The sequence below is a fragment of the Hippopotamus amphibius genome, chromosome 3 (assembly GCF_030028045.1).
Source record: "Hippopotamus amphibius kiboko isolate mHipAmp2 chromosome 3, mHipAmp2.hap2, whole genome shotgun sequence".
In the NCBI taxonomy this organism is placed as follows: domain Eukaryota; kingdom Metazoa; phylum Chordata; class Mammalia; order Artiodactyla; family Hippopotamidae; genus Hippopotamus; species Hippopotamus amphibius.
The window spans coordinates 154,280,047-154,349,256 of NC_080188.1; the positions used below are offsets into that span (position 1 = coordinate 154,280,047).

The 69,210-nt window shown below is 53.8% G+C and overlaps 2 protein-coding genes across 3 annotated transcripts in view; one reads left to right on the forward strand and one right to left on the reverse strand.

Annotated features, from left to right (window-relative positions):
- Positions 1-503: 503 nt before the first annotated feature.
- Positions 504-36,783, forward strand: TMCC2 (transmembrane and coiled-coil domain family 2). Of its 2 annotated transcripts, XM_057729331.1 has the most exons (5): positions 504-1,198; positions 12,510-13,025; positions 32,816-33,756; positions 34,921-35,056; positions 35,313-36,783. In XM_057729331.1, the coding sequence occupies exons 1-5, from the start codon at positions 992-994 to the stop codon at positions 35,622-35,624; spliced, it is 2,112 nt and encodes a 703-aa protein (XP_057585314.1). In that variant the 5' UTR covers positions 504-991; the 3' UTR covers positions 35,625-36,783. The 2 variants fall into 2 exon arrangements, with proteins under 2 accessions (XP_057585314.1, XP_057585315.1); XM_057729332.1 differs by lacking the exons at positions 504-1,198; positions 12,510-13,025 and adding an exon at positions 24,477-25,491.
- A 20,480-nt stretch (positions 36,784-57,263) lies between these two features.
- Positions 57,264-69,210, reverse strand: part of NUAK2 (NUAK family kinase 2) — a 17,624-nt gene continuing 5,677 nt past the window's right edge. Inside the window, exons 2-7 of the mRNA XM_057728585.1 lie at positions 65,845-65,965; positions 63,134-63,285; positions 62,713-62,778; positions 60,728-60,847; positions 60,064-60,196; positions 57,264-59,419 (exon numbers count right to left, since the gene is read on the reverse strand). Of these exons, the coding sequence (XP_057584568.1) occupies positions 58,356-59,419; positions 60,064-60,196; positions 60,728-60,847; positions 62,713-62,778; positions 63,134-63,285; positions 65,845-65,965 (1,656 nt within the window). The 3' untranslated portion in view covers positions 57,264-58,355. The remainder of the gene's footprint in view (positions 59,420-60,063; positions 60,197-60,727; positions 60,848-62,712; positions 62,779-63,133; positions 63,286-65,844; positions 65,966-69,210) is intronic.

Genomic DNA, 69,210 nt, shown 5'->3' on the forward strand with positions numbered 1-69,210 from the left:
AGCGATTATAAGCATCCCTATTGCGCCTCCTCCCCGCCAAATAAAGTGAGTGGGTGGGGGAAACCCCGAGTCTTTCCTGGGAGGGTCCCTCACGCATCTGCTAAAACCTTGTCTCGGTTGGCCCGCCGCCCCCAGTCTCTACTCCGCAGCCCGCTCTCTGCAATGCTAAAACGCAGCAGCCTAGCCCTCCAGACCTCTCCTGGGGGATCGCACGGTGCAACCAACCCTAGAAACGCGGCCGCGCAACGCCCCCTCAGCCCTCCGGGCTTCCCATTGGCCCGTTGCCGTTGTCACTCCCTCCTTGTCTCGCCTTCCCCCTCCCCGGCCGAGGCACCGGGCGGGATAGGTTGCGCGCTCGCCGCTGGCTCAGGCCGCGGCGGCGGCGGCGGCTTTGCAGCAGGCGGCGCGGCGCGGCGCGGCGCGGCGGGCGGGGAGCCGGGCGCGCGGGCGGGGGAGGGGCGGGGCTCTCTGCGGGCTCCGCGGCCGGCCGGGGCGGGGCTGGGGCCCGCGGCGGGGCTGGGGGCCGCGGTCCGCGCCGAGGGCGGCCGACGAGGACCTGCCCGGCCGGCCGCCCCATGCCTGCCGCGCCCAGCAGCCCGGCCCGCCGGGAGGGATGCGCTGTGTCGCCCAGCTCCCCTCCGCCCTGCCCATGGCCTGAAGCAGAAAGTTTGGGGGCTGGGGGCTGTCTTCCTCCTCCCGCTCCAATGACTGCCCAAGGACTCCTGCTGCCCAGCCTCGACTGTGACCTGCCTCCGTTCCCCAGGTCGTAATGAACTATTCTAAGCTGTAACCAAGGCTCCCCCTCCTCTCCCCTCCCTCATCTTCCTTTAAAAAGGTTTATTTTTTTAATTCAAGAAATTGTGATCCTCCGACTCCCCTCCTCGTTAATAATTTAGACCCCGAGCCTCGTTTCTGAGTGTAAGAGGGGGTGCGGTCTCCCCCAAGAAGGCGCGCTGGAAGGACAGATTCCCCTTGCCGACCCACATACACCATGAAGAGGTGCAAATCGGACGAGCTGCAGCAACAACAGGGCGAGGAGGATGGAGCTGGGCTGGAAGATGCCGCTTGCCACCTGCCGGGCGCGGACCTCCGGCCTGGGGAGGCCACGGGTGCTAACTCTGCTGGCGGGCCAACTTCGGATGCAGGCGCTGCCGCGGCGCCCAACCCGGGTCCCCGAAGCAAGCCTCCCGATTTAAAGGTGAGCGCAGACCCTCACCTTGCGAGCCCAGCCGGCGACTTAGCTTTCCCCGCCCCATGCAGAAGTGCTTTAACAGGATAAAAGTGATGGGGAAGCCAGACAAAGGTCAGAGAGGATGAGCAGATGTTCCGCCAGACCCTGGGCTGGACGTCAGGTACCATTTGTGCCTGTCTTTCAGCTCGTTTCGGGCTTCTGTGTTCCTCATTATCCAGCAGACGTTCTAGTGACTCACGCATCCGAGATTGTTTGAATAATGTGTGTGAAGTGCTATTCACAGACAAAGGGCTGGAGAAATCCAAGGTGCTGACTAAAAAGTTGACATCACTTTCTCTCTTGTAAAATGGCAGGGGTAGAAAATTACAGCGAGGGAGCCCAAGCAAAGGACCATCAGTTTCCTTTGCTGAATTAGTTTCCTCCCTTTGGGACCTTCCTGAATTGAAGCTCAGTTTGTCCATCTGTGAAAGGGGAGTGTGGGTTTCTTGCCGTTAGGTGGAGCCAGAGGTTAAGCTAGTGCTTGGAAATCCCTCCCGGCTTGCTAAACCAACCCCCAGGGTGGAGAACTGACAGGTGGCCGCTTGGTGCTTGGGCTGGTTTGGGGCCCCGGTTCAAGTTGCACACGTGCTGAGCCGGCAGTTAGAACCAGGATCCGAAAGAGGCGATCGCATGCAACTGGGAGTCGTTTATTTTCCAGCCTGAGGTTGCAGAGACAATTATTGAGCCGTATTGGATATGTCTCTATATTAATTAAAACAGCAGCTGTGATAAATAATGCACCTTTGGTGGAGCTGCCACAGGGACTGCAGACTCAGGCTTCTCAAGCCAGCTGACCACAGGGCTGAGAGACGTGTCAGCCCAAGGAAGGAACTTAGATGACTTGGAGATTGATGCCTCGGGGACATTTTCTCCAGAGGGGGTGCAAGGTCTTGACTAGGAGAGCAAAAGGACTCCGTTATGTTAAATAAAGCCTGTATCCTATGGCAGCAGCCACCAAGGAGCTCTCCAGAATAAACCAATGACATTTCTCATTTGGCCTGAGCGGCACAGAGTCAGGAAGTGAGAGCGCAGGTGAGTGTGCTCTTACCTGTGTGTTACCTGTCTATGTTTCTTGGAGAGGGGTGAGAAGGTGACCGCTACCTCCATGTGTGTACTTTTAAAAATTTGTGGTAGTTATTCGAATGTGACCTCTGATTTTGCTTCTAGCCTTTTCAGAGGTTTGGGGCTAGCCTTATGTCTAAGATGAGCTCCATTGGGTAGGCTATGCCCAGGAAGTCCTTGGTATCTGGCTCACCTTCCATCTCTGAGCCCACCCTGTGTGGTCAGGAGGTGTGGTTCCTATTTTAAATGAGATGGTGAAGGAAAAGGGCTGCCCTTAATGCTGATGTGGGGAGGGGGCCAGCCTTCTGCTGCAGACTTCAGCTTCATTCCAGGCCAATCCAGATGAGTCTGGCCAGCAAACCCTGGTTCCTTGACCAGGTGGGATTCTCACCTTGAGTCCCTGAGAAGCAGCCTTGAAAACTCCCCCACTCTTCAGCTCAGGCAGCAGTGGAAACTGTGGGCTCCGTTCATTTCCCCCAGCTGCCTTGGTGAGGGAAGGTAGACTGATTGTGGTGTGGGGGCTGCAGTGTCTTTGTAGATAAAGCTGCTTAAAGAAGCTCGTTCATCTCCACCCTCTTATACTCTCTCTCCTTTTTTTTTTTTTGTGACACTCATTCTGGTTGTGGCAGACATAGCAACAGCTTTACACTTGATATTAAATGCTGACCATCCCTGAACCAAAATTGAGATCAGGTGTGAGAAAAGACATTATCCTTCCAAGTTGTCCTCCACCCCCACCAGAAAACATATCACTGAGGTGATCACAGCCATGTGGACCCAGGCTGGAAGCACAGAGAAAACCTAGCTGCTTCCTGCTCAGTGGGAGCATGTTTATCTCTGTCTGCTTTATCATGTGTTTACAGGGTAGGGACTTCAGAACCAGGCATGAATTTGGGGGCTATGGCAATTTGATTTGCTGTGTGATCTCAGGCACATCACTCAACTTTTCTGAGCCTTTTTTTGGGGAAAGGGACTAGGAATACTGAAGTGTGTCTGAACTTGTTTACCAGTGTTGGCACAGTTTTCCAATGGTGGAAAAATTCCATCTTTGGCTCTGGCACTGGGTAGAAGCTAACTTGTTTTAGATTTGATGGTGGCACCAGAACGGGGTAAGTTTGATTTTTAACACCCCCTGTCCCACACCTGTGTTTGGCCTGCAGCAACCAACAGTTCTGACTTGCTTTTGTTTTCATTTTAAACTTTAGAGATGGGAGCTTTTGGTCCCTTAGTCCAATTTCTGTTTTCTTGTGATAGCTGTAGGCAGTGTGATGGATTAGGTGCAACGGAGAAAATCATCTTGGAAAGGGGGCAAAAAAAAAAAAAGGCTTTGTCTGAAGCACCTCTGTGGAAGTTGGGCAGAGGGAGAGGAGAGAATTTTGGTTTGAATGTGCCCTAGGTAGTGGCAGCCAGAGTTTTCAGGGACTCCTGTAGTCTCCCTCAATGGTGTTGTGGAGGACTGCTCTGTCAATTTCTCCTCTGGTCCTCTGGGATAGGTGATTATGGGGTGGGGAGGACCAGTGAAAAGAAGAAAAAATAATTAAGCAGCAGTCTTAAAGGAGCAGTCATAAAACTGTAACTGAAAAATAGCCTGGAAATGGACATTGCCCCACAGGCAGCTTACGCAGGTACTTTGGGGGCATTCTCAGCTACTCCACACACTTGATGGGACCTTCAGGGGCAATCTCAGCAGATGCTCCTGCAACAAGAGCCCAGGAATTCAAAGTCGCATGCCCTACCCCCTGTGGCTTGGATTCCCGTTAAACCACTTGAGTTTATGTCTTGATTCATTAGTGGTCATTATTCAGTCATTTGCTGCTGCCAGGTTCCTTGCTAGCTGGGAGGAGATGCTAGATTGCTGGTCACAGAGAGTGTTGGCTGACCAAAAGCACACTGAGATTTTCTGGCAAGTAAACCCAGTGTCAGTGAGAGTGGGAGTGGGAGGAGCTCCGGAGAAAATTGCAGAAAGGGACACGGAGCACACATTCCCGTTAAAAATACAGCATGTGGTAGATGCTGCTGAGGCCTGGGATGAGTGGCTGAGCATGAGAGTCAGCTGGCTCTGTCCTGATGCCTTTTACAAGCCCCAGGGCAGGGGAGGAAATCGCAGACCTCTCCACCTCTCCCATCCCTTGGCAGCTGGAGGAATTGAGCCTTTCCTGAAGGAGGGCTCTGGGTGTGCTGGCTGGAGGCCTTCTCCTAGACTTCCCCTGAGGTTCTCTTTCCCCTCACAAAAGCCCCTGAGAATAATCTCTTCAGGGATTTCTGAACCGTATTAATATTTTTTCCTGGAAGAAGAAGGGGGTGCTCTGAATTGCATCATTCCAGTCCTGGTCCAAAGTGCTTTTGACTCGGGACTCATTTGGGTTCTTTCATCCACACCATTCACTGGTCTTTCTGTCTGCTCAGAGGGAAGAGCAGTAGAAACCAAAGAGCTGAGGGAAAGTCACAGCTGAATCCTGTATGATTCTCCTTGCTGGTTCGCAGCCTGCGCTGATCACGGGTGTGTCACCTGTGCCTAATGCCCCGTGTTCGTTCGGCGCTCCCACAGATAGCCTGCTGGCAAAGGGTACACGGGTCAACAGATACTGATACCTTCAGCAGGAAAGCCATGTTTTAAATTGTGAAACACGACATGCATATAAAAGTGTCTGAAAACATATGTACACCTTAAATAACAACAGCAAAACAAACATCCGCTCTACCTACCACCCAAGTTAAGAGAGAGAACGTTGACATTCCCACGAAGCCCCTGTTTAATTTTTCTGTTCTTTTATTTATTTTTCAGGGTTTTGATAAAATTAGTGGGCCTCGGTTTCTCCACTTTATCAGTGGAGAAGACAGGCGATTTCATGGGAATGCAGGCGGGATGGAGGATTGTGTGTGCTCTGGGACCCTGGGGAAGGGTTCTGATGGTAGGGCTGGGCTTTATGAGGCCTTGTTGCGTCATGAGGCCCCCAGCTCTCTTTCAGAAGTGATATATTCAGTCATGAAGTTTCCCACAGTCTCAGGTGCGAGCAGGACCCCTGGGAGAGGCTTCATCAGGGGAGGTAGGATGGAGGTAGACCTAAGAACAAGGAAATGGGGGTGAATCACTTGCAAGAAAGTCATCCGTGAAAGCATGGTAAGTTTAAGGGTGCTTCGAGCATCATTGATGGAATCAGAAACGTATGGGGTTAATCAGAAGATGCGCACTTAGAGCAAGTTTTAAAGGGTGGAACGTTAATTCCCAAAGAAGAGGAGAGCACTTTCTAAATGGGGGAAGGGAAAGGGCAAGTGCCAGGTCCCTGGTAAGGCCAGTGTCCTTTTTGACTGGACGGCAGTTCCCCAGCCCTGTAAATAGTCAGGGACAGGGGAGGGTGGTGAAGAATGTGGAGGGTGCCTGTTTTTGTCCCACCTGGACCTAATGTGAGGAGGGCGGAGGGTCCCAAGGCCCAGGGTTGCCCCTTTCCCACCCCCTCTGACTTCAGGAATTTTCAGAGCAGCCCTGGATGTGGGCTTGGGAGGAATTGGTGGTTGATGGGAAAGCATGTGGTGAATGAAGCTGTCTGTTCTCCTGCCACGTATTGGGTTCGAGCTGAATTCCCAGCTGCCCTTGTTCCAGTGGGAACTGTCTTGCAGGCTCGGCATTTACAAAATGTGCTTTTTTTGTGTGTATTTAATTGTCTTATCTGCCAATCCCATTAGTAAGAATCTCCCCCTCAACAAGGAATTGAAACACCTGATAGGACCTGAATTTGGGGTTGAAGTTTTAAAAAGTGTGGGTATCAGGGGCTGGGGGAAAACTATCTCAGGTGGCTTCTCAGTGATGGTCTTGGAGGCCAACTCAAAACTCACGTCTGTTTTCATCTCTCCTCTAAGAAATGGCGTCTGGCTTTGAAATCCTCATAGATGAGGAGGGTGCATTTTTGGAACGAGGCCATACTGGACAGGGTCCACCATTATCAGCCAAACACCTAAGCCTCTTCTCTATGTTAAGAAGTTAAAGCTGTTGAGGGATCACAGGGATGTTTTGTGATTGTGAGAAAGACAGTATTTGACTTTTCAACCAAATAGCTAAAGGCTTCCTTATTCCGTCCAAGTTAGCCGAATGATGTCTACCTGGAAAACAGAGCTGGCTGTGAAAACATGAGCTTTGACCTAAGCCACTTGTGAGGACAGTAAACACATTCGGGCTTCTGGGTCTGTGCTCTTCTTTTTCCAGGAAGCCTGATCTTGGCATTTACGAAGACAATAGACTGAGACTAGGTTTAAACTGCCGCAGAAGGGATCTGGGTTAGACACAAGAAAAAGCTGTGCGACTGAGCATTTTTAATTTTATTTTTTTAGCTGCGTTGGGTCTTCGTTGCTGCACACAGGCTTTCTCTAGTTGCGGTGAGCGGGAGCTACACTGTTGTGGTGCATGGGCTTCTCGTTGTGGAGCATAGGCTCTAGGCACACGAACTTCAGTAATTGCAGCACATGGGCTCAGTAGTTGTGGCTCGTGGGCTCTAGAGTGCAGGCTCAGTGGTTGTGGCGCATGGGCTCAGTTGCTCTGTGGCATGCGGAATCTTCCCAGACCAGGGCTCAAACTGGTGTCCCCTGTATTGGCAGGTGGATTCCCAACCACTGCGCCACCAGGGAAGTCCCTGAGCATTTTAAATCTTTGGAAAACGTAGTAGTCTAAAGACTAAATCTCCTCTTTAAGATGGTCTTGTAAATGTGCACAGTTTCCACTCAGAAAATAATTGAGTAGCAATGGCCATGTTTGTGTTAAGGTCTCTCCCCCTACTATTGGGGGCATAAAGATAATAGATGATATAGCTCCTACCCTCCATTTGCTCATTGAGGATTCCATCCAGAAGCAGGTGAAAAGTTGGATAACAGTTTGAGAGAGCTATGTCACAAGGCAGAACATGATTAATTGCAAGATGAGTGATGTAGATAACCAGCTCTCTGGAGTTCAGAGCAGGCTGGTGAGATCACTTTAGACTGCTGTGGTCAGAGAGGGCTGTATGGAGCAGGGGGGCAGTGAAGGTGGGTAGAATAAGAGGCAGAGAGAGGGCACATCATGAAGATAACTTTATTTGTATTTTTAATTTTTTAAAAAGTTTATTTGGCCGCATCTGGTCTGTTTCTGTGCACAGGCTTTCTCTAGTTGAGGCAAGTGGGGGCTACTCTTCGCTGTGGTGTGTGGGCTTCTCATTGCGGTGGCTTCTCTCGTGGAGCACGGGCTCTAGGCACGCAGGCTTCAGTAGTTGCAGCACATGGGTCAGTAGTTGTGGCTCATGGGCTCTAGAGTGCAGGCTCTGTAGTTGTGGCGCACAGGCTTAGTTGGTCCGTGGCATGTGGGATCTTCCCTGACCAGGATGGAACCCCCATCCCCTGCATTGGCAGGCAGATTCTTAACCACTGCTCCACCAGGGAAGTCCCATGAAGATAACTTTAATCAGAATCTTTTATGCTGGTATACGTTGAGCCGATTCTGCCTTAAGACCTGCTGCATGAGGTCCCCTTGCCTAACTTGCATTGGCTCCAGGCAGAATTCTCTGAACAATAAAAGAATGAGGAATTGAAATAAAATTGAGAATGGGGAAATCATTTGCCCCTGAGTTGAGATCTATTTTGTTAATGTCAGCTGGGATGCTGGGGAAGAAAAAAATGATTCCAAAAATCTTTCAGCACTGTGTTTCTAAGAGAAACAGTTGCCCCAGCTCACTCTTCTCCATCATTGTGGCCGTCAGCGCCAAACCTGGGGTGGCGGTTCCTCTCCCGCTCCAACCCCAGGCTCCCCACCCAAGGCTTCTTAAGGGCAATTGGAGACTTCTGCAATCCACTTTGTTTCTCGAGAGTAGGACTCTGTGGGTTTTTACAGTGATTAGCTCTCTAATGCTGGCCCTGTTTCCATAGAGACCCTATAAATAGAGGAACGTTGGCGACCTAGGCTTGCTAAGGCTCGTGGTGACCCAGTCACCCCACTGAACCCTCCCAGCCGAACCTGTGGTGGGACAGAGGGAGTTACAAACCCAGGTGGGAGGAGGGGATATGCAGTCAGCGATGCAGTCAGCTGCCAGGTGGGATAATTAGCTCTAGGTTAGTGTCACTTTTAAAGATCCTTTCAGCTTTAATGGGAGTTGTTAAGAACACAGGGACTTGGAGGAATTAGAAGCCGATTTTGGCTATTTTTAACCAGATGGTGCCAAAGTCTGCACCCTGAAGCATTTTACTTTTGACCTCACGCAGCTGTGTTTGCAGCTTTTGGAGCAGACTTCCCCTTTGGGGGACCCACACCCAGGGAGGAAAACGGATGAAGCCTAAATGTTCAGAGGCCACAGCCTTCTCAGGAAGGATCTTTCAGAAACCATCTAGTCCACCCTTTCTTCCTGAGATGTTGATGGCACCCCAAGGAGACAGGGCCCTTTCTGCTCTTAAAGATAGTTCAGGGGAAGAGAACAAACTTCCCTCATTTACCTCCCCAGGTACGGGTACCTGGCCCCAGGATGCCCTCCCTCTGCCTCGCTTCTGGCCTCTGGGCAGTTCTGGGACAGCCCGTGCTTGTTCTCATGGATCGGGAGAGCTGTTTGTGTCCCACCTCTAACTCTGAAACATCTCAGCTCTCCTTTCCTAATAAATACATGGCTTTGTTTGGCCCCCAAAATGGTTTCTGGCAGCTGGGGAAAAGCAATAGTCAATGTGGAGAAGCAAGTGACATTTCGTAGCTGGAACCTGTTAGTCAGAGCAGGTGGTGCTTTCTGCTGCGTTGGTGGCTGAGTTCCCTCAAGCTAGTCACCATGGTTTTCCTCATTTCCAAAACTTGTGGCTGGTTATGTGTATGTGCTGGGGTTTTTGTTGTTGGTTTTTTTTTTTTTTTGAACACTTACGTACCATGTTATGTCAAAAGTCCTTAACTGTCTCCTCGCTGACACCCACATGCAGAAGTAGCCCAGCCCATGTGTTACCCTGCGTCCTTGCCTTGCACCTTGTAAAACCCTTCGTTTGGAGCCACCGCCCTCCCCCCATTATTCTTTGTCTTTTTTTATTCTTTCCCCTTGTCCCTACCATAGACTTTAGCAGACTCCTCCGTGCTGCTGGGGCAAACGTCCTGGGGTCACCCTGGCTTTCCTTCACCTGCAGAACAAATGGGAAGGTGGGAAAGGAAGACTGGTTACAAGTCTTGCCTCAGTGCTCGGGAAGGTTCACCACTGCAGTTCAGGGGGTGGAACTCCCTGTGGCCCAGGCATCTTTGTTTTGTTTTGATCCTGCCTGTGATACAGTATTTATATGTATCCCAGAACAGCATCAGCTTTAGTCTCGGAATCAGTGTGTGAGCCGGTGAAGGTAACTTAGACTAGAAGTTGGAGGTTCATCTGTGTGGCGGGGATGAGCCTCTCACTGTGCTGTGCTTCAGTTTCTTCATCTGCAAATGGAGACACTGATGCTGTCACATCCTGCCTCCTGGGGTTAGGCTCGTGTCAGGGCTAGGATGACAGCATACGTTGACAAGCACTTTGAAAAACGCTGTTGTATGATATTAAAAATAATTTGATCCAGGATTTTAGGATTCAAAGCCATGTGGCCGACAGGGGTGGCTGCTGTCCCCAGCGCCTACCCCCTTCTCCCGGGGCTCAGGGAGAGGAGATGCCTCAGGACTCTGGTTCCGTCTTCTGAAGGCAACTCTGAGTGGATGTGGCAGAGGGGCCTCAGTGTTGGAGAAGTGAGGTTAGGAGTGATGCGGAGAGGACAAAGAGGCTTGGAATAGAATGCTAGAAAGAGAGTTTGTAATGTGTCATGTGACCATTTGGCAGACGTCGCCGGGCAAATGCCAGAGCCAGCTGGCCCCGTCCGAGATGCCTGGAGGAAGGTCTGGTATCAGCTTGGGCCTGAGGAGGAGGAGGAGGGGGGTGTCCTGGCCTGTCCCTGGTCCAGAGGCTGCAGGACCTGGCCATTTCCAAGTCTGAAGGAGTGCACTCCTCAGTCCGGCCTGCCTTGGACATGGTGTTTTTACCCTGAGCAGATTCTGCCCCAGGCGGACCCTGAGGACGCTCCCGTGGGAAGACCTGGCGCTGTGGAACCTAGCATCTGCAGGGCTGCCCCAGGATTAAATTCTTGAGAAGGAGTGATGGTCACCTTAATTTCCTCACCTAAAAATGGAAATGTTGCTGCTGTTGCTTTTATTAGTTTCTGGGAAAATCAAGTGAGATAATGCAGGAGAAAGAACGTATTGAAAACTGTCAACCGTTAGTTCACAGTGAGCTGTGATGATATAACTTATCTGGTCTGTAAAATGGATTGTATAAGGACCCCACCTACTTTGAAGATTGTGGGGCTACTCATATGAGGTGAAAAATGAAAATCCTGCACTTTGACACAAATCCACGGTAGTGTGCGTAGTTATTGACGTGAGATGTCAGTGCAGCCGTGTGCACAAACCACGCTGAGGTGTGACGTTAACAGTGAGAGTGGGGTCAGCTAATTCAGAAGATCTGAAGATGGTTTCCTCCTTGGTGTTTGCGTGGTTCAAGTTTTCTGCTCTGTAAGTTTGTTTCTAGAAAAAAAGAAAATCCTGTCCTTGGAATTCTTTGGAAGGTTTCTTAGATGCCTGAGGCTGCCTCCTGAGGGGATGGGTTGTTCCTCACAGATGAAGACCTGCTCTAGGTCACTGAGCCCCATGTGGCTGGGTTACAGAGTGTGGGTTCTTACCTGGTCCTCCAAGCCCCAGCCCTCCTCCTCTTGGCTCTGAAGCTCTCTGCCGAGGGTTTGGCTCCACCACATGAGCTGGCCTCGTGACAGAAGCATCTGTCTGGACTTATCCCACACCTTGCTTCGCGCTGGCTGGGCAGTCAGGCTGCCAGTCTCTGAGTAGTGCTGTCTGGGAAGCCAGGTGGAGCATCTCAGCGGCAGAGCTTACAGGGAAGGCTGGGGCCAGGGCAGCACTGGGCCCCAGAGCCCCTTTGGTTTGTTCCAGTCTGAGTGGAAAGACACTCGTTTAGCTAGCTGATTCTGATTGTATTCTAAAGAAGTGGTTATATTACTGACTGTACTACAAGGTATGCCCATGGAGGTAGTTTATTTACTTTTTAACATTTACCAGTTTATTGTACAGGATACAGATGAACAGCCAGTGAAGAGGCACATATGGTGAAGTTTGGAAGGCTCTTGAGTACGGGAGTTTCTGTAGCCCTGGGACTGGAATGTGCCACCCTCCTGGTTGTAGAAGTGTTCACCAATCCGGAAGCTTCAGTAAAATTTATTGCTAAGTCAGGAATGAGATTGGCTATAAATAAGGGGAAATTATTCTAAAGTTGTATAGATAAAGATAGACTTGCTTATTTCGTGAACCAAGAATCCCAGGGTAGGCATTCACAGCTGGGTTGGTGACTCCAAAGGGCCATCAAGTTCCCAGGCCTGTTGTTCGGGGCTCTCCCATCTGTGTGTCGGTCTTCATCATCATGCCAGTTACCTTGCAGTTGCAAGATGGCTGCTGCGTCTCCAGGCATTACCTTCACGTTCCAGATGGGAAGAAGTAAAAAGGGCTAGTACCTTTATTAGGAAAGCAAAAGTTTCCCCAGAAATGCTCACCTTGCTTTTCATTGGCCCAAACTATGTCACATGGCCACTCCTAGCTGCAAGGGCGTCTGAGGAAGCAAGAATTTTTAGCATGGTGCAATAAGGCCATGCAATCTGGTAAGAAAGAAAAGAGAGTAGATATTGGGTAGGTAATTAGCAGTATCTGCTACAATAGTATCACCTGATCGTTTGACCCTGATTTTCCCAGGGAGTGTTGCAGTGAGGCGTCTTTGGAAATAGATGCTTGGTGGGCCAAGACAGCATCTGGAGGAAGGACCTAATTTAGAAGGAGAAAGGGAGTAGGGGGTGGGGGGAGAAGCAGTCCAGAGGGATAAACCTTATGAGCCAAGGGCTGCCTGCATGTGCTCCTGAGCCCCAGATGGTAGCCACAAGGATGTCATGACCAGTAACCCTGAACCACGTGTGGGTTGGGAATGTCCTGTGGGAAGGCACAGGGTACATTTCTTCGTGATTGAGAGGAATGGGTCTGGGTTGCCACCTTTCCGCAAGGTGACGTTTTAGGCATGACAGGACATTTATGGGGATCCTCCAGGTTCAGATGGCTGTAGGAGCTACACTCGTATACCAGGAATGGACCCCTCACCTCTGCCCCCAAGCAAATAGGCATTCGAGAACTTTCCACTCACCAGATTCTTTATCTTTCCCCCTTAAGAAAATCCAGCAGCTCTCAGAGGGCTCCATGTTTGGCCACGGCTTGAAGCACCTGTTCCACAGCCGCCGCCGGTCACGGGAGAGGGAGCACCCGTCGTCTCAGGATTCCCAGCAGCAGCATCAGCAGGGCATGTCCGACCATGACTCCCCGGACGAGAAGGAGCGCTCCCCGGAGATGCACCGCGTCTCCTACGCCATGTCCCTGCACGACCTGCCCGCCAGGCCCACCGCCTTCAACCGCGTGCTGCAGCAGATCCGCTCCCGGCCGTCCATCAAGCGGGGCGCTAGCCTGCACAGCGGCAGCGGGGGCGGCAGCCGGCGCACCAAGAGCAGCTCCCTGGAGCCCCAGCGCGGCAGCCCCCACCTGCTGCGCAAGGCCCCCCAGGACAGCAGCCTGGCCGCCATCCTGCACCAGCACCAGTGCCGCCCCCGGTCTTCTTCCACCACCGACACGGCCCTGCTGCTGGCTGATGGGGGCAACCTCTTGGCCGAGGAGGCCGAGGGTCTCGGCGACAAGGTGAGGTGGGGCAAGAGGAGGGCCTTCTAGATGGGGGCTGTTCAGAGGCAGGAGCCACCTGTGTAGGGGCTTCTGGCCTTGAGGACCGGAGCTGGGGCCTGGCCTGGTGGGTACGGACACCCTGCTGCCTGCAGAGCTGTGTGTCTGATCGGAGGAGCCAGAGATAGGACAAGCCAAAAGCAAGAGATGATGATCTCCACAAGGCTGACTTTGGGGATCTGTTTTTCAAAATTATCTTTTGCTCAGGCTGATAGTAGTTTTGGTTTGTTTTCCTTAAACATGCTCTCAAGAGGCAGTAGGTGCAGTGATGGAGAGCACAGACTAGCATCAACCCTGGTCCTGCCACTTACTGCCTGAGTCACGTAATTTTTTTGTACTTCAGTTTTCCCAATTGAAAATGGGGATAGTAGTAGCAGAATTGCTCTAGGATTAAATGGGTTCATATATGTCAAATACTTGGAATGGAGCCTGGCACAGTATGGTTTTTATTATTGTTACCAACCAAAGAAGACAGGAGGAATCCATGAAGGGCTGTTTGGTAAGGAGAAAGTCTAGTCTGGTACTTTCTGAATTTATATATTCATTCTTTTATTCACATAATAAGTATTTCTTGCATACTTGTTATGTGCTATAAGAATGAATAAACGGGAGGTGTCGTCCTCACTGAATAGAGGGGAGACAGACGGGTGAATGGACAGGATAAAGTGATGAGACTGTAATAGAGAATATGACAGCTTGTTGGCAAAGACCTTCTAGAGGAAACCATTGAGCTGAATCTTGAAGAAGGAGTATAATTTAGCCAGAGAAGAACTGTGGGGAAGGGTGGGGGAGTGGAAGGGTGTAGTGTGTACAAAAGCAAGCACGCTGGTGCCAGGGACTACCAGGGGTTCGTTGTGGTTGGAGCATCCAGCGCTTTTGGGGATTGACAGGTAGGCAGAGGTTAGATCACAAAAGGCCTTGCCATGTTGAGCTGGGATGGTGTGACGTTATCAGAGGGTGTTAGGCAGGAAAATGGCAGGAGGAGGTCCCTTTGGGTCTTAGTACAGACAGTAGATTAGGAAGGAGGACAGGAGTGGAGTCAAAGAAACCGTTATTGGAGCTATTGCCAGAATCTAGGCTGCAGCAGTGAGGATGGAAAGGCAGAGACAAACTCAGAAGGCCTTTGGCAGTTCTCATCAATAGTGCTAGGCGAGAAGGTGGACATGGAAGATGAAGGAAGAGGAGTAGAGGAGGACTCTAGGTTTCTGGCTTAGCAACTTTAGAAATAGGGCATTCTCTAGTTGAGGAAACACAGGAGACAGAGCATGTTTTGGAAGGAAAATGATGAGTTCACTTTTGGACATGTTGAGCTGCAGGTGCCTTTGGGAGCTGTCCATCTAAAGAGCACCAACTGGCAGTTGGGTTCTTGAGGGAGAGGTCTGGGTTGGGGCTAGTGCTCTGGAGGCCAGCACTGAGCTTGAAATCCTGGGTGTGGATGAGACCCTCAAAGGGCACGTGTCGAGTGAGATGGAGGCCAAGGACAGAGCCGACGTATGAGGCACAGAGCAGCCAGGTCTGTAGGAGTGACCTGGAGAAAGATGATGCTGAAGCCCAAGGAGAAAGGAGTTTGAAGAGGGAGGAAGTGTTCAACAGAGTGAAATGCGGCAAGAGTGACAGGTCAGATCTTGATTTGGAAATATACACAGATAGTATCAAGCAGTAGGGGTCATTGATAACCGTGGCAAGAAACCAGTTTTAGTAGATTTAGGAGATGGTGGAAGTGGAGGGGCAGCTTTTCTGGGGAGGAGGAAGGAGGCCAACATTGGTTGAGGCAGTCTTGTTTTCATTAGTTAGTTGTTTTTTTAATTAATTAATTTATTGGCTATGTTGGGTCTTCATTGCTGCACACGGGCTTTCTCTAGTTGCAGTGAGTGGGGGCTACTCTTTGTTGCAGTGTTCGGGCTTCTCATTACAGTGGCCTCTCTTGTTGTGGAGCATGGGCTCTAGGCGCATGAGCTTCAGTAGTTGCGGCATGTGGGGCTCAATAGTTGTGGCTCACAGGCCCTAGAGCACAGGCTCAGTAGTTGTGGTGCACGGTCTTAGTTGCTCCGCGGCATGTGGGATCTCCCTGGGGCAGGGATCGAACCCATGTCCCCTGTATTGGCAGGCGGATTCTTATCCACTGCACCACCTAGGAAGTCCCTCGTTAGCTTTGAAAAGATGGGCAGGGAGGGCTACAGATCACTAGTAGGCCAGGAAAAGGACTTTTGACTTTTTTCTCGAGCGAGATAAGTCATTAGGTTTTGTACAGATGAGTAACACCCCTCAAGAAGACCACTCTGGCTGCTGTGTGGAGACTCGGCCATGAGCCATCGTGTGAGCAGGGAGTCTGGCTAGCAAGCTGTTGGGAGCCTCCAGCGGTGAGCTGACAGTGGCTTGTTGCAGGGTGAGAGTGGGGGAAGTGGCTGGATTCTGGATTTGCTTCAGAGATAAAGCTGCTGAGGTTCCTGATGGATGTGGGGCAGGACAGGAGGGGAGTAGGCAGAGATGGCTCACAGGTTTCTGGCATGGCAGCTTAAAAGAAGAAATTGCCGTTAACTGAGTTGGGGGAGGCGGCAAATGGACTGTGGGGGCAGAAATCAGAGCTCGTCTTTGGACATGTTACGTTTGAGATGGTTGTTAAACATCCACGTAGAAAGGCCCAGTAAGCAGTCAGGTGTTGGAGGCTGAAGTCTTGGGAAGAAACCCAGGCTGGAAGCAGACACTTGGGGGTTGACAGCATACAGGGAGTATGTAAAATGATGGCACTGGACCATATGCAAGCTTAGTTTCAACTGCAGAGGAGTCTGTGCCAAGAGTGAGATCTGGATGTGTCAGCTAAAAGGAAAATGTGGCCTTGTGGAGGGAAGGGAGACCCAGAGGGACTGGGCAGGATGAACCAAGCTGTTCAGCCCTTAATGAGCAAGTTTTGGGGGTTTTTTTGGCCACGCAGCATGGCTTGTGGCATCGTAGTTCCTCAACCAGGGATTGAACCCGGGCCACAGCAGTGAAAGCGCCGAGCCCTAACCACTAGACCACCAGGGAATTCCCAATGAGCAAGTGTTTTGTTTGTAGCAGCGGCCAAGCCCACCTCTCACTGCTGAGTCAGAGGATACATTTTAAAAGTCAAATTAGAGCAATCCTGTCAAGCCGGGGTCTCTGGTCCTAGAGCCGTTTCCCGAGGAGGGAGACTGTGAACCTTGTGGTCCTGAGGCTAAGCAGATGGAGTGGGTGCGCGGTGGGCACTTTTGGAGGCTGACGAGGGGTTGTTGATGTTTGCTGACTGGGAATGCAGGGGGCAGCGATGGGGCCAACAGCTGGGGAGCTTCTCCACAAGGCTCGTGTTTGGTCTTCACACTGCCCCCAAGGTGTCCAGGAGGCAGGCAGGGTTCTGTTCTTGTTGCTGGTGGAAGACAGGCCTGGAGACTCTTGGGTGAACTCACTGAGGGAAGGTTCCCTGAGTTTAAGGTGGGAATGGGGAAAATGGTTATTCCTGTGACTGTTATATATTTAGAATATTCATCTTTCCAAAGCTTTGTCATACATATTGCCTGGTTAATCCTAATAACATCCCTGTGAAGTTGCCAGAGCAGGTACTGTTATCTCCATTTTACAGATGAGTAGACTGAGGCCTGGAGGAATCAGGACGCTGCTTGCCTAAGGGCATCCAGCCAGTTCATGGCAGAGAGGAGACTAGACCCCATGTTTCAGCACGTCCACAAGACCAAACTGAGATCCGAAGTCACTAAAACTGCCAGGGACCATTTTGTGCAGTACCATCGTGAGCGTGAGCGGTCTGCCTCAGCCCCAGGGTGGTGGTTTTGTCTCTTCATTGCCATTTCCCCTCCCATTACACATGCTTTCTGATCTGGCGCTGTCCCTCCAGGGATGGGCGTGGCCCTGGGGGATCCTGAGAAGAGGGGGTGCCTCTGCGTCCTGAGGAGAGGGGTCTTCCAACCATCAGTAAACCCTGCTTGGTCAGCTGACTCCCCCAAACCTCGAGGCCGTTGGCTGGTGTGAGAAGCTGGTGGTGGTTCCACCCTGGTCTCTGGGCATGAATAGAAGGGATTCTTCCCTCCCTAGTAAACACAGCCCCACATGCTCTCTGCAAGCTCCCTGGTGATTACTAGCATCTATTTTTAATTCATAAGCCTCTCCCACTGTCCACACCCCTTGCCATTGTTTAGAACTCAGCAGCTGACTTTCAGACCAGAGCCAGCCCTGTCAGGGGTTGAATTACTGAAACACCCCAGAGGCAGCTAAAGTTCCTTAGCTGTCCTGAGAGGCTCACCCCAGCCCCTCCCTAAGAAAGTAGGGGATCTGGAGCCCCGCGGAGAGCAGGGGTGCAGCAGAGGCACAGAGAGGGGCTCACAGTCCCAGGAAGCAGCTCAGCCTTAGTGATGTTGTTTGCCTGTCATTTGTTCCCTGCAGATCTCCTTGGTTGTCTTTGAGGTTGTGGCTTAACTGATTGTCCTTTCGAAACGAAAGCTGATTGTCATCTCAGCCTCGCCATTCTGCTTTCTCCTGTTTGTGTGACACGGAGCAAGATGGCCACTGTCTCTGTCTTACATCTATAAAGTGGGGAAAGTAGGTCATCATCATCGGTGCGCTGGGCATTGGCAGGTGAATAGAGCGTGCAGGTGACATACGGGTTCCCCATCCCCGTCTGTGTGTGGCCTTGACCTCTGGACACTTGGGCCCTGGAGTTTTCAGCAGGAACCACTGGTTGTACGTGCAGTGGCAACGGAGTTGGGCCTCCTGGTTCCTCAGCAGATAAGTCTCACTCCCCTCCCTGCTCTCTTCTGCTGAGCAGCAGCTCCTAGAGAACGTAGTGTATGCTCAGGGAAAGCTAGCAACTCTCCTGTCCTGCCTTGATAACCTGATCCTAGACTTTCAGAGAGTGGATTAGCCCCTGCAGGGGTCAGACGCTTGTTTTCCTTTCTCCCATGTTTGGCTTGGTCATTGCTTCCCTCTCAGTCTTGTGCAAAAGCTCTCTCCAGCTGTCGCTACATTCAGACAACTTGTGGAAGGTGCTCCAGCTGGAGGGTCTTGGAAGAGCGCAAGAGTGCTGAGTTCACAGCCAGCTTTGCCTTCCTGGCCTCTGAGCTTGCCCTGGTCATCCTTCCCCAACGGTGCAGTGTGGCTGGTCTCCTGAGCACGAGGCGCAGCATGGGTCGGGGGTGGCGGGGGGTGGGGGGTGGGGTGGGAGCCTGAAGCTCACGGAGGATGTCCGGAACCTTAGGCTAAAGACCAGCACCGAGGGCTCAGTGGCAAGAGGACTTTACCGACAGGCCAGCCTGCTGCCCCCTGGCTTTGAGGACAGGCAGGGCAGGAGAGAGGGCCAGGTGCCGTGGGCCAGGGGGAGAGGGTGGAGATGATGTCATGATGGCCTCACGGAGGTGTTATCTCCAGGCCCCAGACGGGGAGACCAGGGGCCTTCCGCTCATCGCGTAAACCCAAGCCAACTCTGGACAGCCTGTCCTGTACACGCCTCTGCCAGATTTATCCGACAACAAGATTTCTTCTCTGCCCTAATAACTAAGCGGCATAAATAAGCACCCCTGTTTACTCTGAGGCGTAGCAAGTGAGGGGCCGCCCTTAGCCCTAGGCTCTTGCCAAGAAGATCTTGGCGTGCATCGAGGGGCCGGGTTTATTTAGGTCTGGGAGCCTGCCGGTTCCAAGGAGGGTGGGGCCAGCTCTGCGGAGAGAGGTTTCCAAACGTGTCCCCTCGGCAGCTGGGGGAGGCCGGACCGCTCATCTGTGAGGCCTCCCGATGTGTCTGAGCGTGTTGGCCGGGTTCCACGGGAGGCCGACGGGGCCCTGTCCGGCTGGTCCGTTGGCCTGTCCGCACGAACGCGTCCAGCTTCAGAGCTGTTACACTCTCTCCGTTCAGTCACTCGTGTACGTGCTCAGGTCTGTGCCAGCCCGGACTCACTCCCAGTGGCTGGGCAGGACAGCTGCCTTCTCTCTTCCCTCCGCCCGCCCCCTCTCATCCTTCTCTCTTCCTCTCTGTGTGGAAAGCCTCCTTCGGCAGAGGGGCAGCCAGCCCAGCGGCCTCAGGAGGGCCCCCCGAGGCGGTGCCCACGCTGCCAGCCGCTCGCCAGGCCAAGGCAGGGCAGCTCTGTGCCTCGCCGTGAACTGCTGCGCCCCATCTCGGTGCTGAAAAGCCCGTGGTTCCCGATATATCTGTGGTGGTGAGCTAAGGAGCTCTTCCTTTAGTCTGATTGGAGTTCCTCATGTTCAGGTGAGACCCCCTTGCCTTTTAGGGCTCCTGTCCAATCAGGAGAGGGGCCAAAAAATGAGGACTCTGCCCCTTACCTAAAGCTCTGCCACCGGAGATCGTAAGCTGCGGCAACCTCTTGAATTTAGAGCAGGGTTTTGGACCCAGCTGCCCCTGGAATTAGCCTTTATTCATCTTCCCCCACCGACATCCATGACTTTCTTTCTGGATAGAGAACACCCAGCGCTCTCCAGATTAGCTCTGGCTTCTGGGAGTACAACATTCCTCTAGGAGCAGGGGGTGAACTTAGATAACGTCCAAGTTACCTAGCGAGACCTGATGTCCTGCCTTCACAACCCGCCTGACTCTCAGCACAGCCCCAGGGGCGTGGAGGGGGGCGTGAGATGCTGCCAGCCCAGACATGGGTAGCGGACGCCAGTCAGGCCCTCAGCCTTCCCCACTCCAAGGAGTCTCAGCCCCAGCCCCCTCACACACGCCCCCACGGAAGGTGTGCTCAAGGTTCAAGTGTCATCCCCCCACACCAGAGCTGATAACAGCAGCAAGAGGAGCTCTCTGTCGTCGGTTCCAGACGACGAGGAGCCGGCGCTGGTGACCTGGGCATGGCTCATGGCAGCAGGCACGGGTCTCCCCAGCCTCCGGGCACATTCCTCCCTGGATCCACCGCATCCCTGAGATGCGAAACATGACCCTGGTCCCCTCTGGTGCCAGATGAGGCAATGGAAATACAGTATCATTTACCTGATCCGTGCTCTGCCTCTTCTATCTTTTCATAGGCTCCGTTTGGTCTTTCTCCACGCACCACAGGGCAGGGGACTCTGAAACCAGAGCAGTGATGAGTGCACATACCCCCTTGCATTCCTTCTAGGCTTCCAGGGACCCGAGGGCTCCCCTGAGCTGCAGTGGGGGCTGGAGGCAGTGAGCAAAGTTCCTGGGAACAGAAGCCTCCTCCGACCTCCCTTCTCTCTCCAGTGACAGGCGCTGGGGTGCTGCAGGCCGCTTGTCTGACTGTTCCTTGCCTCCCTACCCCTCCTGCTGCCCCAGCCCCTGCACCATGTCACATCCTCCACCTCCTGAGGCTGATGCCCCTGCTTCTTTTGTCTCTTGGACCTTCCTCCAAGTCTGGATTTGAGGAGTGTGCTCACTGCATCCTTTTCCACCTCTTCAGATACCCCACCACCGGGACCCCAGAGCTGGGCCAGTGTCCACAGCTAGTGAATAATTCAGTGTGCTCCGCAGAAGCTCAGTCAGATCCTAAGTGATACTGTGACCAGGAGGCCTCCTTTGGGTGGCTGGAAAGGCGAACCCTGCCCTGGAAAGAAAAGTGCTCTGTAATAGTAACTTCATTATATAAGGTTTCTCCACGGCCTGAGGAGGCTGCTTCAGACCCAAATATTGCCTGAGCAACATGCCTGTCTACGGGCTCCTCAGGGGTTCAGGGCATTGTGGGCACCCCCAGGCTGTGCCAGCCATGGCCTTTGACGTGTCCCTTTGAGCCTTCCTGACACCAACCTCCTGTTGGGCAGCGTGCTGCAGTTTGCAGACTGCTTTGCTTTCGCATACATTTCTCGTTGAATCACATCAGCTCTTGGTAAGCTCTGAGCCGTTGAGTCAGCAGGACGCCGTAAGAGTTCTGTGTTTCAGTCCTCTGCTTTTAGAAAGGAGTCGTTCTAAATTATTCTTGGCAAATAGGGTGGGGTGGAGGGCGCTTTGCTTCCTAAAAATTGCCAAAAAAGGAGACGCTGCTTCCTCTCTGGGTCACTTTCTCCTGGGCCTGTTCCCAGTGTCACCTCCACCAGGGAAATAAAGTGGCTATAGAAGGGATGGGATCGTCCCTTTTTCCTACTGGGCTGGCACCAGTTTTGATGTCCTAAAAGTGACCTAGGGGTGTGGTCCTCTCCACTGCCCAGCATCTGGCTCATGACCATGAACTCTGTAATAGGGGTGTCCGTGGCATTAGACGGGCCCCTGGGCAGAAGAGATGGCCTCCTCCCTCCCTGGAAGCAGCTGCAAGGTGGTGTGGTGTGTGCACGTCCTCCACTCTGGCCTTTCCTGTCTGCATTTCCAGCTCTTGTGACCGAGGCTCTCCACGTGCTCCTAGGAAACGTGCCCACCTTGGTTGCTCTAGTTCACGCTGAAGAAGATGACCCTTCCTCCTGTGTGTCCCCAGAGGGAAGCAGGGTTCTTTGGTGACATGAGCTTCTGAGAAAATGTACCGACTGGCTGGCTTTAAGAGTGAGTGTTAGGGAAGAGACCTCTGAGTACGGACCACTTCCCAAGCCCCCATTTCCAAGAGGTGAGCATTGGAGCAGCTGCCAGCCTTTCATGGAGGAATCGTAACTGGGAGATTTTCACAGCACGCTTGGAGCCTGAAATTTTTTTTAAGGCCTTACCTTGTATTTGAAGCTACTAAATTTAGCTGCTCTTCAGCATCAGGCTTTGCTCCTAAAGCCTATGACTTCTCAGGTTTCCCACCCTTCAGAAGGTGTGTGTGGTTCGTGCTTTTTTTTCCGCCCCCCGAAAGAAAGAAAACTAAGAAGGAAGATTTTTGTAAAGAGTGTGTGTTGGCAGGGGTGGGAGGATAGGATCTGAAGAGTAATGACAATGGCAAAGGAAGAGACAAGAAACAAACTGAATATTTAAGGGTATTGAAGAAAGAAGGAGCACTGCATGAAAATGAGGGGAAGAGGAAGAAAGAACTAAATTAAGGGGAACCCAGGGAAAGAGAGGGCTGAGACCTGCTGGGCGTGCAGAGGAGAACCTGGCCTACAGGACCTGGGCTTCCTTTGGGGTCCACGCTTCCTTCCGGAGTCCCCTTCCAGGATGACGGGAGCCTGTCTGTTGTCCCTGGACGCAGGCTAACTTGTGAGACCGGAAAGAGTGCAGCCAGGGATGCCTGTCCCAGCTCAGCTGCCTGAGCCTGCAAAGGGCCAGCAACAGCCCTGCCCCAGCTCAGATGGAGCCTGTCTCTGCCAGGCCAGAGAGGAGGCGGCAGGGCAGCTAGGACTTGCCAGGAAGCACACTTGGTGGCAGTTACCCAGCAGCACTTCTCTTTGCACAAGGACAGTTACTTGGTGGCTGATGTCTTTCCAGAGCCTGTGGCTTTAGTGCAGCTGCAGCTCTCCCCGTGTCTACTTGCCACTCTCTCAACTTTGCTCCATATGTAGCTGCTTTTTTTTTTTTTCTGTCCCAGACGGAGTCTTCCAGGCACCTCCTAGAATAACTGTGTGCGTGTGTGTCTGTGTGTGTGTCTGTACATACACGTGTGAAGGAGCCTCAGGACTAGTCATCTATTTCAATAAAACTTACGATGTGTCAGGCATTTTTACGCCTGTTCCCACTTGATTCTCCCTATAGCCCTGGGAGATCACGATCACATGTACGATTTTGCAGCTAAGAAAACCACGGCTGACCTGCAGAGTCTCCAGGGCTTGGCTCACCCACCCTCTCCTCCAGCTCCTGATGCCCTCGGTCTCATCCCTGACGCCTTTTTCTCCAGGCTGCTGCTTTGTGGGTGCTTGCCGCCTCCTCTTGCAGTTGTGAAGAGGCGCGTACAGGGTCTGTGGAGGCTGCATTGCTCGCGAGTGGCGTGGCGAGAATTTACAGCAGGCCTTCTGACCCAGGCCCTCTGCCCGTGCCCCTGAAAGGCGTAATGCGAGGTGTCTTCCTGCAACCCAGTCCCCTCCCGCCAGGGCTTTCCAAGCCCCCTCCCGCCTTCACACACTCCTCCCGGTGCAGTTATGGAAACTGAGTCTCCAAGCCTGTGCTGGCTTGACCGAGCTCCCATAGCAGGTATGGAGCTAAGACCCAGACGCAGGGCATCACTTTTCCCACCGCGTCATGACGCCTTGGGCTTCTGCTCCTACCCCCAGAACAGGAAGCTCTGCGTCCTTGGCAGATTTGGGAACATTTCAGACACGTTAAGACAAGAACAGACGCTCCAGAGGAGAAGGGACTTCTCTCTTTCTGGCTTGCCTGGCAGACATCCCCTGGTTCCTGTTTGTCTCTTTTCTCTTAGCTGACTAATGGTTGGTTCGCTCTGAGCTCCACCCCGCTTTTCCTGCTCTTCAGTGAGTGTGCTGATGGGTGAGTTGTCCCTGGAGGGGAGCTGAGTCCTGCCCTTAGGGACACTCCAGACACCTCCTCAGGGTCATCGTGGTGGTGCAGTGAGTCCTCGAAGGAACCCCTTTCTGGTGCTCCTGAGCCTTCGTGATCCTGAGCAGCTGGGAGGGAGACCTCGTGAGATGTCATGAGAGCCCCGGGGCTTGGCTTACTCAGCCCCGTCCTCGCCTCTGGGCTCCTGCTGCCACTGCCTTCTCCTTTTTCTCCTCCCCCTGTTTTGCTTGTAAGGAAAGGTTACAAACATTAACTTGGCGGAGCCTAGAAAGGAGGAGGGCAGAGGAGGGATGTTTTGAGTGTGAGAAGACCACGCTGCCTCCGTGGGTACCTAGGATAGACTGCAGTAGATGGACTGCCTTCCACCTCTCAGCTCAGTGGGGTAGATCAGGCAATCACTCTATAGATGTCAGTACTAGGGAGGGTCAGTCTTATGCTAGACACAGTAAGGGCCCGGATATAGTTAAGATCTGATCCCTGCCTTCCTGGGGGCGTTAAGACCTAAGACTTGTTTGTGCAAGACGCACAGTGCACAGCGCCCAAAGCATAAAGAAAAAAATCAAGTACCGTAGGCGGGAGGTCATTTACAGATATGGGGAGCTGCCGAGAATGCTCCTGACCCCACGTGTCCCTGACTGCACATGCTTGAGCCGGCCCCTGAAAGGAGGACCTGAGTGTTGTGCCCTTGCTAGGCTCCCGCGCTCACATACCCCAAGTCATTGCCACCACAAGTGTTTGCAAGGCTTCCACAGCCTAGGGTGTGGGACTCCCGGTCTTGGTGTTTTGGCTGAGGGCCCTGGCATTGGGCCCTAGAGATAGCACTGCGCCCTTATCTCCGTGCACCTTCTTGAACTTGGGACCGCCCTGTCAGCGTGATCCATGCCAATCCTTAGTATTTAAGCGCTGAGTTTCTCACCAGACTCAGGTGGGTGCAGAGTCTGTGTCATACTTGACTGGTGATTCTGCTGTGGGAAGCTGCCCTTAGACCCAGCAGACCCTGAACTCTGCTGGCCACCTGTACCCACCTCACGGCTTGCTCTCCCCAGCTGTGGATCTCTTGCCCCCTCTGCTGGCCACTCACAGGATTTCCTGCTGGGACTGTGGAGATGAAGTCCAAGGAGGTAGAGACTGTTGTGAATGTGCGATTCGTGTTTTATCTTGGGTGCTTTTGCTGGGTGGGGGGTGGGGGGGTGTGGAATGGGAAGTAGACGGTAACAGGCAAGTAGCTGCAGTGGTGTCCAGAGCAGAAAGTAGATTTCTAGGATCTCAGAGAAGAGGAAATCACCTGGTGAGACTGGCTGCTGTCTGGTTCCTCCAGGCGGTTATTAGAGTAGGGAGGAAGCCTTGGGAGTGGTGGTGCCTTCAGCCTGTGGGCAGGGCAGCAGGGAGAGAGGCAGAGGACTGCAGGCTGAGCCGGCTGTGTTAGGATCTGCCAAGGAGGCCCCTCCAGGCTCCAGCCTTTTTGGCTTTGAAGAGCTCGCCCCCATCGTGGAAGCCTGGCTAGGAGGTCCGCTTCTGTCCGAGGCTGAAGAAGGGAGTTGATGGGACTGTGCCTGTTTGTGAGAGGGCCTTCTGATGGTGAGAGGCATTTGTGTGCATGCCTGAGGGGAGGAGAGGGGCGGAACATCCGTCTGGGTGGGTGAAGAAATGCAGGTGCACGTCTGGCCATGTGCTCCCCCGCCCCCAGCCAGGAGTTGCTACCTGTCCACCTGTGCACACGGGACTCATCGTGGCAACAGCTGGACTTGGGGATGGGCAGGGTGGAGAGGCGTCTCATCGGGGCTTGGTCTGCCAGCTCAGTGATCCTCCGTTTCTCCTCCCACGTGGGAAGGAGCAGCCGTGAGCCCCGGGGAGGGGGAAATCTCCCAGAGCAATCCGCCCCTAATCCCCAGGCCGGGACTCAGACTGGAGATGGCAGCTGCAGAGCCTGGGAGCGCGGGCACACCTGCTCGCAGACCCCGGCTTCCCTCAGCAAGCCCAGTGCTGCCCAAGGACTGCGATCCCGGGGGCCTGGCACAGTCTGCAGAAAGCTGGGGCCTCAGAGCCCCTGGCACCCCGTCACCAGCACGGCTTTGGGAAATGGTACCCACACAGGTGAGGCCCTGGTAGGGATGGGGGTGGAGCTGTGGGGCTGGAGAATCCCATTTCTGCAGTTTGCCAGGCGGGCTGTGCACCCCTCCGGTCTCTCAGCGGGCAGCCCCCTTTCCTCTCCTCTCTCTGTTATAACGGTGGGAAAAGGGAGGAAGGGCGAACCCCAGGCTTCCAGGCTTTAGGCTGACGCGTGCTGGCAGGGCCCCTGGGGCTGGGTGAGGGGACGCTGGCACAGAAACCTACAGAAACCCGTGGCCTTGTGTCACTCCGCTTGAGGCTAGAGAAGCTGGCATGAAATTAAGTGGAAGGGGTGTTCCTGGTGGTGGTCGCCTCTGTCTGCAGAGAAGCAGTGACAGGGAGAGAGGAGTGTGAAGGGCCGGTGAGCACAAGGCCGGCGGGAGGGTCTGGAAGGAGCAAAGTGTTAGGTGCTTGGAGCTTTGGGAGAACTTGGAGGATGGCGAGTGGAGGAGGCCCCAAGGTGGGAGGGCAGCTCCGGGGTTCCAGCCAGGCTGCGGGTGTGAGGAGGCAGAGGGGACCTCACGACATGGCATTTGTGTGGACAAAAGGGCATTGTTCTCAGCAGGGCAGGGAATGCGGGCGGCTGAGCGGAGGGTGTGGTTTTGACCAGAACTAGGGGGTGGACCCAGTGGAAAGGACTGGAATCTGAGGGCTAGATGAGAGGAGAGTCGCTCTGCCAGGAGGAGTCACCCTTAGGATCAGGATGGGAGGAAGCACTTGCTGGCTGCAGGAGGAAGCTGATGGAAGCCTCCAGCCAGTGCCTGGCTGCCTGGAGACCGTAGGTGCTGCACAAAAGGATAAGAGAGTGAGTTTCCTCGTATGGACTCTGCACCCTGCAATCCCTTGTAGCAGCGTAAAATTCTTGTAAAGCCACTGAGGGCGCACAGGCCACAAGGAAGGGGCACCGCAGGAAGAGTCAGGTTCCTCACACACCCTTGTGTGGTGGCTGGGGTCTCACTGCAGTTTCTCATCCTACGCTTCCCCAGTGAACGGACCCGGGTGTACATGTACATACTCCTCCACATGTACCCCTTTATCTAAGCATTTGCCTCCTTGCTCTCCGGAGAAAAGCCACGTGGGCTCCCAGGCACCAATGGACCCACTGGGTGGGCTGGTGCCTTCCCCTGCCACCCCTCCTTGCCCCTTCCTGCCCTGCCCCCACCTGGCTTGGGTCAGCTGTGCTGATGCCTCCAGAGGTGGGGTTGAGTGGCTTCATACCACCTGCACGATCTGGGAGAATGGGGGCAGCCCCTGACTAAGGACCAAGGGTTGGCATGCTCTCCCCAGCCTGCTCTGGCCGGAACGTCAGGTTGGTGTGGGAGATGTCAGGTTGCCTCCCTCCCAGCTTCATCTTAGAGTCACACTGCCTCTTTGGGCAGAGGGATTTGAGCTGGCCTTGGCTGTTCCTTTCCATCCTGGCCTCGCTTTCCTCCCTTTCCCTTGAGGAACTGGTAGAAGAGGGGAGTCTGTGTGTTTTCTCTCCTGAGAAGGGTGCTGAAATCAGAGTCACGGGGCCAGGAGTCAGCAAGATGGCACCATCTCTGCCGGGTCACGCAAGCCTGCCAGCCCCGTCGCACGCACCTGTGGGGCTCCGAGCCACCACAGCCCAGGCCCTGCTCAGGAGCAGCGCCCTGCGTGGGCTCAGACGAGGCAGGGCTGACATCGGACTCCGCGGCTCTCCCCCCGGGAGGGGACTCGCAGGCCACCTGTCTAACGATGACAGGGCCACCCTGCTCTCCTAAAGGGACGCGTAGGAGCCCCAACGCTCTTTATTTCCTCATGTTTCCCCCTAAGAATGACCTTCGTGTTGGCTTTCCAACCCCTGAGCAGGTGGCTACGATAGGAAGGCCCCATCTTCTGTGTCAGCCTGCTCTGGGGACCCTGACAGGAGCCTTTATAAATGTAGGAAAGGGCCGCCTGTCCCCAGGGGAGGGGAGTCACAGGCTGGGAGCCGTCTGCGCGCTCCTGGGAACCTGGGAGCACAGGTGTGGAGCATGCACTCCTTGCAAGTGTGATTGTTTTTTTAAATATTTATTTATTTATTTGGCTGTGTTGGGTCTTAGTTGCTGCATGTGGGGCCTTTGGTTGTGGCATGTGGGCCCTTAGTTGCAGCATGCAGCATCTAGGTCCCTGACCAGGGATTGAACCCGGGCCCCCTGCATTGGGAGCAGAGTCCTAGACACTGGACCACCAGGGAGTCCCAAGTGTGATTGTTGATATGGTCCATCTTGAAGAATGTTTATAATGTGTTTGACTGTTGCTGGAGAAATAGACCCATGATTGACATCTCACAGTTTAGGTGGCTAGCGTCCTTCCCCCTTGCACCGAGGAGCTTCATGTAAGCCTGGATTCTTCTGTCCCAACAGTGTCTGCCTCAGGGACCCAGGCTGCCGGGCTGGTGTGTGAGAGGAAGACCTGTGGCCCATGTCTGGCCGGGTTAACACGAGGATGTGAGCTCAGGCCCTGGAGGAGGCGGGAGCCGGGGCGGGGAGCCCCGTAAGCTGGCGGAGTGCCTAATCCGGCTTCGCTCAGCCATGCTGGAAGGGGGCAGGGAGGAGAGCCCCAGCGGCTGCGCGGCTTCATGGAGGGGGTGTTCCCAGGGGTGTGTGGCGCATGGATGGGTCTCTCCAGAGCAGAGAGGTGAACAGGGAAAGCTGTGCCCCAGACACTTCAGACAGTGTCCCAGCTCTGACTCTTCTGGAACGTTCATCCGCATTTCTTGGACCTCATTCTGTGTGTAGAACAGTGTCAGTGACTTCAGCCCTGGCTGGTGGGCGCCCCGAGCGGGGAGCGTGCTGTGGCCTCCTGGTGGCCTCGCGTGGGTAGGGGTCATGGAAGAAGCACGGCCCACCCTCCACGTTTCTCCTCGTCTTAGAACTCGCGCCCCTGTGCACAGGGATTCCTCCTGGGGTCAGGTGCCTGTGGAGTGTCTGGCCCCTCTCGGGCAGGAGAGTGGGGTGAGGAGGCCGTGGGCGTGGACAGAGGGCTGGGTGGCCTGGGCCACGTGAGCCTCTGTGACAGTTTGGAGAGAGGAGCGGTAGTGTGTGTGCAGCCCACCCACTGCTGTGCTCCAGGCTGGGGGGCCCTTAGGGTTTTCACCTGCTAGTGGCTGGGAGTTCAGCCATCTGTATAGCTCCTCTTGTTAGGGAGTGAGCTCGATCTTTTGTTTTTTGGCCACGCCAGGCGGCGTGTGGGATCTTAGTTCCCCGACCAGGGATTGAACCTGTGCCCGGTGCCTGCAGTGGAAGCACAGCGTCTTAACGACTGGACCCCCAGGGAATTCCCAGTTAGAGCTTCCGCTGTGTTAAAAATGTGACCATAGATTGAAGGACCCAGAGAACCTCCTGCAGACCCACTCTGGAATGGGACATTGGCTGGGTCTGCAGCCTAGGCCAGCAGGTTGAGGACCCTGGCCTTCCACACCTGGGCTGTGCAGCCATCACCTCTAATTCCAGAACACTTTCATCATCCCCAAAGGAAACCCGTACCCATTAAGCAGTCACTCCCTATTTCTCCCTTCTCCAGCCCCTGGCAACCTCTAGTCTGCCTTCTGTCTCTATGAATTTAACTATTCTGGACACTTCATATACATGGAATCATTCAATATGTGGCTTTAGTATCTGTCTTCTTTTACTTAGTGTAGTGCTCTTGAGATTCATCCACATTGTAGCATATATCAGTACTTCATTCATTTTGTAGTCAAATAAGATTCCATTGTGAGACTGTACCAATTTTGCTTACCCATTGTCCAATGATCAGTGGACGTTTGAGTTGTGTCCACCCTTTGACTGTTGTAAATAGTGCTGCTGTGAACATATGTGTACCAGTACTTGTTTAAATACCCAGTCTCAATTCCTTGGGGATGCACCTAGGCATGGAATCGCTGGGTCATATGGTAAATCTATGTTTAATTTTTAAGGCATCTCCAAACTGTTTTCCACCGCAGATGCACCACTTTACATTCCCACCAGCAAGGTATGAAGGTTCTGATTTCCCCACATCCTCGCCAACACTTGTTATTTTCCTTTTTAAATTATCGCGGTCCTAATGGATGCTAAGTGTCGACTGTAATTTGCTTTGAGCACCTGCCGTGTGCCCCGAGGCTGTACTGTGATCATTGCCTTCATTGTCTCATTCCATCCTCCTGACAACCATTTGAGGGGGGTAGAATCACCCCCGTTTTCTAGGTGAGAAAGCTGAGGCCTGGAAAAGTTACTGCCGTATCCAAGGGCACACAGCTGGTAAGTGACAGAGCCAGGATGCTAAACTGGTGTCTGCCCCACACCTAGTGCCCTTCCCGTTGCCCTGCATGGGCCCTGGCCCTCTATCCTGTCTCATTGCGATTCTTCCTCTTTTATTTTTTGTGGGCAAATCTCATTCTCCTTATGCTCTGCTTGTTTCATCCCTCATAACAGCTTTCTCATCTTTTTCTTCTAACGCTCCAATTTTCCTTCCCTTGTTAAAGCATAATCCGTCTTTGTACCTCTGCCTGTCTGTCTGCAGCCTCCTCGGCCCTCTTTCCCTTGTCACCCTGTCTCCCTTTCATCCTGAAAGGGCGCCGCAGCCTTGGGGGGGGTGTGTGCTTGGGGAGGGGAGGGAGTGGAGAACTCCTCGCTTTCCTTCTGGGGTGGGGAGGGACAAAGTGGGGTGTTCTGTGGCTGGAGGCAACCAGAGGCTCTAGGCGTTGTAGACCTCCTTGGAGGGGCAGTAAGGAGATGGGGTCCTGCAGCGGGACCCCCAGGCTTGAGTCTGGGTCCCAGGGCAGAGAAGAGGGGTGGGTGGTGGGGACTGGGGTGGGATCCCAGCCCACTCGGGCTCACCGCCAGGCCGCGCTGGTTTTCCTGGAGTGTCTGTTCTCTTCTCCATGGGGATTTCACAGCCAGCTTCAACTCTGCTTTCTATTTGTAAGCCAGACAGCCGCCAAGTCGAGGGGTAAAAGGCTCCAAGCTGGCAGACTGGAGCCGGGACAGGCAGGAAAGTTGCTGCTTTACACTCCCTCGTGGTCCAAAGCACTTTTGCTTTTCACAGCCTTTACAAGTCCATGTCTTATTACGTCCTCCCACCCTCCTCCGACTAGGTGGGACCAACGCTCTCCTCTTTAAAAAAGATGAGCCCATGGCCTAGCTGCGCATCAGGCAGTGAGGCAGCCAGATCCCAACTCATTTTCTAGATGTTCTTTCTCTAACGCAGAGAGTGGAAGAGAGGGAAAGTGTTAAGTCTCTTGGAAAGCACAGCAGCCTTATAAAGGGGTCAAGTTCTTTAACATGAAAAGCTGTGTGTTGCATATAGAATTAAATTTTGTCTCATGGTATCAGTGTTGAGTAAATTTGTTGGTATAATCTTTTAAATAAACTTCATTTCCTCCACCACACACAGAAAAGGTTGTGCTGCCCCATCCAGACAGCACCGATGAGTGCCTCTGTGTGTCCGCACGATGCCCAGTGCTTGCTAGACGTCATCTTGTGTAACCCTCACCAAGCACCTGAGAGGAGATGTGATTGTCCCCATTTTACAGGGGGGAACACTGAGGGTGAGGAAAATCAAGAGCTGGGCTGTTTGCCATCACTGCAGGGAACAGCACGGGAGGAAAGGGTTTCACTGAAGGATGCATTTTGAAGTCAGATTGGTGCAATGAGTAGACCTTGGGACGGGTCATTAAGGGAGGCTGTGGAATTGGCTTCTCTGGTATACAAGGTCTTGAAGGTATCAGCACCTGGCAGAGGGCAAGAGGACATGAGGGGAGACTCAGAGCACATGTCAGAGGAAAATCCTGACTTGAGGAGGGATGGGAAGGGGTGGGTGTTGTCCTCAGTATCCCCAGTGGAGCCGGGACCTGAAAAGGCTGAAGAGGAAGCCCACAGAGGACCCACCCTCCCCTGGCTCCTGAGTTTGGCAGGGCTGTTGTTTTTAATAGCGTTTTCCAATAACTTTACACCTTGGCAGAAGTGGAGCCCAGTGACTTCTGCCTGTGATTGGCACGGGCTGCTTCCGGTGTGTGAGCTGGGGCGGAGGGGCCGCTTTCTTTGTGTTTAACCCCTTCCCCCACATATTCCTCACCCTGCCCCCACTCCTGCACACACATAAAGAGCGAATGATCTGACCCGGCCTGGGGTTTGCTGTGTGTAAAAATACATGGGGTTGAGCCATTTCCTGCTGCTTCCGTTGTTGCGTGGTGATAAGACACTGGGACTCAGCTGTGGACAGAGGTCCTCCAACAGGCCGAGGGGGGTCTGGCCCTGGGAGAGTGGGGCCCCAGGCCCGCCTGCTTTCATCTGACCTTGCTTCCCAGCTTTCCTATCTTCTGTGACCTTTCCTTCCCCTCTCTCCCTGCCCCCCCATCCTTTCTCAGTCTCTCTGCTCCTTGCCTTGTGCCACACTGATGCACTCGGGAAGCCTGCCTGACTGCCTGCCCACGAGGAAAAGGCTCTGCCCGCTGCCTCCTGCACATTCACCTCCTTCTACACTGGGTGGCCGGTACCCCCAGACCCCCAGCTCGGGCCCTGCTTCCCTCAGCCTGCGGGTTACTTCTGGGACTCAAGCCCTTGGGGACCCAGCCTGCAGGCAGGTGGAGGTGTGCTCTTCTCCCAGTCCTGGGAGACCAGGCAGGGACGGGCGCTCCCACCATCATGAAGCGGAAAAGGTTGCTGACCACGCCAGGGAGCTGGAAGGTAATGTCAGGGCCGGGAGAGGTGTCCGCAGAGGCAGGGAAGCCTTCTGAGCTGTACTGGGGACGCCCAGGTGGGGAGGTGCTTCCTGCACCTGCGTGGAGTCCCCGTGTAGGCTTTGCTCAGCTCTGAGGGGGAGGCCTGCTCCAGGCAGGAGCGTTATGGAGAGTTGAGTCCAGAGGGACCGGGTCTCACCCCTGAGAAATAACCCCGTGACTGTGGTGAAGCCTCAGACCTGCTTGGTCTGTGTGATGGGGCAACAAGAGTTCCGGGCTGCTGGTTCTGTCTTCCTGTCGCTGTTTGTCCCTGAGCAACTTGCTTGAACTCTCTGGGCAGAGGAGGAGCAGGTCTGCCTCGACTGCATTTTAGGGATATCGTGGGGGTTGGGCGGATGGCGGATGTGCGATCCCAGTGCCCACAACGGTGAGGCAGTACTGAGGGAGTGGCAGCTGTGAAGGAATGCTGCCGTCGTTGCTGTAATTCTTTCGGACGCTTTCCTTAAAGTTTCCCGTCCACCGTGCATCCACTTTCCAGGCAGTGACACCATGTCCAGAGGTGTCCGGGGACACACGAGACACGCCTGCGGGCCGCCTCCCTTGGTTTCCTGATTGACGTACGCTGCTTCTGCTTGCCTTCTTCCCCAGGTCGACAAGGGGGACCTCGTGGCCCTGAGCCTCCCTGGCGGGCCTGGCCATGGTGACACCGATGGCCCCGTCAGCCTGGACGTGCCAGACGGGGTGCCGGACCCCCAGCGGACCAAGGCCGCCATCGACCACCTGCACCAGAAGATCCTGAAGATCACGGAGCAGATCAAGATCGAGCAGGAGGCGCGGGACGACAACGTGGCAGAGTACCTGAAGCTGGCCAACAACGCCGACAAGCAGCAGGCGTCCCGCATCAAGCAGGTGTTCGAGAAGAAGAACCAGAAGTCGGCCCAGACCATCGCCCAGCTGCACAAGAAGCTGGAGCACTACCGCCGGCGCCTGCGGGAGATCGAGCAGAACGGGCCGTCGCGGCAGCCCAAGGACGTGCTGCGGGACATGCAGCAGGGCCTGAAGGACGTGGGCGCCAACATGCGCGCCGGCATCAGCGGCTTTGGGGGCGGCGTGGTGGAGGGCGTCAAGGGCAGCCTCTCGGGCCTCTCGCAGGCCACCCACACCGCCGTGGTGTCCAAGCCCCGGGAGTTCGCCAGCCTCATCCGGAACAAGTTCGGGAGCGCGGACAACATCGCCCACCTGAAGGACCCGCTGGACGACGGGCCCCCCGAGGAGGCGGCCCGGGCGCTGAGCGGCAGCGCCACGCTCGTGTCCAGCCCCAAGTACGGCAGCGACGACGAGTGCTCCAGCGCCAGCGCCAGCTCGGCTGGGGTGGGCAGCAACTCAGGGGCCGGGCCCGCCGCGGCGCTGGGGAGCCCCAAGTCCAACCTGCTGTACGGAGCCCCCGGAAACCTGGACGCGGTGCTGGAAGAGCTGCGGGAGATCAAGGAGGGCCAGTCCCACCTGGAGGACTCGATGGAGGACCTGAAGGCTCAGCTGCAGAGGGACTACACCTACATGACCCAGTGCCTGCAGGAGGAGCGCTACAGGTGCCTGCCGCCCGGCCCACCCCTGGGGAGAGGGGCTGAGCACCGGGTTTCAGACTCAGTGGTGGAAGCAGACGGCAGCATCTAGAAAGGTCCTGGGCTGCGGGCAGGGGCCAGGAAGAGGCCCCGAGGAGCCTTCCACCAGCTTTCAGGGCCGCTGGAAGATGGGTTTGCAGGGCCTATGGAAGGAAGGCTCTGCCTGTCCCAGGAGCTTTGGGCATCCCTGCTTGATGGTTATGTGGTTCTTGTGCAAAACAGTCCGTGAGGCAGGGCCAGATGCGTGTCCTCCTATCCGGAGAGACTCTGGCTAAGAGCACTGACTCTGGAGCCGGGTCACCTGGGTTCAGATCCCAGCTCTGCTATTTACCTTTTACCTTGAATGAAGTACTTAAGGCTCTGCGCACCCGCTGTCCTCATCTGTGAAGCGGGCGTAGCGTGAATTCCTATTCATAGGGGTTGTGAGAATTGAGTCCAAGCCTGTAAAGTCACCACAGGTGGTGGTCTGCCATGGTCCATGGGAACATCCAGCCGAAGTTCCTGCGTCAGCCTGGAGTCGCGCTGGTGCCCCGCCCCCACCTGCTCTGCGCCTCTCGTGTTGCATTTGGCACTTGCTCCTTGGGATTCCTAGGGATCTTTTCTTTAGTTGGCACTTTTTCTTCTTTATATATGTGAAGAAGATTTGGAAAATTGAGGGGGAACCCCCCACGTAATAGTCATCTTCTGATGTTTTGTGCCTTCAGAGCAGGGATTGTGTCTCTATATCCCTGTGTCCCTGGTACCCACGAGAGCATGTTAGTCCAGAGCTTAAGGGCCCAGGTTGTTGAAGCCAGTCACTCCCTGACTCCTTCATTCATGAGCTATGTCATCTCAGGCAAGTTCCTCCACCTCTCTATGCCTCAGTCTTCTCATCTAAAATGGGGATGACACTAGTACTTATCTTGAAGGTTTGTGGGGAGGATCCTATGAGATGAAGTAGCTGAAGCACTTAGCGCAGAGCCTGCATATAAGAAGTGCTGTGTACGTAGTAGCTTTCATTGTTGTTGCTGTTACAATTGGAAAGGCTGGACCCCTGGGTCGAGTCGTTGGTGAGAATGAGTGAAATTGATCCTGGGGGAGAGGGGAGGCTTGGGGAGCCAGGACGGGTGTCACACCTTCTCCCTCTGCCAGGTACGAGCGGCTGGAGGAGCAGCTCAACGACCTGACCGAGCTTCACCAGAATGAGATGACCAACCTGAAGCAGGAGCTGGCCAGCATGGAGGAGAAGGTGGCCTACCAGTCCTACGAAAGGGCCCGGGACATCCAGGTACCGCGGCCTCTAGAGGAAGCTGGGAGTAGGCTGGCTCCGCCCCTTCCCCTTAATCGAGACTTCCCACCATCCTCCCCAGATGGTCATCCTTAAAGGACTCGGGCCCCTAGCTGCAGCTGGTCCCCCTCTACCCTGCCTGGCCTTTGGAAGGGGCACCCTGTGCGTTGTCACCTCCTCTGAGGGGCAGGCAGGGTTCAGGCTGGGGTCTGCCCGCCCTGAGCTCCAGTGTGCCCACCCCCGTGTCCCCCTGCAGGAGGCTGTGGAGTCCTGCCTGACCCGGGTCACCAAGCTGGAGCTGCAGCAGCAGCAGCAGCAGGTGGTGCAGCTGGAGGGCGTGGAGAATGCCAACGCGCGGGCGCTGCTGGGCAAGTTCATCAACGTGATCCTGGCGCTCATGGCCGTGCTGCTGGTGTTCGTGTCCACCATCGCCAACTTCATCACCCCCCTCGTGAAGACGCGCCTGCGCGTCACCAGCACCGCCCTCCTGGTCCTCGTCCTCTTCCTCCTCTGGAAGCACTGGGACTCCCTCACCTACCTCCTGGAGCACGTGCTGCTGCCCAGCTGAGCGGCCGGCCTGTCCCGACCCCGTGCTCTCCCCGGCCCCCAGCTGGCCCTGCTTCTCCAGGGGGGACCCTGGGACTCCTGAGTCCCTTGGACTTTTTCATGTGTCCAGTTTGGCCTCCTGCCCAAACTGTCCATTCCAGCAGCTTCTGCCCCCTTCTCTGTTCTTGCTTCTTCTGTCCGATGCCTTCTCCCTGTTGGCCTGCAGGGAGCCTCAGGCGTGGCCCTGGCTGGAGGCGGTGGGGACCTCCGTGGCCACATGGAGCAGAGGACAGCTGGGTGGACCGTTTTGATTATTCACAGTCACACAAGGACTTCTCCCAGCTGACGCAGATGCCATGGGTCAGGAAGGCCAGTGAGAACAGCGGCCGGAGAGGGCCGTGCCTCAGCTTTCCTAGGGAAAGGCCCACACTGGAGGCAGCTCTGGCTCCCTCCTGTGGAGATGGTCAGGATGACGGCCGGAGGACGGGGTGCGGGGGGGTCTCCACTGGCCCCGGGGAGGCTCCGCAGCTCCCCCCTCCCCCCTCCCCCCTCCAGAGCTGGTCTGAGGCTGGGTTCTGGGGCGGGATCTGAAGGGCGCGGGCTCCGAAGGCCAGTTGGGTGTGGCTTTGGATTTGTGTTTTCCCTGTTGTTCTTTCTGCCTGTCACTGGCTCTGCTCTTTTCAGGGAAAGAGGCCCCAGGGGCCCCAAGCCTCAGCCCAGGCTCTTAGGGATCTATTTATTTATTTATTTATTTGTTCCTTTGTACCTTATCCCCCTGAGCTCCAGGGAGGGGCCCCCCACCCCCCTCCCCGGTCCTCTCTCTGAAGCCAGGGCTGCTTCTTGGCTGTCAGTCACTTCCATGCCATTTAGCTCTGGAGAATCCTGGCTGGGGGGACGTGGGGCAGAGCCACCCAGCCCCACTCTCCCCAGCAGCCCCTCGGCCTCTTCTATACGTCTTATTTATTTTGTATGTGTGTATTTGTGTGGGGAGGTTGTTTGTTGCTTTCTTTTTTTAAGGCTCTGGAGTGTTGTGTATGGTTTCTCTTCACATCCCAGCCTCCCCAGGGCACTTCCAGAAGAGAGGGGATTTCTCGGAAAAGGAGAGAGAAATCCCCTGGAACAGGGGAGGGCAGTGCCTGCCAGCTGTTGTGGACCTTCCCGAGAAATAAATATCCTCTAAATTTTCAAACCATCCTGTCTAGTGTTGGTTGATTAGGCTGTTTCCGTGGAAACCACAGAGTCTCTCCCAACACTCAAGCATTCTGGGTAACACGGACTGGGCCTCACCTGTTGGCCTGAAGCCTTCTTGCACAAAGTGTTATCCACCCTTCCCATTTACTTTCCACAGCCAAAGCTCTGGCCTGGGTGATAGGGAGGTGAGATGCCCACCCCATCCAGCCCCGCTGGAGTGCTCTCTAGGAGATGGGGAATTGGGAGAGATTTCCTTAGTTTGGAAAACATAAGCAGCTGAAGGCCTGGACGACAGCAGTCATGCCCAGGTATGGCCACAGGAGGGCAGCAGAGTCCTTATTCCACGATTCTCAGGGTTCAGCCCCAAAGGCTAGCATCTGCTGGAGTTAGCTTGGCCTTTCAGTGCTGTCCAGCCAGAGCAGAGATCACCTGCTCACCAGGAGCTGGAGCGTGGCCCTGAGCATACAGGCCAGGACCTCAGTGTCTGCCTCAGTGTGACCATATCTCCCACTCCTGACAGTTAAGGGCGCCCACAGAGAGCACTGGATTCCGAGCAGGAGCCCTGTGGGAGCTTGGTGGGCCCACTCGAGTCTCCCTACTGCGAGAAGGAGATGCCCCCAGCTTCATGTAAGTAGGAAGGCTGAAGGGAGAGCACCTACTCCAGAGCCCTGGCCCATAATTAGTGCACCTGTGGCCAGTTCCCATCTCTCTGGGCCTCAGTTTCCACATCTGTAATATGGATGGATGCAGTAGCTGCTAATTTCAAAGGGCTCTGACCTTCTGTGGTTCTGTAGGTCTGAGAAATCCAGTTACAGCTGTATCCATGGCCTTGGGCTTTAGGGGACTTAAGGAGTCAGGGACTGTGCCCTTAACTGGATCAGAGAGGGTGCTGCGCTGGCGCCGGCAGGAGGGCAGCAACTGATGGTTCATCTTCACCCTCTGTAACTGGGTAGGAGTTTCACCAGGTGACCTTACAGGGCCTTCCAGCAATGTCACTCCTGGGCCCTGCATTCCCCTTCTCTTCCAAGCACACACACACCTCCCTTGGGGGCCACGGCTGCTGGGCCAGGAGCCCACATTCCTGGGCGCCAGGGGGGGCGGTGGCTGCTCCAGGCTGCAGACATTTCCCACATTCCTCCCCAAGGTCAGGTGCCTTCCCTGCCTTGGTTCTTAAATGTCACTGCCAGCCACAGGCCACACAGAAAGGGAGGAGGGAAGGGGGAGGGGGCAGGGGACATTCTCAGCTGGTCCTGAGGCTCCAGAGTAAACAGCCCACACACGGAAGGGAACATCAGCCCAGGCTACAGAGCCGTCCTCTGCAAAAAAGGACAGAACAAGCCAAGCAGGCCCTATATCTGCCTCTTTGTGACAAGGGGCTTCTAGCAAAGCCCAGCCGAGTCACTGCCCTCTAATGGTCATGGTCCTTCCTTACTTATGTCTGAGCCTCTCTCCACTCTGTCAAAAGGGGATGAATTGCTCCACTCTGGACCTGCCTGCTTCTCCCGCCAGGGGTCACAGGGTGACACTGAATCAGGGTGGCCTCTGCAGGGGACCACCCTCCTTTAGACTGCAGGACCAACAGGCAGGCTTTCTCCCAGGACGGAGTCCTGCAGGTCCCAGCCCCACATCTGGGGTTCAGAGGGCTCAACCTGGCCGCACACTCCCGCAGCCTCAGTGGCCCAGGGCGGGGGCAGCTGAGAACTCATCTCTGCCTGGAGTTGGTGCTTTAGTGCTCCACCAGCAATTGGCGGGCAGCTGGCTGGCCTGGGGCGGGCGTTTGCTGAGCCTGTGCAGAGCTGGCGCTCTCTGCCAGCCTTGCAGAAACAGTGGCGCTGCAGCAGGTGCAGCCTGGGCCAACACCAAAGCCCTCAGACAGCACAGCGGAGGGCGGTGACCTCACCCCCGCCACTACAGGTTACTGGAGGGTGATTTTGGAGGGAGCGGGAGAGAAAGGAGGAGAGACCTGGGGCCACAGGGTGGGAGAGGACAGGAGCTTTAGCCAGGCGCCCAGATGAATCCATGTGGCGGGCCCCTGTCAGGGGCAGAGCCCTTAAGTGAGGTCAAGTTTCCCATGCAAGAGCCTGGGCTCAAATCCCAGCACTGCCACCCACCTTAGACAAGCTTCCAATCTCAGGTAAGCCTCATCCTCTGCCCAGAGGAAAGCAAATGACATCTGGCTCGCAGGTGTAGGGTGCAGGACAGTGGACATTCTGCGTGTCAAGACCTTAGCCTGGTGCCTGGAACATAATAAGGGACTAACCCAAGACAGTTATGACTCCTCCCCCTTCCTGAGCAAGGGGATATTCAAGTGCAGAACAGCTCAGAGAAGTCTAAGGCAGACCCTGCAGAAACAAGCAAGGCTGAGGGGGACGGAGGAGGTCTTGGCCTCCAGCTCCCGAAGGCCCAGTAGAGGCCCTCACAGCTCCCCTTCCCTGGTTGCTGAGAGCCTGCTTATTCTAGACAACTTTCCCTGAAGACTTTCAGATAAAGCCAGCCGAGTCCCAAGGAGTCAGGCCTCAGCTTGAGACAGGACTGGATGAGGCCTGCCTAGCCCAGGCTGGCTGCCTCCACCTGGGGCCTGTGAGTATGTATCAGTGCATGGGTCCCGGTGTGCACCTGGGAATCAGCATCAGGAGCCCCAGGTTTGAGTGGAGGCTCAGCCACTCAGCACTGGCTGTGAGGTCGCGGGCTTTGTCTCCTTGTCTGAGAAGAGGACGCCTGGGCTGCCCAAGTGGCAGGGCATTCGCGAGTCTCAGAAGAGATGCCAGCTGTGGCTGTCTGCATCCCAGGTTCCCTGATCTCTCTCCCTAAGGGAGATACCTGTCAGGATGCTGCTGGGCCATCTGGGGTCCCCAGAGAGGGCTCTGACCTGCTTGGGGCCTGGCCTGGGGCAGGGCTTGAGAAAGTGGCCAGCAGTAGCCCCTCAGGCTGAAGGGTTGTAGCCAAGCTCCTGAAGGAGCTGGAAGGAGGAGGCTCCGCCTACACCAGGCATGAGGGACAGGGCGGGGGAGGGAGGGAAGGCAGGGACTTGCCCTAGCACATCCAGACCTGCCAGCAGGACCCAAGTCACCCAGCCAGCCAGAAGGACAGTTTAGGCTGTGACAGCAGCACTGCCTCCCACACCCGGGTCCTCCCAGAAGAGCCCTCCCTTCCTGACAGCCAATCCCTGACTTTGGTTCCCCCACCCTCCCAAGGCTAACTGTCAAGATGAGGTATCCTGGGCCCAGTGGTGCTGGACGGGCCACCGTGGCCAAGCCCCTGCCTCCAGGCAGCCACCCACCAAGTTGGCTCTGCTTCCAAAAGCACCCAGAGGAGATTCTTCAAGCTCTGGGTGCCTAGACCCTACTGCCCTCCCGGCCTAAAAGTTCTTTGATTGCCTTACTCTGGTTGTTCTTGCAGCAATTTCAGCTCACTGCAGATAAGACTAAAGTAAATGTAAAGTAAAGAAAGTAAAGTAAAGAAAGATCTGGGTCTCCGGCTGGTTTGGGCACTCTGATCTCTGGGCTCCTACAGGAAGACTGAGTTCTCTTGGTACCACTCTCTCGAGTCCCTTTGTTCTTTTTCTAGTTGAGCCCTGTCCCAAGCACCCAAAGTTGAGGTGGAGGTGGGGAAGAGAGGATTTCCCATGAAACTGGGCATTAAATAAACTCACTCAAGACACAAGTCACCAGCACAGACCACAAGTCACCAGCACAGACCCGTTATGTCTCTGGCTGGTCCCCTCCTCATCTTCTCAGCCAGGCAGGACGGCCAGCCCAGGCCAAGGATGTGCAGACCTGAGCGATGGCAGCGCGGATGCTGAGGAGGCAGGGGCGGACCAGAGGTCTTCTTTCCTCCTCTCCGTTTCCTCCTCTGCTGGTCTTGGAGCTCTCATCATAAATGGGCAGCCTGAAGTCTAGGTGTGTGACCCCCAGCCAGCAGGTTCAATGAAATTCAAGAAGTGTGGTTTTGAACACCCACTTTGTGCCAGGCATGGGGACACAAAGAAAAGTAAGACATGGTCCATGCCCTCATGCAGCTCACAGCCTAGTGGGGATACACACACACACACACACACACACACACACACACACACACACACACAGCCCTCTGACACAGAGGTCGAAGAGGTAAATGCTGCAACAGGGGCTGGGGTGGGAGGTTCGGCGGCGGAGAGCTCCATTCTGATGGAGACCTCCAGGGAGATTTCTCAGAGCACTGGAGGACGGGCAAGAGGCAAGAAGGAAGAGTGTCCCAAGCAGATGGTTTTGGTCAGGTCCTGGGCTTGCAGGTGAGACAGAGGCATCGCTACATGAGTTGAGGGGATATGGGTGTTTCAGGCATCAGTACTGCCCAGCCCACACCCCAGAGGGCAGGATACCTGGGGAAGGGACTTTTAAGGCCGCTCCAGTGAGAAGGAGCGGGAAAAGGGGAAGGGAACCCCCACTCCAGAACGTATGGGACTTGGGGGTTTCAGAGGGGTTGTTTGTGCTTGGAAGAGAAAGGGAAGTTGAGGGGCATTTGGGGAGAGAAGGGAACGCGTGAGCCGTCTCCTCAGGAAGAGACGGGACAACCTGGAAGTCCAGGGACTTGGGAACTAATGCTCAGCTATGCTGTGGGAGGCTGAGAAGGTCATGCAAGCTCTCTAGGCCTGAGGGTCCTCCCCTCCACACAGATGGAGAATACTGGAGGAAGAGATGGATGAGGCTAGTGAGTTTCTGGGAAACCCAGAAAGTATCTCTGCGAGGCAGGCGCTCGACGTGGCGGAGAGGCGGCTTGGTTTGGGTGAGGTCTGTGAGCAGGAACGGACGCAAACAGGCGTCGGGACGGCTGTTCTAACCCCAGGGAGGCCTCACGGCTGGATGCCCAGGTTGGGGCAGGGGTGTCTGGAGGTGAGTGGGAGAGCCAGTTTGGCTCCAAGGCCTCTCCTCGTCTGCCTCTCACCTTCCGCAGGGGGTCGGGGGGTGGGTGCTAAAGATGAGAGATACCAGGGCTCTCTTCTCTGCTCGGCAGCTGTGAGATTAAAAGGGAGGTGGCTTCCACGCACAGCTGTGGTCTGCCCAGGTATGATGTGAGGGCGTGGGGAGGCCCCCCACCCCGGCCCAAGGTCATGGCAGTATCCATCCCTCCTCCTATCCAGGACCTCACAGCTAACAATGCTTTCTGTGTACATGGCCTCATTTTATGTCCACCACAACCCCAGTGGGTAGCTAGAGGGGTGTCACAGGACTCCACTTATGGATAGCACACCGAGTCTCCGAAAGATGAGGGGAACTTACTCATGGACACAGCTGGTGAACAGCTGCCCCAGGACAAACCCAGGCTTGCTGACAACACTGCTGCCGTAGCTGAAGCCTGACACCCACGCTTAGGTTAGGCATTGCTTCTTTACGTGCACAAATGCAGGTGCCCCTACTAGGGGTAAACCTGGAGCCATTCACAACGTGTATGATTCGTTTACCCCACTGAACACTGTCTTTACTCTGCCAGAGAAAGAGAAGGTCAGGGTTTGAGAGGCTGAAGAAAAAACATCTTCAAGGAGGCAGAAAGGGAAAAAATTTTTTCTACAAATTCCATTGACTTTCTGTTTTTTCCCAAGCCTGTGTCCTTTCAGCCACAGAGCTTAATGCCAACTCCAGGGGGAAAACCCTAGAGGGAATCCAAAGGAATAGTTTATTCATCTGTTCATCAGACCGACATGCACACCTGCTTTATGTAAGGGATGGAGGATACTGAGGGGACCTAGACAAATTCTTTCTATTTGAACATCTCAAAATCTATCCAGACAAGACAGGGGTGAAAACAGGTAAATGACAATAGAGCCTGGTAACTGCAAAAGTGAAATTATGATCTAAGGAAGAGCTGCTAGCTGCCGGAGGGGAGCTGGATTAGCAAAGTTCTCTTCCCTCGATGACACATCTTTCATCACACATGTTTTGCCCATCCCAGTACCTCATAAGCCTTCCAGCCAGACAAGTCTTTTCTGTCACCTCACTTAAATCCCTCTTGCCCAGCAGTGCCCAGTACACCTGGCCATGCCCAGTGATCCCAGCCTGTGACCTCAGGCCGTGAGGCCTTGATGGAATCTCTGGCCAATACTCCCATTATACAGATGAGGAAACTGTGGCGCAGAAAGGGGCAGTGACTTGCCCGAGATCGCCACAGTGAGGTGGTGCTGAGCCTGGGCGCTCACCTGCGATGTCCACGTCACGACATGCACACCTGGAGGGGTTTGACTAAGGAAGCCTTGTGCTCTGTACAGGGTCAGAGAAGGAAGGTAAAGTGGTTGAGGGAGGCAGTAGAGGAAGGTAGAGGAAGCTTTGAGGCCAGGGAGAAGAGAGAAGGCAGGGAAGAAGGCACTTACCAGGAGAGACTCAGATGGTGACAGGGCAGCAAGCTTACTTCTAAAGCTCAACATCAGGAGTTCCCTGGTGGCCTAGTGGTCAGGATTCTGGGCTTTCACTTCTGCGGTCTGGTTTCAATCAATCCCTGGTCGGGGAACTGAGATTCCTCAAGCCGCGTGGTGCGGCCGAAATAAATAAATAAAGCCCAGCAGCAGCATCAAATAAATAAGTAAAGCCCAGGCTTATGGAACCCTCAAAAGCCAGACCTACTTAAAATTAAATGTAAATTAATTAAAATTCGATAAAATTAAAAATTCATTTCCTTGGCTGCTCTGGTTACATTTTGAGTGCCCAGGAGTCACATGCGGCTGGTGTGTGCTGTACTGGAAGGCACAGATGGAGCACATTTCCATCACGGCAGAAGTGCTGCTCTAGACACTTTACATGTATAATCTCATTTAAATAGTATTTTCTGAGTGTGATCAATGCATGTTTGTTGTAGAAAGTTGGAGGGAACTTCAATCACAGGTAATGCCCTCCACACACGATGAGCATTTGACATATGTCTTTCTAGCCTTTATTTTTCCTTTAAAAGAAAATGAAAAATGCAAAAAATATGGGAGCTAGATATGGGAGTAAAAATGCCGTCCCTCCCCAGAGGAAAGCACTGTCAGCCGCTTGGCATGTGTTCCTCCTAAGCCTGTGTTTCCCTCAGCCCCACTGTCTCAGGAACACTGAGGGGGCGCTTTAACCACAGAATCTCCATTTCACTGCTCTGCCCTCATCCGCCTTCAAGAAGACTTCCGGTCCCTCTCCTTCCACTAACCTGAAGTATCACAGGCGCTGGACTCAGCCGCCCTCTGCTCTGGACCCAGAAGCCCCTCTGTCCTCTTCCCTCACCCATCCCTGCTCCTTGTGATCCTTCATTAGAGCCTGGGGAAGGGGCGCTATGTCCTGTTACCTTACTCACCCCTGTCGTTTCTCCCAGCCATCCTCAGAGGCTGCAGCAGAATAGCAGAGTGGTCCAGAGCATGGGCGCTGGGATCAGACAGTCACGGGTTATGTCTCAGCTCTACCGCTCATCAGGATTCCCGAAATCCTGCATGATGTACCTGAGCCTCAGTTTTCTCATCTGAAGGTTGGAGATAATGTCTACCTCAAACTGTTGCTATGAGAGTTCAATGAGATAATAGATGTAACACATTTTGCATTTCAAGATAGTAATTACTGTCATTTTGCAGATAAGAAAACTGAGGTTCAGTGAGACCTAGGTACCTCTCAAGGTCCTGCTGGCAGGAGGTGACAGGAACCAGGGTTCTAATCTCTGTCTGTTTGGCTCCAAAGCCCACGTTGCAGATCCCACGGGGCCATCCCTTTCTTAACCTCGCCCCTACGCCCCAGAACGCCTTCATATGGGTCCAAAGACAAGCAAAGAAGCAAGGAGGCAGCAGGAGAACTGCAGGGGGCCCTAAACCTCAGAGTTTTCTCAAGCCAGAGGCCTGCAGGGGCCGAGAGGGTAGCCGTCCCCTGCCTTGGGGTCCCCCAGCTTCCCACTGTAGACTGGGCATCCTGCTGCTTGTGTCTGCTCTCTGCAGGCCTCAGTTTCCCCATATATGCAACAACCCTGTCAGCCTGTCATTCTGCACTTCTGTGACCTCCAACCCTGGGAGTCATCAGGGACCCAGACTCGACTGGAGGCAGGAGACCAGCCCTGTCCCTCAGGCCAGTCAGGGCCCTGGTGAGGGGCTGACCCACAGTTACCTCACTCTCCCTAGGCTCCCCTGGGGCCCTGAGGTGGGGCGTGGTGCTCAACAGGCCTGCTCGGTGAGAGCAAGTTTGGAAGGAGATTTAGGAAGGGTGTGGCGGGCAGGGTGCGCCTGGCAGGCTCAGGTGTGGTCACTGGAGAGGGGGGCACGCCTGCCAGCTTCCTTGGCCGTGCCAGATGGGGCTGGGCAGCTTCTGCCACAGGCCAGGGCTCTGGCCTCCACTGTGTGACCCCTGTCTTTCGTGGAGAGCAAGGGGAGTTGGACAAACTCCCCTCAGCCTCCACCCAGGGCCAACTCACAGGCCCTGGCTTGCTGGGTGGTGGGCGAGGAGGGCCCCAAGAGCTGTGGGGACACTAGTAGGAAACTTGTCCTTGCAGGCCCAGCTGGCCAGAGGCCTTGTCTCCCCAGCCACCCTCCCCAGAGGGAGCAGGAGCAGACAATGGCCATGGGTGACTCACCAGTGAGCCATCTTTCCATCCCCGCCCCTCTGGCCCGGCCTGTCCTTCAGAGGGGCTGGAGACCAGCCTTTCTCGCCACCAGTTTCCTCTCGCCTCACCTTGCCCTGCTCCCCACTCTGTGCAAGACATCAGGGTCCATGGAGGAAGGGATTTGACCACAGCGGATTCAGGCAGTCAGACAAGACTCCTCTGTGAAAGCAGACAGAGGCAGCAGGTTGGGGGTGGAGGTGGGGGGCAGATCTGGCTTGCTGTTCCCTGCCCTGCCCCCTCTCCCCTCTGCCAGGCAACACCCCCTCTCCCTGAGGCCCAGGGGAGGAACGGTCACTGTCTCGCCTTCCTCTTCTTCTGGGGTAGAGCTTAGACCCTGCAGTTTATTCCTTTCTGAAAAACCAAATATATGGAGCAGTGGGGAGTTCCAGTCCATCCACTCCGTGAAGGACTGGGCTCTCTGTTAGAAAATATTTCCTTTTGCTGAGTTACTATCTGCCTCCCTATAGAATCCACTAGGCAGCACTTCAAGAATTTAATGTCCACTCCCAGTCTCCATCTACTCTATAATTCTTTGCTTTGAGCCAAGTACCCTCAGTTCTTTCAGTCATTCCTCCTAAGACTGGTTTCAAGACATTTTGACAGCTTGGCCTGTGTCCTCTGGAAACATTTCCATTTATCTGCATTCTTCTTGTGACATGGTGTCTGGAGTGGGACTTGGCATTCCAATCAAAATCAGGCCAACGTAGAGAAGAGTACAGAACTATCACCTCCTAGACTTTGGCATGATGTAGATCCCATGAGCTCTTTTGTCTTGCCGGCCTGTATTGAACTTGGGCTCAGCAAACACCTTACTGGCAACTTTGGACTTATGTGGCTGTTTAGATATGTCCATGTGAGTACACATAGGTCACTCAGCCTGTGTGACTGTTGTGTCCAACAGTTTGGAGGCCTCTTGGCCTTCCTGGGTCAGGATTCCCTGGCAGATGACCCCCAGGGATGAAGCCCAAGGCTCAGGCATTGGTTCTAAACAGGTCTTCACTTGTGGACTCTCTTGAGAGTCTGACAAAAAGCTCTGCATCCTCTTCTCAGAAAATGTACCTTCTCAAAAAACCTGCAAATGACACCAGGACTCCCTGCAGAACATCTGGGCCCCAGGTTAGGAATCCTCATCTGGAAAAGAATGCCTGAAAAATAGACTCTGAGACAGCCTCCCTGTTCTAACTGTGGGGGCTCAGGGCTCCCACATAGTAATAGCCTCTCACACCAGTTCTGTGCTTTAGAGCTCAAAGTATGTCCACATATATTGCCTTGGACAGACCCTAGACTATAGATTATAATTTAACAAATAGGAGGTCAAAGTCCACTGACTTGACCAAGGTCACACAGCCAGTCTGGGCAGAGTCAACACTCTCCTACCCACATAGGGCCTTAGAGGAGCCAACACAGTCTGCCCGTGGGTGGGGAAGACACAGCAGAGAAACAGCTCCACTTGGCCGCAGGGGAGAGTGGTCCTGACCGGTCCTGACTGTACCCAGTGGGCTCCTGCTGCTGCTCCAGGGAGACACACCCAACCTGCCTCTGTGCTGTGCGTCTAGCAGCCTTCCTTCTGGCAAAGCAGTGAGGGGCCAAGCTCCAGCCTGTGGCTTGTGGGAGAGGAGACACAAGGGCAGAAACCAGGCCTGGAGCCTGAACCCCAAGGACCCAGGGGACAGAGAAAGAGCCCCTGGACCCTGCCTCTCCCTGGACGGCAGGCACCTTCCTTGGCAGGAGCATATCTGAGGATAAAATGGGGCCGGGGAGGGGGTGGGAGTCAGGATACAGAGCATATCTGAGTGAATGAGGTTTATATACAAGCACCAGACTTAACTATTTGAGGTCAGTGTTTAAGTTTTTAAGGAATTCTTGCTCCCTAAAAACCCCTCTACTTGGGGCCTTCCCTGGTAGCACAGTGGTTAAGCATCTGCCTGCCAATGCAGGGGACATGGGTTCCATCCCTGGGAGGGGAAGATCTCACATGCCTCAGAGCAACTAAGCCCATGCGCCACAACAACACTGCATTCTACAGCCTGCGCTCTAGAGCCCACGGGCCACAACTACTGAGCCCACCGGCCACAACTACTGAAGCCTGCACGCCTAGAGCCTGTGCTCAGCAACAAGAGAATCCATCACACTGAGAAGCCCGCGCACAGCGGTGAAGAGTCGTCCCTGCTCACAGCAACTTCAGAGAAAGCCCAGGCACAGCAACAAAGACCCAACGCAGCCAATAGACAAACAAATAATTTTATCAAAACAAATGTACAAACAGCTTCTACTTGACCCACAAAACTCCTCAGTGTGCAACAGCCGGCTCCCTCCCTCCACGAGGCTTTCCCCCATGCTCCATGTACCAACAGCGCCCCTAACAGGCTGGAACTCTGGACTCAAAATCCCACCCTGGTCCCTGGCAATAGGGACTCAAGCCATGTTGGTTAAATAACCTCTAGACACCAGAAATGACAGACTGTCTTTTGTTTCTATCTGTTTTGTGACTTCAAGCTGGGTCCCAAACCTCCATGGTCAGAGAAGGTCAGCCACCCTCATACATACGCCCATCCACTTTAACTGGAAGCCAACCATTGCCTTTAGAAACCCTCTCAAGAAGCATTTAATAGGCTTTCCTAGGCTGAGATGGGGTGAGGCAGAAGGTTCAAGAAAGAAAACTGTCATTTTTATGTCTTTCCCCAAACTGGATTATTTTCCTTTGCTCCGAACAATTGGGAGAGATGTGTGGGCAGAGAAAGGGTCTGGAACTTGGAGGGTTGCTCTGCAGGCATCTGGATGGTTCTCCATCCTCAGCTGGTTTGCAGCCTGGGCTGGGGCTGGGGGTGGCTGATGGAGGGGCCTGGTTTGCTGTGGGTGGGTTGCTACTCAGGGCTTTGATCATTAACTCTTATCACAATGAATTCATAAATTTGTGTTGGTTTTATGCATGTATCTCCTCCACTGGACTCTGGAGGATGGGAACCACATTTTATTCAATTCAGAATCCTCAGGGCTGGGTACAATGCCAGTTACACAGTAGATGCGAAATACATGTTAAAGGAAAAATATAAAAATAAAAAAAGCACAAAACCTCCCTGCTAATCTTATTTCTGGGGTACCCCTGCCTCTCTTAATGGAAAGAGCTTCTTAGAGCATCCCTATGCTGATGGGAGGAGGGACCTGTCATTGGCCTCCATTCTCCTAGCTGGAAGGGTGGGCCCTTCTCCCCTGGGCTGCTCCTGAGATTAATTCTTTGTCTCTGTTTCTTTTCTAGCCCCAAACATGCGTCTTAGGTTTTCCTGCCACCTGGCCTGACGCCCCAACTGCGCCAGCTGTACCTCTGCACAGCCCCACCCAGACACCAAGATTCACCCCTGGCTTCCTGACAGCTCTCACCCCTATGGCAACCACAACTATTTTTAGCAGAGCTCAGGGGGAGCCAAATGACCTCACTGCCTCATGTTTTTGACATCCTCCCTCACCCCCACCCAGCCTTCTCCCACCCGGTGTCACTTCCTCCTTCTGATAACAACACCAGCACTGGTTTCACTTTCCACTGCTTCTGCTCATCCTCCAGCTGCCCAGGTTTCTTGGAGGGTGAGTGAGTCTTGGGCCCACCTCAGGGAAGATCCTTTGTCCCCGCCCCCGCTCCTGGCTGTAACCTCTAGCCCTAAGCATTTAGGGCCCTCAGAGCCATTCGTTTTTCTTAAAGCTGTCAGAAACCACCATCCTTTTCTGGGTCAGAATCCCAACATCTGACTCAAGTGTTCCGTCTAACCTAAATCTTTCCTGCTGTCAGGGTTGCCAGATTTAGCAAATAAAAATACAGAATACCTATTTAAATTTGAGTTTCAGTTAAACACTGAATAATTTTTCAGTTCAGCATGTTTTAGGTAATATTACACTAAAAAAGTATTCGTTGTTTATTCGAAATTCAAATTTAACTGGGAATTCTGTATTTTATCTGGCAACCCTACCTGCCGTATTCCTTCTCAGTAGAGCAGCCGTTTTTAAATCTTTTGGTCTCAGGATCCCTTTACATGCTAAAAAATTATTGAGGACACTCAAAGAGCTTTTATGTGGGTGAGTCGATGTTTATCCTATTAGAAATTAAAACATAAATTTAAAAATATTAATTTATTTTAAAATAACAGTTCAAAAAGTAACAGTAATAACTCATTACACATTTATGTATACAAAACATTTTTACAAAGAATCACTGTATTTTCCAAAAGAAACAGTGAGGAGTGACATTGTTTTACATTTTTTGCAAATGTTTTTAATGTTCAGCTTAGTGAAAAACAGATAGATTCTTTTCATTAAAATTAAAAATTTTAATTGTGGTAACAAAACACATAAAATTTACCATCCATACTGTTTTAAGCGTGCAGTTTGATAGTATTAAGTATGTTCACATTGTCCTGCAGAGTTGGAGTTTTATGTCTCCTTCAGCACGTCAGTCTGTTATCATATTATACAGCATGGAGCTTCCGGAAAATTCCACTGTGCAGTCATGAGAGAATGAAGGTAAAAATGCAAATGATGTTTTCATATTATGGTGAAAACAGTTTTGACCTTGTGTATCCTCTGAAAGGACTTGGGGAACCCCAGGAACCCCGCCACTGCACTTTGAGAGCTGGTGCTCTAGAGCGACACCAGCGACTTGGGTGGTGAACAGTACCAGCAACCTTGCCCCTAGCGTTGATTTGGGGTGGGCACGGTATAACACATTGCACACATAATTCATTCGTTTATTTATTTTTAAACTCTATTTGTTTATTGGCTGTGTTGGGTCTTTGTCGCCGCACACAGGCTTTGTCTAGCTGTGGAGAGCGGGGGCTACTCTTCATTGTGGTGCGCTGGGTCCTCATTGCCGTGGCTTCTCTAGGCATGTGGGCTTCAGTCGTTGCGGCACATGGGCTCAATAGCTGTGGTGCACAGGCTTAGTTGCTCTGCAGCATGTGGGATCTCCCTGGAGCAGGGATCAAACCCGTGTGTCCTGCATTGGCAGGCAGATTCTTAACCACTGTGCCACCTAGGAAGTCCTGCGTGCATAATTTAATCTGATTCCACGCTGTCTTATTTCTGAGATAAGTATCGGGGGTGGGAGGCGGCTGAGGCTGGATCTTGCTTAGTGCCTTAGCAGACATGAAAAAAATGGGTCTAGAAAGACTCGCACCCCAAGGGACCCGGGGGTGGCACACAAGCTATGAAGTGGACCAAGCTGACTTAGAGAGAGAGAGTTACAGTTCTGCCTCATCTTGAGGCTCTGAGAGGCTCTAAAGGAGGTGAACTCCTCCAGGCAGGGGGAAAAGAATGGATGGGCTCCTTGGGACAGGGTCAATGAACCAATGCACTCGCTGCCCCAACCCGCCCCCAACCATGGCTGGCAAGGAGGGAGCTGACCAGCGTGCTGCCCCGTCCCTACCTGGTGCCCGTCAGCTCATTCTGAGCCTCGCTCCTCTCATTTCCTGCCACAGCTAGTGCTTGTGAGGGAGGACAGCTGGGCCCTCACGTTAGCCAGGCCCCTGAGTGGACTCAACTGAGACCTGCCTTGGGGCCTAGACACCTAGAGACTTTAGTCAGCGGGGGGCTCATTCCTTTACTGACCAATCTAGCGACCAAAGGGTGCGGACCCAACACAGCCAGTGGTCTATCCTTCGTCCACGTAAGTGGTCCCATTACAACCAAGTGCAGTGGAACGTGAGTGTCCTACACATCTTCTGTGCCAGACACGCTCACTGCGGTGCTGTTCACCATCGTGCTGTAGGTGTTATTTTATAGCGTCAACTTTATTATATACAAATTCCTTGAGGGAGGGGACCCTGCCTTTATTACGTCTGAACAAAGTAAGGTCTCAATACATGTTAATGGGTTTATTAGGGGATGGCTTTTTGCTGATTTAACTATCAGAGTCCCCCTTCTGAGCGGCTGGGGCCGGAGGAGCAGGTGGAGGCCCTTTATTAAACATTTATTGAGTACCTTCTCCCACTCCTTAGTTTTCTTTGGGGAGGTGTTGCTTACAAAGCACATTCATGAGTCGTCTTGTTTAATCCTTGGGGCAGCAGGACTGGTGTGAGTGTGCTGTGAAAGTGACTGTCTAAGTGATTCCTCTGTGCTCTGCCTACAGGAGGAATGTGCTAAGCCGTGGAGCTTGTCTCTGGGGCAACAATTACGTGTGTGGGATGCTCTCCAGGGCTGTACTGGGGAAGGGTGTCCGGAACACGGCCACCTGGTGCGTCCTGGCTAAGAGGCTGGTGCTCCACGAAGACTATGCACGGCCAGGGTGTTCCCTGCCCAGCTTCCGAGCTCTTTGACTACCCTTCCCACTGAATCTTGGCTTCTCCTCATGGGAAGTGGCCAATAGACAGCGGACGTGCTCATCAGCAAACCCAAATGTCTGGTTGGTTTCACAGGAGTTATATTTTTCATTATAAATCAACAAATTGGCATTCTGGCTGTGTCTGTTCAACTCCTGGAGCTTCGTGAGTCTGCCCCTGAGTCTCCTGGGCCTGTTGCAAGCAAGGCTTCTGAGCAGCCCCGTGAGGCCCAGACCCCGAATTGCGACAAGGTCTCAAGGGAGACCTGTCCACTGTGTGAGGCGCTGAGGCGGAGCCAGCCAGCTCTCCCCAAATGCCACCTGGCCAATGGCCTTTCCACTCACACAGACCTGGGCACTGGGCTGGGAGGCAGAGCAAGCCAGGGGTCCCTTAGCGGTGTCAGGCGGCTCAGCAACGGGGTCTGGTGTCCCTGACCTTACCAGCCCGTGACCTTCTTTCCGAAATGAAGAGCACTACGAGGGATTGTAAGGGGAGAAGCAATGCCAGTTACAAAGGGGAATTCACATGGAGTCAGAGAGGAATCAGCTTTGGGAAGGACAAGTCTAGCTACAAGTGTTTTTTAGTAGTAATGGCTAAAGAATAACCAAGATTGCTTAACTCTTTCAGGCCTGTTTATTGTTTCCCTTATTTTTCTTGTTTATCAGACAAGTGACGTCTCCTTTCTATTTTTGCTGCAACATTAGCTGGCAGGGGGCGGGGCGGGGGAGCTCCCTGACAGTGGCTGCTGACCAGGGGCCCACCTACTTGACGGGCACAGCCAAGGATCAGGAGAACACGTGCAGGCCAGGCTGGAGGTTGATTCAGAATCCAGCTGGGGGACTTTGAAAGGTCACTGCATCCTTTTCCCAGTTTCTGGGTGAGGGATGTGGTCAGCCCTGCTAGGATAGCGGAGTGAGTGTCTCCGCCGTCCAGAGCCTGGGTCAGTACTGGAGCTGGCGTTCTCCTAGGAGGGGAAAGCAGTGAAGCGTAGGGCGGGGGTGGTGCTGGCTGGGCCCTCGCTTCCACACGGAAACGGGATTTTGGTCTCTTGGGGTGGGAAAATCCAGGCCGGCACTGTCTGTTTATCAGTGAAGCTGAGTCAGTCTCCTATCTCCTAAAAAATTGCTGTTTCTAGAATTTCATTGGTTAAAGCCGGCCCTCCCCTCTCCCAGCGCCTTCCTTTCCTCTGGGGAATTCCTTTGGGGGCGGGGGACGGAGGGGAGAAATTGGCCCTTTCCTGGAGACTGAGACCTGAAATCAGAGTTTTTGCCCACTTATGGACTTGAAGCCCCCTCGCCAACCCTAGAATGAGTCATTTCCCCCAAGTTGACCTCAATGCCCCCAGAGGGGAAAAGGTGAAATTGAGAAGGTGGGGTGAGCTGGGGGAGAGGACTGGTGGCCAGAGCAAGGAGGAAAGAGCTGGAAAGGCATGGGGGACTCTTATGAGAAGCAGTTAGGGAGGGAAGGAGTTTAGAGACAGAAGGAGACAGAATAAGAGAGAGAGGGAGAGAGAGAGAGAGAGAGAGAGGTTTGTATCCCAGAGAGAAGCTGCGTGCCCAGCGGTGTAAAATTCCTGTAAAGGCAGCCGCTCTGTAGCGGTAGGTTAAAGGTCCTCATCTGGAGTCAGTTCTCATACTTTGGTGTCATGAGAGCCACTCACCAGACTTGTTAAAAATGCAGATTCTCAGGGCCCTGTGGGCTGCGCTCAAGCTCCCCAGTGATTTGAAGCAGGAAGCTCTGAAACACAGGAAGAGAACTGGGAATCCGGGAACTGGCTTGTTCTCTGGGGGCCTGGGTTGTACAGGGCGACTCCCATCTCCTCTGCCAATGTCAGGGGCAGCGCTCTGGCTCAAGCGTGACATTTCCAATGTTCTTATAAAACATGTAAAAGCCTTAGAAGATGTGCAGTCTTAAAGTTTCAGAGCTGGAGGGTCTTGAGAAGTCTTACAGTGCAGTCCTCTCGTATAGGAAGACTCAGCTCTACAAAGGACCATTCCCCCCAGCCTATTCCTCCCATCCTTAGGAGGAGAAAGCCAGTTCCAAACCGTCTTCCCAACTCAGCAATACCCACCTCCGCCTGTCAAGCTTCACAAACAACTGATCAGCTATAGAAGTAACTGCTTTCCTATTCAATAAAATCCTAGAATCTTTAAAACTCAGGGACTCCGGAGATCAACTAAGCTGATTTTCTACCCAAAGCAGACATCCTTTCCTAGCAACAACTCCCAAATCTCTATCTCCAACTCACATCTCTTTCCCCAATTCCAGATTCCTTATAGCTCTTACCTCCACTGAAGGTCCAAGTGCTCCCTAGCTCCCCCCACCCACCTCCACCTGCGACCTTTCACCCTCTCAAGTAATGGACGCACCATCCCTCAAGTCCTTTAGGCCCCCCCCCGCCACCCCCTGATTATTCTCAACAAGCAGCTAGATGAATTAAAAAAAAAATCCTTAGATTACACCATTCCTTTTGCTCAAAACCTCCCACTGGCTCCCCATTTCACTTAGAAAATATCCGTAGCCTGTATAATGGCTCACAAGACCCTAGGTGCTCTACGCCATGACCCCTGCTACCTCTCTGCTACTCTCTCCTTCTCTCACTCTGTTCCAGCCTCACTGGCTGTTCTAGAACTTGCCTGACCTGCTCCCACCTTGAGGCCTTGCTATTGTCTGTTCCCTCCACCTGAAACACTGTTCCCCCAAATATCTACGTGATGAGCACCTCCCTCCTTCAGGTCTTCACACAAATGCCACCTTCTCAATGAGTCCTTCTCTGATCACTGCAATTGAAAACGTTATTCCCTGTCCCCACCCCATTCTCCTCATACTTATGACCTGTTAATATACTATATAATTTACCTATTTATTATACCTATTGCTTTGTCTGTCTTCCTCCACTAGAATGGAAACCCCATAGAGGTCAAGATTTCTGCCAGTTTTGTATACAAATGTATCCCCCCTACTCTAGTCTCCTCTTAAAAATGCCAGCCTCCTCCGCGAGCCCTTTGTCCTGGGTCCATCCCAGTCCAGACAGGCTCTGGCTGTCAGTGAGGCTCCAGATTGTGACTCGCAGAGCTGAACAGAAGCTCTAGTGGGATGTGGGCGCTGTGTCATGCAGGGGCCTGCTGTCGCCCACATATCTGAATTGCCATCTCCCCTTCCCATCAGCCCATCAGAGGAGTCCAAGGCAGCCTGACTGGATGGGGTCCAGGGAGAAGGGCAGGGCTCCTCCTGACATGCCGTGGCGGTCTCCCCGCTCCATGCAGAGGAACCTCCATGCTACCCAGTGAGGGGGTTTCCATTCAGGGACAGCCGGGATGGACTTGCCCCAGGAAAGGGCTGAGGGTGGGGAGAGAATTCTGACCAAGACTTTTTTGTCTTGGTTTCCGAAGGCCCTTTCCTGTCTCCCAAAGTTGCCCCCGGTGGTTGTCTGGGTTATTCACATTCCAGGAAGCACTGATGTGGCACTAAATATTCCTAGGGCTCCAGCCTTCCCCCCTGGGGCCCAGAGTCTTCTCTCTGAGCCTGCTTTCTGGAATGCTTTTGGTATGAAGCATCCTGGCAGGTGAGAAGAAGGGCCTTGCAAAATGGAATCCACATCCCCGAGCCTGGGTCTCTTTAGGCACTAGAATAACAGACATTCCCCACCCAGAGTCTCTTTCCCCAGGGGGCTTCCCCCACAGGCATCCCCTCTCCTGCCCACCCCTCCCAGCCGCTGGCTTGGAAGAGGTTTAGCAAACAGACCTCAAAGAGGACAAAGATCTCAGGATCCAGTACCTTTGCGTCCCCTCCTCTTTCTAGAAATTCCACCCCCCCACCCCCCGCCCGCCACCAAACAGTGCTGGTAGGATGGGCTGCAGGGCCTGTGGCGTCCCTTCTCTCCTCCTGACCTGTCTCCCCGTTCTACCTTCTCCATATATCATTCTCTTTTTTCCCAGCTCCCTTTTGGGGCTTTGGAGGTAAGGGGAAGGCATTGGGGCAGAAGGAATTGCCATACTCCTTGTGCCTAGAGAAGAGTGTGGCATGTAATAGTGTCTCAATAAGTATTTGTGGTTCCATTCACCGATATGCTCCAACTCTCCAAACCCAATTTAGTTGAAATGAGCCACCCATCGCCCACTCCCACTAAGATTTGGCATCCCCCAGACCTGGATTTCAGTTGTGGTTTTCTCACCTGCTAACTAGGCAAGTTTATGTTTTTGAGTCTCAATTTCTTCTTCTGTAACCTGAGAATGGTAAAAATTGTACCGAACTAACGAGGCTTTCCTGGGCATTAAATAACACGTCAAATGTTTGCTACATAAGCACCTAATAAATGGTAGCCCCTGTTATCTCCTGAGTTGCACTTCTTCTTTCCCATCATCCCAACTCCCTTTCACCATTATCTGAACTGACAATTTTTCTATTGAATTTTACTTATTTTTATGCATGCTGGCTTGCTGTTAAGTCTGCAACCTCTTTGAGTTTAAGATCTTACGTGTTGCACCAGAAACAGAGCAATTACCTCTGTCTTCCACAGAGCTTAGCACCCAATAGCTTGATTCCTGAGTCAATGAGTAAATGAACACAGTTAACTCCACATCTGAACTCTCTGCTTCTTGGTTATATTTTTATATATTTTTCTCGTGTCTACCCAGAGTCTAGCCCAGAGCTCCAGCACTCAGTTAGTTGTACCTCAAAGATATCAGACTGAAATACCCCATTTGTAGCCTAAACGGTTTGTTTACATTCCCATCCTGATCACATAGTTGCCTGGCCTCCCCACTTCTTCCCCAGCCTCAGCAACTTTGCCAGCTCCCCAGATGCAGGGTGGGGGCGGGAAGTGCGGATGCTCCCCGCCGGTAGGCACTGAAGGCTGGCAGGAGGGCAGGTGTCCGGGAGCGGGCAGCTGGAGCTGGCCAGGACCAGGGCTGTTTGGGGGCCTGCGAACACCAGAGGCAGCTAAGGTATGGGGGAGGGAGCTGCTTGAAGCCGGAGCCAGCCGGCTGCCTGCCTGCACTTTGTCCTTATCCTCCCTTTCATCCCAGCCCTCACGGCCTGGGAGTTTCTCAATGGAGCGGGCGTCCGGGGAATGCTCTGCAGGGGGTGGAGAGGGACAGCCAACGATGGGGGCATTCCAAGCATTCTTTACTTCCTCTAGGAGTCAGGCGGTTCGGGGCAGACAGGAGAGCAGCTGCCCTGCACTAGAAGGAAAGGGATTTCTTTGGAGGGAAAGAATAAAGGCGATGGGGGTGACTTCAAGCAGTGGGGGACAGAGCTGGATGGGGAGGGGTGGGACAAGAGGGGAAGGGTGGGGGCAGGGCTACAGAATCTGCCAAACACAGTTCTTTAGTGCTAAGAGCAGGAAGAGCAAATTGGGACTCTCAGCCCAGGGCTCTCTCCCCTGTGCGTTTACGAGGGCAGAACTGCTGATGGAGGTATAACGGGGAGTCTTTTGGAACTAAGAGCTGGGTTTTTGTTGTGTGTTTTGTTTCTGTTAAGCAGGTTCTCTATTTTCTACCCGTGAGAGACCAGGCGAGTGCGTGTGAAGAGAAAACTCAAAGATCTGTGCCCCACTTCCCCAAACAGAACCACAGAAGCTATTTTCCAGTCACTGTTCTGGTTTTTAATGGGTGGTTCTTTCTAGCCACAGAAGGCAAGAGGGACCATCAGGTAGAATCAGGGCGTGGAGTGAGGGAGGCAGAGACTCCTTCCAGATAGTGGGATGGGACATGTAGGTTTAAAAGACCCCCCCCACCCTTCCCCTTGATCAGTAGGAAATCATTACAAAAATACCTCACTGTACACAAAACTTAAATGTCATAGTGGATTTCTCCAGAACATAGTATTCACATTCTTGAAAATAGTAAGGTTCATTTTTTTAAAAACACAGAGCTGAAAACATAAAAATAAATAAGAACATTCTAGGGCCCTGAAAGCCCAGAGAAACAGATACATCCATTCTCAGTAGCTGGAGCAGTATGGAGGCCGGAGAAGTTCAGAGTCTTTGAGGTCCAAGGTGGGGTCCAGGGGAATCTGGGCCCATTGAGATGAATTCCAATAGCAGCCTGAGCCTTTTCAAGTCTTTTAGATTCATAGCAGCGACTCCAGGAGGCTTGGGCCAGGTTTGGAGGATAGGAAAGGGGAGAGAACCTTTGAGGAAACAGAGGTTGTGTTCTCTTACTGCTCAGATAAATAAGGAAGGGCACACTCTAGGAGACCATTCCTAAGACGCCCCGGGCACATTAGGGGATGCCACATTCCAGTCTGAGTGGTGGGTGGAGATGGGAATGTGCATGTGAATGAAAAGTTTCCAAACCTACCTTGGCAGGAAGGCACCATGCACAAAACTTACTCTTTATTGGAGCTGGGCACTGATAGGGCACTCTTTTCGGCTTTCTGTGGCCCTACTATGTATACAGGAAACAGGCAACCTGGACTCGGCCACGGGCCTTCCCCTCTACTTCTCTACTCACTTCCCCTCTACTACCTTCTCGGTTCCAGGGGGCTGAAGACACTGAACCCTCAACGCACTTCACTTGCCCACTTCCCACATCCAGCCCTCCCCAGGGCTCAACTGCAAACCATCTCAGCATTCTGGGCTGAGAGACCAGGATGCTGGTCCTGGGAGGCAGGGAAGAAGGCATCGGGGTGCAGCCAGCTGCATCTTAGAGCCTGCCCGGATGGGGCAATGCCCCCCACCTTCAGCTGAGCTCTGAGCAGACCCCCAGTGCCTGTTGGTAGGCCTCTGTCACCTCCTGGCAGTCCATCAGGGAAAAGCAGCTATCCCCCAAGGGGTCCTGCCGCCAGCGCCTCAGGACCCTGCTTCCAGGGCCCTCTGAGGGGGGCTCGTCAAGCCCTATGAGGTCGTCCACAGACACACAGCCCCGCAGTGGGGGCTCAGGGAGCCGTTCGGGCAAGTCCAGCTGGTCAAAGGACTCAGAGGACAGGATGCTGTCCTCACTCACAGCCCCTGAGGGGCGGCTGGCCCGGGCTGGAGGGCCAGGTGAGGCCAGTTCATCCAAAGAACCGAAGGTGGTGGGGGTTGTGAACTCCAGGCCTGCGTGGGAGAACTTGCCATTGTGCTTGAGGATGCCCTTGCGATGGAGCGGCAGCCCTGAGGCTTGGGGGGGTTTGTGCTCCACGGCGTCCCCACTCACGAACACGTCCCCTGCATCCAAGAGCTCCCCAGACTCACTGGGTTCAGGGGAGGAGTAGTAGCCAGATTCCCGCTGGCGAGACTTCTTGAGGATGCCCTTCTTGGGGAGCAGGGGGGCAGCCTGTCCTGGGCTTGCAGGGACGGGGCTGAGCTCAGGGCCCTCCTTTGCCCCCTCCGAGGAGGTTGATGCCTTCTTCTTGAGAATGCCTTTCGGCAGCTTGAGATTGCCCTTGCCAGGGCGAGGGGAAGTGTCAGCAGCTGGGTCCCCCTGGAGAGTCTGGGCCATGTCATTCTCTTTGCGGGACTTCTTGAGCGAATGCTGGCGCTCCAGGCCAGGGGCGAGGCTGCCGCCTCCAGGTGCGTGCTGCTTGAAGAAGCTGCAGACCTTGGCCCCGTTCTCCAGGAGGGGGCGGGAGGACCGCCTGAGCCAGTCAGCCATGGAGGCCCGGCCAGAGTCGCTGCCGGGGTGCCCTCCCTCGTGCAGAACTTCCTGTTCCCCGACACGGGTGGCGTAGCCCCAGTTGACCCACCAGTGACTGGCCACATCCTCCAGGGTGGCCCGGCGGGTAGGGTTCACCATTAATAGCCACCGGATCAGGCCACAGGCGTCTAGAAGAAGAAAGAGAAGGGCTTCAGGTCCATGAGCATGGCACCTGCAGCCCCCCCTCACTGGCTTACCCCCACTTGTGCTAAGACACTGCTCACTCCTCTTTCAGATATGCCACTCCCACCCAGCACTCCATAAACGTCACAGCCCGGGCCTGCTCCCCAGTCTCCAGCTTTCCTGGATTGACTGTCAATTTCCTCTTCTATTTCACAACCCCTCAGGATCACGAGCATGTCTATATATTAATGTGTATGCTCCTTTGCTCCACTGAAATGCTCAAGAGTAAACCAAGGTCCTCACACCCTTCTTCTTGCCTTATACCTCATACATGAAAGGAAGAAAAGATTTCTAAGGTCAAGGACAAAAGCAGCAGGAAATGAGACAATTGTAGCAAAGAGGATCTACGTTAGGAAGCATGTCCCAAATATAATAAAGCATGCCCACAAAGGAAGGAAGAGCTATCCCTTCCTACCTCGGAAGTCACAGACACAGGAGGCAGAGAGAGGACAGCAGGAGGCAAGGTGGAAGTTACACTCATCCACAGTGGGTTACCCTCTTCATTGTACTGTCACTGTCTAATTCCTGCTTCAGGAATTTACAAAGGACACCCAAGGCCTAGATGAGAACACCTACACCTCTCACTCACCAGAGGGTTTAGGTGGCTGCCGGTAGGCCCCGTTGCTGATCTGTTTCACCAGCGTCTTATGGTCTTGCCCATCAAAGGGCATGGAGCCATGCACCAGGATGTACAGGAGAACACCCAGGGACCAGCTGTCCACCTGAGGGGGAGAGAGGATAAGCCAGGACATCCTCATGCCACAGCCTGCAGGGCTTCCAGCCTCACCTTCAATACCCCTGGAGAACTCAGAGCCCAGCACATCTGGGGACCACCTCCTTCTAGTACCCAGGGGCAGAGAGGGTGACACTGCAGAAGGGACTGAGGCTCATGGGGAGAGGTGTTGTCATTTGCCCCTCCTCGGGAGGGGCAGCCACAAACACAAGATCAGCGACGAGGTCCTCCCTTCTGGGCCAGGAGTGGGTGGTTGTGACAGATACCTCCCCTCCAGGGAGGCTGGCTGGGGACTGGGAAAGGTAATAGGAATGTGAAGGGGAGGGGCACAGAATCAGACTGTGGGTCCGGAGACTTAAGCTCTTGTTCCAGTTTTGCCACTCCCGCTAGAGACCTGGCCAGACACTACCCTGGAGGGGAAGTAAGTCTGGTGATCTGAGGAAGCGAAAAACTAGAAAACTAGCCCAACCCTCCCAGGATCTAAGCTGAGGTAGGCGGGCAGAGGAGTCTAGACACTCACCTCTGGGCCCGTGTAGGGCTTCCCATTGACGATTTCGGGCGAGGCGTAGAGGGGGCTCCCACAGAATGTCTGCAGGAATTTGCCTTGATGGTAGAGGTTGGAGAGGCCAAAGTCAGCGATCTGCAGGATTGGGTCAAACACGGGCAGGGGTCACACCAAGGCCTGGGTTGTTCTATAGCTCCCAGTCTGCCCCTCTCCAGACCCTGCAGAAACCCAGGCCCTAGCAGGAGGAAAGGGTGCCCATGACCCCTACCCCATACCGGGCCACCACCAACACAGCTCAGGCCCTGGAAGAAAGAGCCCTTCGGAGGCTGTGTCAATGAGAAGCACCTGCGCCGAGGTGTTGGGGAGCGTCAGGGTCCTCACTGTTCCCCAGGTCCCCTTGCTCAGGCTGTATTCCACTCCAGGGATGCGCTCTCTGCCTACACACGTCCTCCTGAGCCAGCAAGCCCACCTCGTCTGGGAAGCCTTCCATTGCCCTGAGATCTCCTCCTCCCATGAAGCCTTACAATTTCCAGTGGGCACGGTAACCCCTGCTTGTCAGCTCTGTCTCCTCACCCTGCCACATCAATACGCTCCCCATGCTACCCCTCTGTCCCCACCCCTCCTGCAGCTCCTAGCATACCTGTGACCCATGGATGGGACTAATGGCCGCTTATTGACTGAAGGAACGGTCTACCAGTTGGAGGGGGAGAGACATGTCTCATGCCAATGCCATGAACCTCAGAAGCAAGCTATCCCATGACGGGGACTTGGGCTGCCCTTCCCAGCAAAGGACTCATCTCTCTGCCCACACCCACAGGAATGTGGTGGCAGGACTAGCATCGGCCCATTATAGCTGAGAAGCAAGAGTGAAGGCAGAACAAAGATTACGGAGAAGGCATCTTTTTACAGGACCTCCTGAGCCCTCTGACCCTGAGGGTTTGAGGGGCCCCAAGCCCATCTTCTCACTCCTCAGACAGACCCTTCCCCCAGCGCTCCTCAGACAGAGGCTGAGGCCAACGCCCTTTTGCTCCCAACCTCTCATCTCCAGCAGAGGGTCATGTGTGCCCAGGGTGGGGAGAAGCTGTTTGTGAACTCTGGCTCCTTCATTTATGGGTTTTATTGGCCTCTTATCAAGCAGTTACCAGGTGAAGCCCATAATGAAGCAGATTATTGGCGCAGATGGGAAAGTTCGTGCCTGCCTGGCTTCCCCCTCCCCGGTCAGCATCAAAGTGAGCCCCACCTACGCCGGGAATTGGTAAGGAGAATGAACTCAGTGCCAGGGCGCCTCAGGGCACACGTCAGGGGCCACTGGGGAAGGGACTATGCCCTGGGTTCGGGAAGACATGGAGGAGGGTCTGAGCCCTCCCAGGTGTCTGCATGGGCCAGCCCTTGCCATCGCCCCGTTCTTGCCCTGAGATCTGAGTTTATCATATCAACATGAACTTCTCAGGCCCAGATTTAACTACTGAGCCATGGGAATTCAGCAGCTGCAGAAAGCAGGAAGCTGGCGCTGGAGTGCTTGCCGTGGTGAAAGGTGCCAAAGGGCTACCTAACTGCGGGAGATTAAAGTGCGCATGCGTGTGTGCGTGTGGGGCATGTATCACGTGCATGCAGGTGGGGAGAACTTAAGCCACGGCTTCTCCTTGCCAGTCCCAAGGCTGTGAGCAGAAGCCAACCCTAGATTTAGACTCCTTCAGCCTTGTGACATCAAGAGCACTGGTCCGGGAGTCAGAAGACTTTGGTTCCAGCTGAGGCTCAGCCGCTCGCTAGCCGTGGGACCTTATGCAAGTCACCGCTTATCGTGAAGTCTCAGTTTTCAATCTATAGAATGAAGTGCTGAAATGGATGATGGCTGAGGTTCTTACCAGTACCAGTATGAGTCTGAGCTTTGCTCAACTCCTTCTGGAACCCCCTAGGGGCTTAGAGATGCTTGGCAAGGGACAGTGCAGACAGGCTGGGGAGGGGTGGGGGAGCAGCTTTAAACAAGAAGTGAGGCTCACCTTGATATTTCCATTGGCATCCAAGAGGATGTTCTCCAGCTTGAGATCCCTGTGGACCACCCTGTTCTGAAAGAGGGAGGGAGGAGGGTCAGGGGAAGGCCACCAGGGAGGGAAGGACACGAGGACCTAGTCTGGACAGTGAGGGAAACACAAAGGGGGCCAAGTGGTGGTGAGCACAGGTGGGCTGGGAGGCCCACCTTTACTGGTACATAGTATAACAGACCACGGTCCTTCCAACCCCCAGCCAAGAGACGCGAAGCCAGAGACACCCGCACTCCCTGGGCCGAGTCCAGAATCCAGCCTTGCCTCTTTCTATCTCCCTGTGCGATCCTGGACGAGTCATGGACTCTCCCTGGTGGAACCAGCCCCCGGGCCCCAGGGACCACCCCCTCAGCACAGGGCTGGGGCAGGCGCGGCTCACCTGGTGGCAGTAGCGCACGGCGGAGACGATCTGCCGGAAGAAGTGCCTGGCTTCGCGCTCGCTGAGCCGCTGCCGCTCACTGATGTAGTCGTAGAGGTCGCCCCGGCTGGCGTACTCCATGACAATCACAATCTTGCTGCTGTTCTCAAACACTGGGGCGGAGGCAGGCAGCAACGTCAGGCCCCCCCGAGTGCATGCCCCACCCCACCCCCAGACCAGACAGGACCTCCCACCAGAGGCGTCTGCAGACGAGACAGGACAGTGCCCTCTGATGCTCCCAGCACCTTCCAGTAGCAAGGTGTTGGGGAAGGGAACTGGCTCACCCTCCCTCTCCTTGGAAGTTCAGGCTTCTGAGGAGTCTTAAAACTACCCTGCACATTCTGAGACACTGGATGAGAATGAAAAGTCAGGCTCTCTGGTTCAGAACCCAGCACGTTTCTGCCTTGTGGCCTTGGGCAAATCTCTTCTAGATACATCAGTAAGAACCAAGGTTTGGGACTTGAATCCTGGCCCCATCGCTTGCTAGCTGGGTGACCCTGGCAAGTTATTCGACCAGCGCGCCTCAGTTTCCCCACTTAAAGAGGGATAACGATAGCAACCTCCACAGGGGCGAGAAAGAGACAAAAGTGAGAGGTGGCTCTCAGGCTGGCTGAGCGGGCTGGTGCCTGACCTACAAGCAAGCACTCAACAGGCTGCACCTACTGTTGTATTTATGACCATCATCCTCGAGCACAGAGCTGAGAAACAATGCCCGTCAGAGTGCCTGCCTGGAGGACCACAGGAGGGATAAAAGTATATGAAAGCGCTCTGTAAACTGTGAAGTTCCGTGGAGGGCTGAGATATCATCCCCCTTAACATCTCTGACTTCCCATCCGGAGTATCCAGGCCGGGGCCTGCTACACAGAATCAATCAATATTTGGTAATTAATTGACTGGCTGGGCTCCTAGCAGTCAGCCTATTCCAGCTGGCTCATCTCCATGCGTGGGAGGGGCCCTCTTGCCACCTCAGGCCTTGTCTTGCCTCCTGGAGAAGTAGGGAATGGCTGGTTCACCAAACTGGTCCTTCAGCTGGGTGTGTGTCAAAACATGTATGTCTGTGACATCGCATCCTTGTCTTAAACGGGTCCTATGAGTTTGGCTTGCTCAGCCAGCCCCAGAGAGATTACTGTCTAGCCTATGAAAAGGAGCTGAGAGAGGAGGCTTCTCCCAAGAAGAGTCCCAGCTGGCAGGCAGTTGGATACATGGCCAGGAGGACTGTGCTTTTTCCTAGGGGAGCACAGTGGCCCAGACTGCTGGGGGGCACCTAGCTGAGGCTCCACCCCTGTGGTTCTCCGCATCTCTGCAGGATATGTGCAAACTTTGTGCCCTAAAGTCAGGGGTTAGGAGCCAGCCAGGGCACATTCTGGAGAGCAGCTATGTTAGAGGTCCGTTCCCAGCACTGGAGCCTTCCCCCCAGTCCATATCCCTTGAAGGCTGTAGATGGGGATGGCTCTGGGGGGGCTCTACCAGATACACTGCAACTACGACACCCCAACATCTGCTGAATCCAAAGGTGCTGTAAGTAGCAGCTGCATCCTAAGCTTCAAAGTTCCCAGACCTAGCTGCAGATACGGGTGGGGGAAGAACTGACACAACCACACACACAGCCCAATCACCAAGCTTAGCCTGGCTTAACCAATACTCTGTCATCTGCCCACCCTTCCCTGGGGGAAATACACAGAGAAACAATTAGCCTTCTCAGCCACTTGCCGGGGCTCCTCGTGGGACAGGCTCAGGCTACGGGGCCATGTCGGAGGCTCTGCCCTTAGTCTTCCTCTAAACAGAATTTGGGAGAGGAGACCTCTCTTTCTTCCCACCAGGAATATTCAGACTGAGGGCAAAGCAACAGGCTCGCTTTCCTTCCTCCTGCTGCTTCTGCCATTCCTCGCTTCCTGTCTAACTGATATTGTGAAAAGGCTGGAAGCAGACAGGTGTGTGTGGGAGGCTGCTCCCCCTCTTTCCCTCGTCACCTTCTCTTGCTCACTTTGTTGTCTGGGTCACAGGGAACCGGGCAGCTGGAGTGGAAAGCCAGCACTGATGTCAGGGCAAGAGGAGGCTGAAAGAGACGAGGAGAGGTAGGAGCCAGCCCCACGGCAGGAATGATTCAGGGCACATAAGGCCTGGCTCTTGGATGTATGAAGAAAAACTGTACCCATGCACCTGAGACAGGTACAGGTCTCTGTGTGTTTCAGCCTCCCCCAGATTGTTAAGGATCTCATTGATTTGGGGAGACAGTGTTCAAGTACGGAAAACCTAAGAACAAAAATGGCTACAATCTGTGGAGTTCCTCTCATGAGCCAAGCACTTGGTGACATTTAATTTGAAGTTTATTTTTTCAGCCGCGCCACATGGCATGTGGGATCTTATTTCCTCAACCAGGGACTGCAGTGGATGCATGGAGTCCTAACCACTGGACCACCAGGGAATTTCCTGGTGACATTTAATTTGATCTTTGCAACAACCTTGTCACGTAGGTGGGATCATCTCATTTTACAAATGAGGAACCGAGGTCCAGAGACCAAATTAGTTGCCCAAAGTCATATAGCTGGGTTTCGAATCCAGCTTTTGCCCAAGCCTAAAGCCTCTGTCTTTTTTACTTCTTTGTGTCATCTGTTCCGACTGGAGACACACACACACATACACACTCAGCTTCAAATGCTCCGCCTCTGTACCTTCGTGGATGGCAATGATGTGGGGGTGGTTGAGCGATGACATGATCTCAATCTCTCGCCGAATGTGCATCAGATCTTGCTCATCTTTGACTCTGTCTTTCCGGATTGACTTGATGGCCACCTGGGAGCAGAGAATGAAGGAGAGTGAGGAGAAAGGTCTGGCAGGTAAAGGCGTCCCTGAGGACCCTCTGGGAGCCCTGGCCCTGGTGATCTGCCTACAGCTGCTACAAAGGCCACGGGGTGCACCTAGAGAAGCCTCTCCATCCTTCACTGGGGCAGGCAGCAGAGAGGCTGGAGAGAACCTTCTCTGGAGAAGGCTCTTGCCTGGGTTAGGTGCAGTTTACATAGCAGGAAGGAAGATGGATCAATGACCCTATTCAGAGTCCACAGATGAAGAAGGCAGGTAACAACCTGCATTTGGAAGGCTGATGCTTCATGAGTCAAAGCAAATTTGCCATCCTCCACCATGAGGAAAGGATGGGGCTGGTCTTGCTCCCCACTGGATGGCGAGCACGGCGCCTGGCACACAGAAGGCACTGAATAACCATTTGCAGCAGCAGTCAGGGAACTGGCCCTCCCAACCACCTTGGGAAGAAAGCATCATCATCCCCATTTCCAGGTGAGGAAGCTGGTTCCTAGAGAGGCAGAGTGACCCGCTCCAAGTCACACAGTCGCCCACCGGCACAGGCAGGCTGGCACTATTGACCATCTGATCCTGCGTCTGGTACTTTTTCCGCCATAGCACTCTAATTTGCTACTAACAAACAGTCTCTAGCTAAAATGTGGAAAACAACCCAAAGGTCCATTAACAGATGACTGGTCAGACAAAATATGGTATATTCATGTAATGGAATATTATTCAGCCATAAAAGGGAATGAAGTACTGATACAAGCCCAACATGGATGAACCTTGAACACATCATGCTCAGTGAAAGAAGCCAGACACACACGGACAAGTGTCATACAAGGCTACTTACATGAGGTAACTAGGATAGGCGAATGCATTGTACAGAAAGTAGAAGAGTGGTTACCAGGGGTGGGGGTGCTGGAGGTGATAGGGAGTTACTGTTGAATGGATTTAGAGCTTCTGTTTGAGATGATGAAAAGGTTTTGGAAGTGCATGGCGGTGGTGGTGTACAGGACTGTGAATGTACTGAATTGTACACTTAAAATGATAAAAATGGTCAGTTTTATGGTATATATGTTTTACCACACACACAAAATCACCCAAAAAAGTTATGAAAAAAATGCTAGTCTCTTCTGTCTAGGTAAGTACTGTCTCTCCCCCAGTAACAAACAACTAGACAGTTAAACAGAGTCCTCTGGGCTTTGCTATCTTGTCTGTAAAGATGAAAATGCCATATAAGGCTTACACTCTCTGGCTGGTACGCGTGGTGGGTTCAGGAAGGGTGGAGTGAGGCAAGAGGAAATGGAGAAAGAACTGCCAAGAAGCAGTTCAAGCAAAGGTCTTAGAGACTGAGGCATCTTGCCCCTTGCTCTGTGCCACCACCCTGAACAGCGATGGGACAGAATACCAACAGCGCATGTGGTGTGTGGGGAAGACATGGCGTGGGGAGTCAGGGGACCTGGGCCCTCCAGGCTCTGCTGCTGTCCTCGTGCGCAAGGCCCATGTCCTCTCCCAGCCCCAGGTTTCTGTGAAATAAACAGGCTGGACTAAGATGTCTGAGGTGCTTTCCTGCTTTGATTCTGTGAAATGAGCACATAAATGCCACGGAGCCCTCAGAGGCTGCAACGCTGGCATTAGGTGCTGGGCGGGGATGGGGTAGGGTGTCACAGGGCTGGCCAGTTCCTGACGAGTACTGTCCAAGGACGCAAACGGTAAATACAAGACATCCCCTTCATGGGAGTGGGGCAAGTTATCAGAAATCCAAAGGTGCAGGCTGAGGAAAACAGCTCCTTCTTCATTTCCCAGGAGGGTTCGCCTCCCAAGGTTCAAAAGGAGATGGTAAAAAAGGGAACCCAGAGCCCAAGAGGCGGGGCCTCTAATCCCCCTTTCACAGGGCTCTGGAGGCAGACAAAGGCTTCCGGCTCCGGCCGGAGGCCTGTGTCCCCTTCAGACAAGAATGCGGAACAGCCGTAATCCATAAGAGGAGCAGCTCACAATGCCCTGGGCCTGGTCACCCCGGCAACGGGCCAGGGATGGCGTGCCCTCCGCCCCGCTCCTCCCCTGGAGCTGCGTCCCTGAAAGAGGGGAGGCCCGGCTCTCTCGCCATCCCCGAGAAGGGCAGGGAGGACAATGGCAGCCGGAGGGACGGTCACCATGGAGCCTCCTGCGCCAGCCCCTGGAGAGGCCCACGCTGGAGCTTCGGGGCCCGCGCTGCACCTCAGGCGCTCTCTTCACGCCTCCCACCCCTCTGCTCCAAACCACCCCAATGAGCTAAGCAGAAAAAGCCCTGGCTTAGAATTGGACAGGGGGTGGGGATGGGGGGGAAGGGGCTTAAATCCTCCTCCAGCTATGAGGATTCAGCCTGGAGCTTGGTTCCTGAACACCTCTCTATACCCTTTTTCTCTCCCTGAAGGGGAGATTTTATGGACTAGCTCTTTTCTCTCTAAATATTTTGTTTTAAAAACCAGACAACAGATAAAATACCATAAGCTCTTCAGATAAAGGGCCATAAAATTGAATTGATAGTAAAAAAAATCATATGTAAACCACATACCTAGATAATGAAACAAATATTTGAGAGCTTAAGATACACACATTTGCAAAAACTAGGCATGTCTGGGATATACAATTGTATACACACGAACATATGCAATGAGATAAATCATCGTAGTCTGGGGGGCAGAGCTCTAAAGAAGACAAGGCCTAAAAGAAACGAGGTTTCGAAAAACATAAAGGGCTCTGAGGGGTGCTGGAAGGAGTGTCCCCCTCATCTACATTAGGTCTTAGAAGACCATAGCTTGGCTGGCACTTCCCAGGAAAGAAACAAGTGAGGTCATCATGCCTCCTCTAGTCTCCAAGCAGGTGACAGACAAGAAGAACGATGTATTACTGCCCTGGGGCTGGGCCACTGTTCCCCCACCTACCCTAGCCTCACTGGACGGGCCTCTAACTGTCTGCACCAGCTCAGGCCTGGAGGAAGCTCAGCATACAGAAAGCATTCAACTGTGTACTGGTGAACACAAATCACAAATAAATATTTATTGGTTAAGTCACTGGACTGATCCTTGACTGATGGGGCCAGTGCCCAGATAAGATTTTCTGCCCTTTTTCTGAGGTATGGGTGGAGAGTCAACCTGGCTTACGAGAACTCATTTTAAGGGACCTTTGTTCTCATCTGCAAGATAGTTGAGCAACCAATCTCTAGAATTAAAATATAGTGACTAGAGGAAAGGAAGAGA

Bases quoted from the DNA above. Each gene is read 5' to 3' on its own strand.
- TMCC2 (XM_057729331.1), top strand. From the start codon at position 992: ATGAAGAGGTGCAAATCGGACGAGCTGCAGCAACAACAGGGCGAGGAG. The intron at 1,199-12,509 runs GTGAGCGCAGAC...TTCCCCCTTAAG, and splicing joins GCAAGCCTCCCGATTTAAAG to AAAATCCAGCAGCTCTCAGA. The intron at 33,757-34,920 runs GTGCCTGCCGCC...TCCCTCTGCCAG, and splicing joins CTGCAGGAGGAGCGCTACAG to GTACGAGCGGCTGGAGGAGC.